Source organism: Denticeps clupeoides, chromosome 16, assembly GCF_900700375.1.
Source record: "Denticeps clupeoides chromosome 16, fDenClu1.1, whole genome shotgun sequence".
Taxonomy (NCBI): domain Eukaryota; kingdom Metazoa; phylum Chordata; class Actinopteri; order Clupeiformes; family Denticipitidae; genus Denticeps; species Denticeps clupeoides.
Window position 1 is genome coordinate 20,229,394 of NC_041722.1, and position 72,089 is coordinate 20,301,482.

The window sequence follows — 72,089 nt, forward strand, 5'->3', positions numbered from 1 at the left end:
CCTTGTCATTCCAGCCCCTCAGCATGGTGACAGGCGTGCAGCGCCGCTGAAAGATTCCCGCCCAAATACGATACAACAACTTAAAAGAGCTGCAAAAGATTTTTGCATGCCGCATGCTGGAAACTGTCATTTTGAAGATCTTATTGATAAATCTCAAGCTTTTCCTCCTTTTCCTGGAGAATATAACCCTCCAGACTGACTGACTCCCTTGGGGATTCAGAGACCCAAATGCTGGTAGTGCTGAAGGTACTTTAACAGGGTGTAATGTTGTGCATTATACAATTTCTCATATCATCATAAGCAGGATGATAATGCACAATGAGCTGTTTAATGCACAGATGCACAACTGCACTGCAAAGCCACTGTTCCATTTATTCTTGTTCAGTCAAAGAGTACTGCAACCAGGTCAACATGCAGCATCATAGACTGATTGTCAGTTTAATTTTTTACATTAGGAATCCTTTAATGATCGATCGTAGCTAATATTTCACTCAATTAGGAGACACAGAATAAATAATGACCCATTAAATAATTACTACAAATGACCATATTCACAATACTCATATTTATTAGCTGCATTGGTTGCTTGGTTAACTTGTTCACGTATAAGGCATTTCTATATATTCATAATATCATAATAAAGGGATATAAAGGGAAGGACTGCTGAGTGTTGAGAACCAAGACACATCCAAACACACACACACACACACACACACAGTTTGATATTTATTATGCATTCAGTTTGCCCACAGGGGTTAAGGTCACTTACAGTGTCACAAACATGAGCTGCTTTCCCATGAAGCATGCGGCCGAGGGGAAAGGCAAGTCCTACACTCCGGCAGCCAAGGTTCTTCAAAGAACGCTACGCACACAAGTCATGGCTGCGCAGGTTGCCATAGAGATGTCGCATGGCACCGAAGGGGCAAGTGGCTTGCCACAGTATCACCGGAGTCTTGGGGGACATGTTGCACGGCACGGACGGTGGGTTATTATACCTGGGGGATCCTGGTTTATCTACCAGTCCCTCCAGGACAGCAGTCTGAACATTTCTCCTTGACTAGAGACATGTATAGGGACTATGGGATATGGTATAATTGTGTTGTTTATGTAGAGGGCGATTCATGAGCTCCAGGACTGAACAAAAGCACTTCAATTCCAGTGAAATATATATATAACACATAATATAATAATCACATAATAACATAATAATCACCTCTAACAATCGGGGTGAAGGGAGTAAGAGATGAGAGGGATCCCTCGCTTTAGCACACTTAGTGGGAGGAATGAAGATGTTCTTAAAAGATGTTCTGATGGGCTGGTCAGTGTCTCTCACACTCCTCGGTGAGAACCACCACCCACACAAACCGGGTCCTCTACCTTCCCATCTACTCTGCGGGTCTGCAGGCTGAATGGCACGGCTAGGGGACATGTTGTTTTTCAGAGCTTGGCCTTTCAGGAGAAACATTATTTCATGAAGAACAAGGGACAGAGAATAGAGAAAAAGCAGAGCATGAACTAAACTAGAGCCGACCTGACCCGACATGTAAAGCTCTCTTTGCATTGGTAAGAGGGAAAGGAAATGTACGGTGCAATGAGCGAATTTATACATCATTTTAATGCATCACCTGATGAAAGAGGCAAAGAATTGCAAATTGAATTAACCATTTCCTTAGAAAAATAGCATTTAAACAAACATTTTACCAATCATAAAAATATAGATACTATAGACCAGAAGTTTATGTTTGCTGACCGATCACACCACGATTTCCGCACGAGGTCGAGCAGAGCCGAGCCTGACTACCAAAACCAACGGGTCAGGTTTTACAGCTCCAAACCGATTAAAAGAAGGAAAAAATCAGCATACAAATAATATGCAAAAGCACTAGCATCGTTTGATCAAAGCAGACGTACGTCAGGTGAGCTGCCAATTAACGGCCGTTTCCGTGGCACGTGCCGCCCCGTTCATACGATACTGTACGTCTACCTGCAACCTTGCCAGCGGTGATCCTGACATTCATCTCTCTGAACACCTCGTTCCCGCTTTATCCTCCCCCCGCCTGTGCAAGTCTGTCTGTCATCACTTCTCTCTCAAGATTGAGTTATTCAGACTTGTTTTTTTTAAACTTCCATTCAACTTTTTTGCCCTTGAAACATTTTGGAGCCAAAACTGGGGCAAGCGTTTAAAATTCCAGCAAAATACGATGTTTTTTTTTAGTGACGTTGAATAGGGACTGTGTGACGCCTCTTCAGGTCTAGCGCCTCTGCTGGCTGGCTGCGGTTTTACAGTTTCAGCACCACCAAATCACCAGTGTTAGTGTGACCTGATGGTCGTGTCGTACTTTTAAGCTGTGTGTCTGGAGGAGAGAAATGGTCGGGGCTGTACCTGCTGTTAAATGCACTTTTCCATTTTCATTCACGGTCAAGAGACCGAACCTGACAGGGCAGGAGCGGATGTGAGCTCTCTGTCCCTGGGTCAGTGTTGGATAAAGCTGTTCATTTCCACACAAACAAGGCAGCATTAAAGGGGAGGGAGTCCCGAGGCCCTGGTTCTCCATTGTGTCCAGGAAAGAATTACGCAATCCATATTCAATAAAATAATGGCAGCACACGAACATAATAATCTTAATTAGACTTTAATTAAATTTCTTTCACAGCCCCATTTAATCTGGTGGTGTAATGCGAGTCTCTGCCGCTGATCACACGGCCCGGCGGTTCATTCCCCTTCTTTCTGCGCGTGGACTGACGCAGATGGAGCCCTCGTACGTACGGCAGATGTTGTTCAGAACGCGCGTCCTTCGCCGAAAGATGAAGGAACTGCATCCAAAGCCAATTATCAAACAAGGCCAAAGACATGGAGTTGCGTCCTGCGAGGGGGGAAACGCTTTCTTTGATGCTTTGTTTTGTTCTGTTGTGCCGTGATAGAAGCCACAAGGACCTAATGAACTCACGATGCATAATGCAGCAGCAAATCCGAAAGGATTCTGGTACCTGCGGTGCGTCACGCTCACTGGGTGTCTGTAAATGGCTGTCTCAGACGTCCAACAGAACAAATTGGCCAAGAATATTGACGATTGCCGCACAGAAAACTGACAAGTGGGACGTAAGTATTAGAATAAAATTTCATGCAGATATTCTGCTCATGGCCAATTAACCATATGAAATGATGGGCTCCATTATTACGGCTCCACTCACCAACCACATTCAGACTTCTTCTATTTGTTTTGTACACTATCTATTAATATACATCATATAAGAGCCTAATAACAAAAGCGCTAAAAGGATTTAAAAAAAAATAATTCCATGACAGTGCCATACTCCTGGTGACCAGTAGAGGAAACCTATTATTATTATTTTTGACTGAAACCTGGAAGCGTTAGTATTCCCCTTATAATAAACCATAAACAATAACTTGCATCATATGAAAGTGAAGGCAAAGTGATTGTCGTTGGGATTCAAGCACAGCACACGGTGACACAATGAAATGTGTCCTCTGCATTTCACCAGCTGTAAAAAGAATAGTTCACCTGCTTGTCTGTGGTGTAATTCACAAACCAATCGTCGCCTGTCAATCGAGTGTAAACCAGTCAATAAATAGATTTCCCTCTGGTCCATGTATACCAGGACAAGGACATTAGCCAGATTAAATGGCCAAGTTGGACAGTTTTTTTCATTAAAGCGTGCATTGAAGTGCCCTGAATGACAGACTAGACTTATTTCTGTAGAAACCTTCCATGACCGTGTGAACCTACTTAAGTTCTAACAATCTACAATCCTGTGGTTTTCAGCCTAATTAAGATTTATTTAAGACTGAATATGTGAAATTAACCGTTTAAAGTGAAGTGAAAGTGATGTGATTGTCATTGCGAAACACTGCAGCACAGTACACAATGACACAACGAAATGTGTCCTCTGTATTTAACCATCACCCTTGGTGAGCAGTGGGTGCCATGACAGGCGCCCGGAGAGCAGTGTGTGGGGACGGGACCTTTATCAAGGGGACCTCAGCTTGATATTCTGATTATGGGGCAGCTTCCTTAACCACTAGGCCACCGCTTATAAATTTAGGACTTAAATGGGATTGCACAGGGATCACATTCACACTTTTTTTTTTTTATTCCATTTTTCGCTTTGTTTAATATCTCTGGTTTATTAGAAATCTGTATTTTTGAATGAAAACAGATACCACAGATCACACTTTTTTTTTTATAGAAAAGTCACTTTAATGAACTCTTAAATGATAGAGTGTAATTTCTTTATGAGCTCTTCTTAAATAAATGTGCCACAATCGTGCATGAGAATTGTCTGGACAAGATACGGCTGGGTGTCTGGCGTTGCCGCGGATTAGCATGACAGATGGGGAAAAGCTCACGAAGAATCAATACCTCGGTCGACGTATCAAAGTCTCTCTCAAACAGAATGTGGACAAACAAGCAAACGCCTCCCCAGTCTGCTGTGGACGGGGCTTTTTCACTTCAGCAAGCTCCTTATTCTTGGTATTTATGATATGCTGATATGCATTAGGGCTATATTAGGTACTATTTTGAATTCCTACAGGATGCACAGATCCAGTCTGTTGTATTTTAAACCTCTCGACAGACCAAATTAGCCCTTTACATTATTTAGTATTTCTTTCTTTAAAGGATAATTTGAAGGTTGGGAAAACAGAGGGGAAAGCAACACACGGTGTAATCGACAATGCCGGGGCAAAAGCAACGGCTGTGGTGTTAAAGTGCACGGATCCTGGGGGGGGGTGCAGAAGGAGCGAGAAGAATGTCAAGCGTCAGAGGAAGCAAGTCTGGCATTCCGATTCAGACGGTGTCCACACCCCGACGTGACGGGATTCTCACTCCTGCTTTTTTATGGAGCAATCTGGCACGTTGACAGGCCCGACGCCTGGCTTTATAACAAAGCGCGGGAACAAGTGTATGGACCTTCGACCTGGGATTACTGGACTAGATTGGATGCCCTTGACCCGTCTGGCCGAGCACACACTCATTTTCTGCTGCGCTGATTACAGCTCTTCACAGATCAGTTTCTTATTTTGGCTTCCCTTCCAGGTGGAAATAAAAGCTAATCGGACCAATCAAGGGCGATCGTAGGCCGGACAAACTCGAGCATTTTTAACAGGAAACAGTACGCTTCAAGCGAAAATTGAGGCCAACTTTAATTCAAGTTAAATTCCCTACAGCAAACACCCATTATTCCATATAAAGGAAGAATTTATATAATCAATATAAATAATAATGCTGAAAAGTTGTATGTAAGTTATGTATGTAATGTATAAAATATTGTATTGTAACATTACATGGAAATGTCCTGATGGTGCCATGACGGTGGCTGTTGCTCTCCACATTAATCGACTGTAATGAAACGTGATTGCGTGAACGCGCTGAATCCAATTTCCCTTCCTTTATGAATGATTCTGTTGATGATGGCACGTGCAGACGCTCCGTGTGAACGTGGCATTTCCAGGCTGATATAAATAGTCTCCGAGTCGCAGCCGGCCCGCGGATTCCTAAATGATGAACCGCTGGACCCCGGCCCGTCCAATCGCGAGACGCCACGAGTCGGGAACGACGCTGCTGCTGCTTTCAGGACGGGAAGTGTGTGAGAGGGCAAGGTTAAGGACGGTCCTCACAAACTAGCATTCTTCGCTCTGTAAGAAGGCACATCCTTTTGTGCTTTTCATAACAGGAATGAAATGAACTATATATCGAAAGGATGAACAGTGGTTATTATTTATTGGACATGGTAATAGATTGGAAACCTTTGCAGCTCTGAGGTTTTAAAATCCAGTGGACCAGCAGAAGCACGAGAACGATTCTAGAATTATCCGCAATTCAGGACAATTCTGATGCTGTCTTCATCAACTGGTGATAAGATCACATGCAAACTCATGCAGTCATGATCATAACAGCTTTATTAAACTGTCACGTGCACGTTAGAATTTGACCTCTTTCACTGTAATGAACATCCTACTCTGATTTACGATTGTCACACTTAGATGACAATCAGGACGTTCACAAAACAAGTGATGAATCCCAAAAATGAAAAAACAATTAGCACAAGCGCTGAGCTACACGACTGTCACGTACGGTGTGAGGATGGACACTGGCATGGGATCTTGCGTCATAAAGAGATTAAGAAAAGAAATATGATGCAGCGGCAGCATTGGTCCAAAATTTGAGCTTAGAGTTTAACCACACAATAACTTCTAAAATGTAAAGTTTTTCCAGTGAGTCATATTCTCTTGACGGGTTAGACGACTGTTTGATTGGCATCCTGTGGTCTTAGAAACACTATTTTAACAGCAGATATTGAGAATTCCATTTCCTATTTGCATTTAATTGATTTCCTGTGGGGATGTAAGTGGGCTTAATGCGTCTCTAGATAAGCCGCGGGAACGGACGGGTGTTAAAATGCAGACGGAGTCTGAATTCGCTTCCACGCATTCACCTTTAAAAAAATAAAAAATCTTTCTCCTTAATGTTCCCTGTGGCCCATCATCGTTTCTGCACCCTTTTTCTCGGGCTCATGTTTGAGCTCCAATTTAAAAGTGTCTCGTTTCCCGTACATTTCAACTGACCAGATCCAGGAGACGTTAACAGGACGTTTCTCTACGCAGGATTTAAAAAATACAACTTATTGGTCATTGGGTCTACTGAGGCTACTTGGAGTGCATTTCCAGGACACTGCATAGGAAACAGGAAAAGGGAAATTACGTTTAAGGCCTTCCTCGGGTGATTTGGGTACAGTATGCCGTTTTAGAATGTTTCTTTTCCTGGTTATGTTTTTATCTCACTTCATTGCAGAAAGGCCGTCTTATTCCGCTCATAATAGCGCACAGACCTGCCACTAATGGAGGTGCTCGAAGAAAAGACCCCATTCCAAAAGCTCCTTTGTGTGCTTTTCAAATGGTGCTTCTGTTCTCCGCGCTTCTCTAAGGAGATGCACGCCGCCATCCAAGCAGCTGAAGGCCGCGAACCTCCAGGACTTCCGTACCATCGTTTACGTAGGTCGCCGGATCTCCTGGATGTGTACAGGAACTCACGTCGTACCGACTGTTGCGCATCTGCCCGTGTGAAGTGACATTGGCAGCGATATGAGGTGTAATTGGGACGTCGGATCATCTGCTCCTCTCGTGAGGATTTCGGACGAGTTTAACATTCTGGGAACTCTTTTTTTTTTTTTTTTTTTTTTTTCTCCATTTCAGGGAAGAACGCGTTCCGGATCGTTTTCCACCACTGCCAGCATTCACGGTCCGGATCTACTCGGGCTGAAAGGTCACGAGCCTTTGATGATGTGCTGATCTCAGCTGCTACAGATAATAAATTCAGGCCGGGGACATCGGGGTCCGCCGGCGCAGTTTAAACAATTACAGCGTGTTTTGTTCTGCCTGCAGATGCTCGGAACCGCGGGTTATTGCCGTTTCTTACTCCCTGGCGGAACATTCCGTTTAATTGTTTTGAAAAATGAAACAGTGGAATTTGTGAAGCGTCTGTGATTTAATGATCGCTGCACGCTTGGCAGTGAAAATAATAATATCAGTGAGGTGAGATGTTTGAAGGTGAATTCTGCAGGGGGTCCCGTCTCCTCTTCCTCTATAGGACGGCCGTCTCTGGCTGTGCGTCTCTTGGAACAGAGAGTGGGGGGTTTGGACGGACTTCTTGTTGTCGCAACAGTAAATCTTGTTATCAGTGGAAGGTCTAAGTAAAAGGAGAAGCTGTCACAAGTGCCATTGACCTAGAGGATGATAAATGAAATTTAATCTGTGCTTGGAAATTTATGTAAATAAATATTCAAAAGCTGACATTATTATATTATTTATACTCCCCATGCAAATACTGTCACTGTCAATAAGGAAGCACCCCCCTAGAAAGAGCTGTTTGGCTATGAATTAGAGGTCAATTAAGCAAGATAATACATTTATTTATATATTTATTATTGATAATATTTATTATTAAATTATATTCATATAGTATATATATAGAATATAGATATAGATATAATCATATCGATATATATATATATATATATAATATATATATAGTATATATCATATATAGATATATATATATATATATATATATATATATATATATATATATATATATATATATATATATATATATATTATATATATAGTATATATATATAATTAAGCATTGCCATAAATAATTTGGATAACATTTCAAGCAGATCAGTTATATTGAAATATTTTATTATTTGTCCGGAAATTCTGCCAAAATCCCAATAAATTCTTTTTTTCCTTTGTTCAGGCAAGATGACTGAAAAGATTAGACGCAGCATGCATTGAACTCCATTGCACGCCATTGTGCCCAACAGACAATGGCAAAATGCATTTTCAAAAATTCCGCCTGACATTCAATTTGACCTTTAGTGCAGGCGTATTGGAATGTTTGACACGGCACGGTGAGTCAAGGCCGGGTCGATGGACTTAAGTGAGTTGGACATGTCAGGTGGCACTGTGTCACATTGGCTGCATGTTAGTGTCACCCTGCAGCTGTCAACACAAACTAATCTATTCAACCATTACCAGCTGCAGTCTGCAATGTGTAAACTCAGTCAAGAGAAGCAACCCCAAAGCACGATACCGCACCACCATGCTTCACTGTGGGGATCATGTTTTTTCCATCAACCTTGGTCTCATCAGGCCATAACTCATTTTTACCCCGCATGTCACAGCCTACATAAGACCTCCAGCCCACCAGAGGGAGCTAGATCAGCCGGGAAGTGAGAGCGGGCAGCGCCGATTATAAAAGTCAGGTGACCCCGAGGTTCTTTGTTGAATTTATTTATCAGAGACACTAGCCTTCTTTATCTACGCCTTACAGACATGTTACCCCACCTTCCTGCCACCCAAGACGTCCAGCCCGTCCTCAAACAAGCCGTCTTCCTGTTCTCCTCTGCCCCGGTCCACCCCAGACACATCCCCTCACCTCCTTCCATGCTGCTCCACCCCCGTTCCCACTCACCTCCTGACTCCCTCTCACAGACCAAGTATTTTTTTTTTATTTCTAGGTAACCCTACCCTAAAATCCAGGAGAGTGTTGTCACATGTGGTGCACAACCTGTGTCACTGTCGTTGGTAGGCTGTGAGAGTAGCCTGGTGCGTAAGACACTCAACTATGAACCAGAACACCATAAATTCCCAGTTCAAACCCCACTTACTACCATCATGTCCCTGAGCAAGACACTCAGAACCCTAAATTTGTGGGGCGTTCAGACCAAATGCTGAAATGCTGGAATGTCTAGTATTGTTTTACGAGTGAGCGCACCTATGCACCCAGAAACTTTTTTTGCATTTGTTCTTCATCTATCATGCAGAGGTTATAGGTTCAAATATGTCCCATTACATCACAAAAACCTGGCCATACAGGACCACTATGAAATACAAATCACATGGGTGGTTTCAATCAGGTTGGCACTGATGACGCAGTAGTGAAATGAGCATATATAACGTAGGAAAACGTAACGTAATGAAAATCCCCGTGTCTGTGTGGGGCTGCAGCTCTTCTGTTGAGCGCCAGCACTTAACGCTTAATCGTAATGACAATCTTTCATTAAATATGAATGTAGTTCTTGTGAGGAAATGCCGGCTGCGGACCTCTCCGGAGCTGTTTAACTCTTCTGGAATAAAATAAATAAATGTTGTAGTGATTTTGATGTATAGCACACACAGAAAATGTACATTAAACATTTATTTATGACTTATATTGAATTAAAAAGATGCCAGTTTTGCTTTTTTTTATTAGTTTATTGTTTATTGTGCTTTCTGAGTTTAGCATTTTTAAGCCGTTAAAAAGCTGAAGCTGTGAAGGCAGAGTTGGTGCTTCCTTCATTTACCAAGAATTCTGCTCCTCTGGTCTTTGCATGATGTTGTCCTTTAATGCTTGTTAAATTAAAGCATCTGTCATGCTGGCCGGACATGGCGAGGGAGGATGATAAAAAAAATAAATAAAGTGAAGCAGCACAGCACACGGTGCACACACTCTGCATTTAACCCATCACCCTGAGTGAGCAGTGGGTGGCCATGACAGGCGCCCGGGGAGCAGTGTGTGGGGACGGTGCTTTACTCAGTGGCACCTAAGGCCGCTTCCTTAACCGCTAGGCCACCACTGCAGCTTTTCCCAGACAGACACAGGTGAAAAGAAACCAGGAAACCATATTAACACAGGACCAACACGAAACCCCGGATCCGGAATAGCCCCTTCCAGAGCGGATCCTGACAGCGTGCCTCGTTTTACGGTGGCAATAAATCTCAAGATGGTCAATGTCTGGAAATGGGTTCCTTTTACATTCGACATGTGGTGCCAGAGAACAAACCGTGAGCTTTTTAACGATGCTGGAACTAGAACAAAAAAAAAGCTTTGTGGGAGGAATGTTGCAGACTGAGGAATTTCTCGGCAGCTGGAGGTGATCTGCGCACGTCTGCGTCTCCCTCGCATCGAGACTGAAACCTTGAAGAAGAATGTCAGCGGAGAGACACATGTCCACAGATTCCCACACGGCTCTCAGTTCCTGCTTAATGGTGACGCATCCGTGTCTCGGGGAGGAGAGAGAAGATGATGGTGTGGAAATGTTCGGGGTTTAATGGGCGGCTCACTTGCAGATGCCACTGCTGCCTGTTTATGGTGATTATTTCGCCATTCAAGCTGCTGTCCTTGATTGTGACAGAAATGAGATGTCACGACACCTCACTTTACTAAAGGTCACCACTGCCTTTTGCACAGTGCTGCTACCAAATTCGAGACAATTCACACCCTACTATTTAAGATGGGCAGATATTTAAACCTCGGCACTAAAAGGTGCTTAATGAACTGAGTTCAAATTCTCAGCTGTGAGGATGGAGCGAAATGATGAGGTCCATAAAGAGCTCACATCTTCTCAGGAACCTCCTTCAGAAGAGGCCTTGGAGAATATGTGCATGCGTCCATATGGATGTTAAAAAACGTAACTTTGGGTCTTAGACCTTCAACTGTTGCAAATGAAATCGTTGATTTATTTTTTCAATTGGATATATAATACTTTATGTCTGATTTTTATTTATGCATTTAGTATTGCGCATGCTGTGATGAAGCTACAAGCACCCAGCTAGTGCGGCGTTCAGTTTTCAATTTCCATAAACCGTTGGATGCCAGAGTGTAATACACAAAAACAACAACAAAAAACAATTACAATAATTGCCACCTTTCATGAATGACATACAGTTTCTATTAATATGAGATTAATTGTGCACCTCTTGCCTGTGTGTAATCCCCTCGGATTGATTTGTGTGATTAATTTTTATTTTATCCTGGGTGATTTTCGCTGCAGGTGTGTGTGTGTGTGTGTGTCCACCAACGCAGCTGCTCCTTAACACGTTGCCTGATTTAACTCTCTCAGCCCCGGTGCTTTTTGAGCTCAGGTGAGCGCCGCAATCGTTCATCTTATTTCAGCGCCTGCAGCCGTGTGGAGTGAGCATTGTTCTTAGCCAAGTAAAAAAAAAAAACTGTATAATGTGTCTACATTTACATTTACAGCATTTACACAAAGGTAGTAAGTGGGATTTGAACCTGGGTCTTCTGGTTCATAGGCGAGTGTGTTACCCACTGGGCTACACTAGGCCCACCCCAATACAATTAAATAGTACTGTGGCCTTGGCAAGACTGGAAGAGTGTAGATGGTGTTGTGCCACATGGGTGAAAGATTGAAGATATGAATGAAAACGTGAGGTTTTAACAAACAAAAGAAACGCCGGCACAAAAACAGACAGAATCCCAAGTAACGCACGACCCCGACTGCGGCACACGATCTGACGTATGAGGGGTTCCGATCAACCCGCACAGAACAGGCGCCAACTGTGGGGGACTAGAACCCATTCACGCCCGACTCAGTGACATTACATTTACATTTACATTTACAGCATTTATCCAGAGTGACTTACAATCAGTAGTTACAGGGACAGTCCCCCCCTGGAGACACTCAGGGTTAAGTGTCCTGTTCAGGGACACGATGGTAGTAAGTGGGTCTTCAGGACATGGGAAGATAGGCATCACAGGTGGAATTAAAGTCGCTCCGTACGTACCATGTTCATGTTACGGAAATGTCCCATGATGTCTAATGCAAGCATTACATTTATGACTTCTGCTGACTGGTCTTCTGGTTCATAGTGGAGTGCCAATGATGCTTACAGGCTCCTCCCTTTTTAAAAGCCTCATTAAAGTTCATCCAGACGACATACTGGGTGTGTCTTCAGTAAACACGACCCATGCGAGACAAGTTGTTCAGCACCGCGAAAGTACAGCGAACATGTGTCAACCTAAACCTACTTGACAGCATAATGACACTTGCTTGTCTGCTGCTGATCCGGTGGCAGTTACAGCCGCAGCAGCCGTAATTCATTTACTGACGGGCGTAACGGAGACTAATGAAGCCAAATGAAGTCGGTGCGGCGGCACAACAACAACCGACCAACGCCCCCGTCACCCGGTCACAAGTTCCCGCCTGTATCCGGGCAGTGAGCCCGTCAGGGCTCACCGAGCGGAGCCGAGACCCCCGGCGGTGACCTTGGCTGCCCGCAGTCGGACCCCCGGGGGACGACACACTCTCCTCCATGCTCGCAGATCAAATCTGCTTCTGCTCACCTTTATTTCGGGGACAAGACAAATGAGAGCTGTCACCGCGCCGCGCTCGGAGACAACAAGCTGGGACTATAAGGGCATTATCTGGCAACGAAGGCCTGACAAGGCAAAAAAGCCCAGCCGGCCCCGAGCCCCGGGAATGTGCCGCGCCGCTTTCCACGCAGCGCAACTGAGGTGTGCAAATGTCACCGCATTCCCGTCACAAGCCGCTATTTAATATTCGCTGTTTTAATGGAGCTCTGCTCCGGGGGGGGGGGTGATTTTCCCAACTCGTTTCTCAGAAGATGGTGGGTTCCACCGCTGAGTGCAGAAAATGGATAAAGTCCCTCGTGGATTCTTCTTTCTTCTTCTGCTAAATCCGCCCCTGGTAACTCCTCATATTACCACTTTCTTCACTTTAATATTATTAACGTCCCCCTCCTGCTTCCACAATGGCACTCTTAAATCTTGCAAAAGCAGCTTTAGACCGCCTTTAGAAGCCAAGACGCCGCAGCCCTGCTTTGTTCTCGCAGGATAATGGAACGTATGAAATAAACGCGCGTAGAAATGCGCAGTTATGGCGGCGGTTACGATGTCTGAAGGGGAAAGGGATCTTTTTAGGGGCTGTAAGCGGAGCGGCTCGATGCATAATTCAGGGAATCAACCTCCCTCAATATGAACCGATCCCCAACATCCCCGATGAATAATTAAGCGGTGACCTTTTCTCCTCCCCAGAAGTGTCAGGCCCGTGGCTTCCTGACCCGGGAAAACGAGGCGCGTCACTCGCAAACAGATGGGCCCGTGACACCGGTGACACTAGGACTACTTAGCACACGAGGAGGCGGGCGGAGGCGCAGTTTTTGGCAGGGTGACGCGCTCAACCGGTGCGTCCGGATACCCGGGCGGCGGCCACACACTCGCACCGACGAGCCCCTGGCGCCTTGCGAGGCGAGCTGAATATTTATGACCCGGGGAGGAATAATTCATTGTTATCAGAGTGCAGATCATAGTCTCTCCCCCTAAGAGCAGATGTGGTGTATGAAAGAGCCACTTCCTGTCGAGATGGGGTTTGAAGCCGCGCTCTACCTCAGTCTCAGGTACGACGGCGGTCCCCGCGGACCATGTGATGCCTCCTCCACAGCTCATTCACTTCATGCAAGAGGAACAACACTGGCTTTATTGCTGTTTTTTATAATCGCAGATATTATAAACCGCCATACTGTAAAATGCTACAAAACAGAAAGAACTGCGCTCAATATCTCAACGTCAAAACATTTTGCAATTTGGCTTTGGAAGAGGCACATAAATACAGACGCATGGATAACGTCGCGTGTCTTTATCAATATTTCATTTATGGCCATTTACTCACAGTGCTGCAGAGCAGCAAAAAATCTAAAGGCTCCTCCAAGGCTTTTATGTTTCATTTAAGCAATAAGACGGCCGAGGTCGAGCTGAATCATGGTGCATCTGCCCCAGATTGATGTTGAAGGTGATAATATCGCACTTTTACTGTCTGTGCATGAATGCCTATTGCCACGACAACCACAGCAGGGGAAAAAAAGGCTTTTGCTATGGGTTTGGAAGTGTAACTGAGGATGATTTTTAATGAGATGCGGTGTGGGAGGGGCTTTGATATGGGACGGGGATATGATATGCTTGCGTGATGTGTGAATGGGTAAATTCATTCCAAAATTCACCGAATCATCGGCTGGAAATGTACCCACGCGACTTGGCGGCGCCGCAGCAAATGTCCTGACAGGATTCACGGGCAGGTGGCACAGCAGACAGGCAAGCGAGCACGCCCTCACACACACACACACACATACACACACACACACACAGGCTTACATCCTATACTCCCAGCCGGGCTTGGACAGCCCTCCTCCGCAGTTCTGGGGACTCGTCACACACTCCAAAGCCATCTGGAGCGCCGTGTCCTGCCACTGCTGGTGCCAGGCCAGCTACAGCGCTGGGACTCCTGTGCTCGGGGACGGCGTCTTCGAGCACAATCTGCACGCGACAAAGCTCGGCTGCGTGCGATGACACGGCACCAAGCGACGCCGTCCCAGGGGCGGCCGTTTTTTCTCCAATAACATTCCGAATATGCTGTCGTCATTAGAAAACACGACTATAGTCCGACTCGCGTCCAACCGTACAGAGAATTTACCAGAAAAAAACCCCGATATTTCAGCGTCCTACAAATACATCAGCAGAGACGCCCAGAGAGAGACGAGGGACACCTGTAGCATGATACGTGCGTGTAGGACGATGATTATTATTATTAATATTATTACCACAGCTTCACATCGGTACAGTAGTCACAATATGAGGATCAGACAGGAAGTTTAACGTGAGCCCAGCCCAGTTTGGATATATCGTGTGTAGTGTGACACGCCAAGGACCAAGGTGCCCGTTACCTAGGTTACGTTCCGTAAAACACTTTGTCAGATTGTCCAACTAGACCAACAAGCAGCGGCTAACATTTAGGACATAAAAACTTGACTATCTGTAGAAGCATGAAGGTTAAAAACTGCAGCTGCGGTTCCACTTTCATGAACGAGTGACAGGGATCCGCTGCCACCCCTCCCCGAGAGTGACATGCGCTCGGGCCGTCACAGACTTTCCAGCATTCAAACGTCCCCGTCATAGCGTCTGCAAAGAGATCCGGGGCTGACAGCTGCACTGCGCCCAACGCACGTTCTGTCCCGGAGTGCGGTGTGCTTTTCTAAACGACGAGTCGAGCGCCCTCCATCCTGCACGCCGAGCACCCTTCAGACAGCCTGCTCCTTCACTCCAGAGACGCAGGGGTGGCATGTAGGCCACTTGGTAACAGGCCACGCCCGTAAAAGGACTGTTTGAAGCTTGCCCTTGAGAGAAATGGTTTTTCTCCCCCCTCCTGTGAAGGGCGATCCAGAGGACTCTTCCCGTCTCCTCGGTCCCAGCGCCGGGCTCCGCTCTGCAGGTGCGGCTCGTGCTTGTCCAGGACAACCCGGACGAGCCTCGGCGAGTTCGGGGACAACCCGGGCATGCCATTGGGCAGTCAGGAGGTGAATAATGCAGAGGTGACACGGTGTCAGTAAATTTAAATCCACGGCGGTTCGCCTGCCTGCCTCCTCTTGACTTGGGGCCACTGAGACACAAACTTTTAATAACACCAAGAATTATGGTGAAGCTGAAGGATCATTTTACATGGAACTTGTGGCCCCGAGAACCATTCGTCATCTCTGCTTTATTAATTTCATAAAAGGCTGAGCCATCTGTTGATCCTGAGCCCAGACTTGATGAATCTCGGCCGTCGGTGGGTTCTTTTCTTGCTTTTGGTGATGTGCGGAAGCCAATGAATAAATGTGCCCACCGGTTCGAGGGGGGAGCGGGCTGCCGTGGAGCTCTTCTCCCCCGAACTTCAGCCTACTTTCCCCCCGTTATCTCTGAATTGCCCGCCTGTGCATGCTGCCCACGGACCCGCGTCGACGCGCCTCACCTGCGTGGACGGACTCGGAGCGTCGCGGTTCAGCACCATGGACAGGGGCCGCCGCGCCGGGCTCGGTATCCCGCTCACTCGGGCTGGATCCGGCGCATCCTGCACGCTGGCGACGAGAGACGCCGAGGATGGAGGGATGGAGGGATGGAGGGAGGGACGCCTGCGATCTCAGAGGTCCGCGCAGATCGCCCAGCGCCCGGAGCGACGCATGACTCCGCGGGCAGGAAGGAAGAAAGGAAGGAAGGAAGGAAGGAGGGAAGGAGGGAGTGGCTCTTCCCCGCGATGCCCAGCGCGGAATCGGCTTAGCGTCCAAGTTTAAAACTGCAGCGTGAAACGGATCCGCCCACCGAGCCGCGCAGGGTCCGTCACAACTTTCCTCTTTTTTCCCGGTTTCCTCCGTCTTTATTACTCATGTTGGAAAAACAGGCGAATTCCCGCTGGGTGGGCGATCAATACTTATCGATCACGGCGAAATGTCCCTCATTTCCAATAATATTCGTTCACTGGCCCACGAAATGTTACCTGATGGGAAAAAAAATAAATGCACAAGAATGATCTCTTTTTTGTGCATATTGTGCACATGTGGCAGCTCTCAAACCTACAGGAGAATCCAACTTTTCATCAACACCGAGGCATCCAATATCCAGCCAGATCCTGGTCCCTCAAACACGATTAGTGCACAGAATGCTGGATGTCCTGCCAGGGTTATGGATTATCTGGGGTTCCAGTGTCAGGATTCGGGGCCCGATGGGAGCGTCCAGGTTCCGTTCTTCATCTTGAAGCCATGTCTCCTGCATGACAGAAGTCCTGAAGGCCCCTGCAGCCTCAGGCCTTGTTTCAGGGCCTGCGGCCACCAGGAAGCGGAGGGCGGGGCGTGGTGTAGGTCGCCATGGCGCCGGCCTTGACCTGCAGGGTGTGAAATGGGATCAAAGTCGAGGTTCTCTGCCTGAATCCTCTCCTCCGAACGGATGTGTAACAACACCCCGAGGCCATAATCAGTAGCCTGTCCATTACACGCCGAACCCACCCGATCAGACTCTCTCTCTCCCTCTCCCTCTCTCTGTGTGCTTTCCCTCCTCTCAGGAAAAACACATACGCATTATTAAAAATGTTTAATCAAAGATGTTTAAATTCCTGCAGGGGATAAAAAAAAAAAAAAAAAAATCAAAAGCTGCTGCGGCTGCATAATTCATCTCAGGATGGTTCACGAGGCCGCAGGGAGTTTTTCTTTTTCTTTTTTTATTCCCTCTCTCGCCTCTACCTGCTCTTCCATGTAAATAGTCAGAAATGTGAGGATTGTACGAAAGAGAATAAATCTGTTTCATTAAAAGCCAGAACGTGAGCGGTGCAGGATGGGGCACACTGCAGATCTCGGCGGTGGCTGGGGCCTTTGGGCGTGGCTGCGTAAACTTTCCTGAAGACGTGCGTGCGTGGACGTACCTGGGGCGCAGCGCCCTCTGCTGGAGGACGGCGGTTCCAGGCCGAGGTCTCCACCAGACTCAAAGCAGAAATGCAAAATAATATATACGTAGTGTAATATACATGTAACATATGTATACGTGAGCACTAATCTACGTCTCACACAGATCAGAAGGCAGAAATCGTCGACTACTTTTATGCAGCACATGGGCGCCCAGGTGCAGTCTTTTAATATGGCACATCTAAGGACTCCTTTTTTTTTTTACTATTTCACCTACATTTAGGAAAAAAACCTTTTTTCTTGTACAAATGATTTACTGATTTAGTTGCTTAACGGTGTAATATTTAGCGATATTTCTGATGCTGTGCGTAGATATTGTGCCTGCTGGTGCTGCCAGTTGCAGTCTGCAGTAATAATGCTGTGTTGACGCGCATTGTGCTGTGAAGGACCGCTTGTTCTGATGGATTGTGCCGATCGTGAAATATGACACGAATCTCTCACCAAAGGACATGTAATCCCCAAATGAATCATTAATCAATACTGTCCTTCACTCTCATCGCTGCATGCAGGGACTTGCCGTCCTTGTTCAGATTTATTTTTAATGATTATTCATGTTGACAGAAGGAGGAGAAGATTCCAAGATCATCACAGTACACTGAGCCTCGATTCTGGACACTGGAATCATGTCCCCTCTGCATTAAAATGCCCCTTTAGGCAGCCGTCTTACTACGACAATGAGCCACCAGCCTATGGAATGTTGCCATTTTACAGGATTGAGGATTGTACTGCAGGATTGTGGGTAATGACGGCCAGGAATCATTTTTGCTTTTCAGTTTGAGCAAACATCATGCGCGCCGCCTTTAAAATTCCTAATCGCAAAAAACCTATTAATGTTGGGGACAAATAATTGGACAAATTGGAACTCGGCGCCGGGCTACTTGAAATGCACCTGAGCCCGTAAACGCATGTAAATTGCGGCGACCTCTCCGCAGATTTGGAGAATTTGCTCTGGGCCCCATCGGGAAGTTTCCGAGCCCGATTGGTCCGGGGGGGGGTCGACCTTAACATCGCGGCAAAGCGCCGTAATCAGGCCTGTTCCCCAGCAGCGTACGTCTCGGTGCTCGAGCAACATCCCAATTTCATTTTCGGACGCGGGCGATCGCGAAGGACCAATGAGCCGGCGGTGCATGGACCGCGTGGGGACGCTTCGCTCTCAGGCTCTGACCCTTTGGGGCTGTAAATGGAGCCGGCGTCCAGCGTGCTCAAGGTCAGCGTTGACACGCACCGGTTCAAATTTGAAATTCACACCGGCCGTGATCAATCTCGCCCAATCCCGGGGAATCCGATCAACATTCCGGCCCGGCGTCCCCATAAAGCCGGCCTGACCATCTGCATCGGCGTGTTTAAGCTGCGCCAACGTGCTCGCCAGGGATGAATTATAAATGGCCGACCGTGGAGACCGAGTGACCCTGGACACCCCGGAGAGGCGCACAATGAAAATAGCCTCAAGGTTACACCGTAAATGAGAATCCTTTCCTGAATGTGGAAATAATGGCAGAGATCAAACAATAATTCAGAAGGACGAAGTGAGGGGAAAAAAATGCAAATGAAAGTGAATTTAAATGAATTAACATCCTAACAGTTAAATAGTCTCCCTTACGGCTTAAAAAAAAAATTCTTCATCTGAGAGTCGCATGCCTTGCTCGCCTCCTTAAATGGGGCGAATTTTACCGTAAAAAAAAAATCCTTTTTACGTTAATTACATTGAATACACTGTGTGAAGAACCTGTGTGAAGAACCGCGACGTTTTTACTTTTTTTGAGGCTTCAACCAGCCTCACTGTTTCTGGAAAAATCATGTGATGAGTTTTCTGTATTTTGGTATTGTTTTGTACGGATTTTTGTCTAATGGTCTATAGTGAAGTTCAGAATACAATTTCAGTTTTATTTAATCTTCCAATGTTGTAAGTCATGTTGATAACATCTGAACTTTAATCCTTGATTGACTTGTCCTCATTTATGGAGCTGGACGTGTGTGTAAAATGAAAAGACGGCTACTGATGTCCGTGGGACCTGTGACGACGTGCGGTTGGGCTAAAAGAAGAAACTTTGACCTCATGCACTCGTAACTCATTATATAATCATCTTCAGAATTATGGCCGAGTCGGCAGCGCCGTGACTCAGCAGTACGTCTTGGGCTGATTGATCGTGATAAGTGGCGGACTTGCCTTCTACCTTCTCTGCTGTTTCGACGTGCAATATAATATCCGCCTTTAGATGCAGGATCAGAGGGCATCAGAGGTCAAGGTCTTTACAGAGACAAATGATGGTTTAGATTAGTTAGAACACCTTCTAGGAACCTTTGGTACAGGATCAGAAAAAAAACTTTCTAATACTTTAAACTGAAGAAAAGCACCTTAAAATATCCATGAACGGTTCAATGACATTTTCAAACGAATTTCCATTATTGTTGTAGGATAATAATATATAACAAAACCAAACACAGTGTCTGTTTGAGTTATGAATGTATGTGCGCTTGTGTGTTTTATTCAGGGTAAGTAGTGTTTTGTGGATGGCTTTATTTGGCCGGGAGGATTCATGTTGATGTCAGGGCCGCGGCATAATCTGTCTCTCCTGGAGAAGCGTAGGGAGATGAGTTGTGGCTTTGCTTGTCCCGCAGCCATATTTTTAACTCCAATATCTGCTGAGCTCCGTGGGCATGAGGCAACCAATTTTCTGTAGTTCAAGAGACAGGGTGAAAATGTACATTAAATATTGATCTTGGGTGGTACATTGGGGTCAACTTACCCTTCTGGCCAGTCAGTGTGTGGCTGTGTATCTTATTTATTTATTTATTTAGTATTTAGACGGGACAATATGGAATCACAAATATGCTGAAATGACTCTGCACCACATGCAACTTAAAATGAGATTTCAGCTAGATTTGCTTATACTATACTTACAGTGCATTATGCTTATTTAAAACAATTACTGTACTTAAACTTAAACTTAAGCAAACAGTCAAGTTCAAGAATACTGAAATCCTTTCATTGAGAGGTACTGAGGTTAAGAAGGCTGGAGAATATGTGAGTGCAATTTAATTTACACTAGGACTGGCAACAAAAAAACACAGCGTTTGCAATGAATCGCAATTCATTCTTTAGACTTTAGAATATTTAAAACGTTTCAGAGACAAGTGTGGCAAAGAGACTGTAATGGGGGGGCTTCGCATTCAGCGTGAAAAGAGTGACGTCATTCTCAGCCAGATTACAGCAACAACCATTTATTTTTGGAGAGCCCAGAATCACAAGCAGAATGTCTCTAAAATGGGTTTAACAGCCAGTACAGACGACACCCCTCAAACGTAGACAACGTGAAAACGGGAAGGAACCTTGGGAATTCAAGAGTAATTCAGAGAGGGTCACCCTTCCACAGTAGTGTCACTGTTAACACCGGCTTAACAAGAGTCACGAGTGTAAAAAAGGATGTCCATGACCACACCCGCACCTCTCTGGTGGTCTCATCGGTGGATCAACTGAATTGTTCATGTTGCACGTGTTGCTTGAGTACCGTCACATCATGAACGTTTCCCGGTTCTGTGTTCTCTGTCTCGTGCTCCTGGTTTCTTGATTATGTTCATCTGTAATTATTCGTAATTATTAACCCCTTTATTATCTATTAAATCACCGCTTTGTAAGTCAGGGATTTGCCAGAAAAATGCAAACACGTTTATTGCTGGCTAATCGGCAGTAAAGTTGCTGAATAGGATCAAACGTGTATCTATACTCAACTGTTTAAAATGTGCAGCAGGTACACGCTCTACTTCTGCTTTGTGTGGAGGTTCCAGTTTTTCTGGGGCGCTCCACACCCTGCGGTCCATGCAGCGTGTAAACCACAGGTCAGGTGGACTTGTTAGACCTGATGAAAGCTCCGTCCGTGATTTCTTCCTGCTCACTGAACGTCTACGACTAGTTAACATCAGGCACATCACACACATGGCCGCCCGGCTGGAGCGGAACAAACACGAAGGAGAAGGAGTCTTCAGTTAAAGTGCAGCAAACACACATCATTGCGTCCAATAGTCATAATGAAGATTCCCGCTGCTGCTGGAACCAATGAACAATATCCACTGAGGGCAGGAACATATTTAAATCGGATGATTAGGTCCTGCACTCAATTTTCCCTCTTATTTCATACTCTGGTGCACATATATCCGGATATAATCTGCCATGGTAATGAAGTCGGAATCGTCATTTTAAAACAGGCAAAGGTGTCAGATTAAATACTGGAAAGCTGATTTTTTTTTTTCATATTCAGGGCTAATCCGCAGTGGTCAAATAATATTTTACATACCTCGTATCAGCAGATTTGCTGGTTCAATGGTGAAAAAGTTAGATCGACCCGGTGCAGGCTACACTACACTACGTTCCCTCCCCCGCACAAGGTCAGTGGGGTTCGGCCAGATTGTCAATTGTTGTGAAGGACCGCCGTCCTCGCTGTGTCAATTTGTTGAACGAGCACTTGGCTGCGGGTTAGCGATAAGAGGGTTGTTTAGGGTGAATCCAGTCATTTAGAGGCATTTTAATGTGGAGAGACGGCTGAGAGACCCGAGTCGGGCAGCTCAAGCGGCTCAACTGACCAACGAGGGGGTCAAATATACTCAACCCATCGGGAACCAGCTGAGAATGTTGAAAATGGGTCCTACGTTACATGCTCTTATTTATATTTATTTGAAAAGCCTGGTTTGACAAACACAATGCATTCACTCAGACAGATGATGAGAAAAAACCTGAAATAGCTTTCACACAAAATATGGCACCTAGTACATGAAAAATACTAAATATACTTGCAATAGTTAGAGAAAACCAAGAAACACTATAAAATGGTTAACATTTTAAAAACACATAAATTATTGAATAATTCTGGGAACCTTAGGAACCTCCCAAGGATGCATAGAGAATGTCTACTGGGTGCTAAATGGTTCTTCAGGACAATTTCTTTAGTGCAGTGCAGTAAATGTGAGGATGACGGTCGTGTACAGGTACTCTAGTCACATGACTCCCATGTCGGAAATGTGAAACAGCTTGAAAAAAGTTTGGTGTGAGGCCATAATTACCTGCTCCCTCTTCCAGAAGACAGAACACACACACACACACATGCAGAACGTCCTTCTGATACCAGAGGACCAGGCCGTTCTCTGGTGGACTCTCACGTGGATGTGACCATGTGTGCACCACAGGGGAATCCTGCAGATCTGCATATTATCACTGTGCAGCATGGTCCCTCTGATCATGGCAGCCGTGGCTATCAGGGGAGGCCGTGCAGGATTAAACGGGAGCCGTCTTTTTTCTTAGCAGATTAAATGGACTTGGGGAGAAATACCCCAGGCGCCCTCGCTTCCATTTTTGCAGAGCGTATGTGACTTCCGAAAAAGCCTTCTGGAAGATTCCGTGGCCCCTGCGTGTTTTAGTGTTGACCGGCCCTCCTGTGACCCGCTTTGAGCGGCACAGAGCGCGTTCCCAGGTGGTGAGAGGGATTCTGAGTGGGGCAGCTCCCCGATGAAAGACGGCCAGCGTTGGTAAAAGCACTCCTGGGTCGGTTCATTTCCTCCTGGTTCTGAGTGCTGCCTCCTCCAGCGCCGTGGCTAATGCACTCTCCTAGGATGGCGAAAACAGCGGTGCATTTCCACCATCACTTCGACGGAACCATAAACCGTGCAGGATGTGTGTGTGGGTTTTTTTCTTTTAGGGTTTTCATCTGTCAATATGTGTGTTACAAATCTGGTTTCTCAAAAGCATAAAAAAACACATTATCCAGGTCTTGTGAAATGCATATTTCATGTGCTCTGTGTAAACTTCTATCCCGCACCCCCCTCTCAACATTGCCTCGGATGAGTATCGGATATAAATATAACCGACGGCGGTTTTTACAATGGGCTCTGCACACGACCTGGAACGAACGCGGAGGAGCGTCACTTTGAAAAAGAAATAATAATCTGCGGCGCCGTAAATGGATGGATGAGGAAAGTAATGTGACTGGATAATGAATAGTGTGAATGTGATTTCTTTTTTCCCCTTAAGCATGTTAAACCATTTAGTTCCGCTTGGCAGCAGAATTACGCCACCTCCACACTGTTCTCTGGTTGGTCGTTAATTAGCTGTTTAATCCACGCGGATGTATGAATTCTACCAAACTATTAAACCATTAGCTGGAGTCATTGGAAAAATGTTCAGCCGTTCAACAGATGCCTCCAGAAGCCACCATGTTGAAAGCAGACATGGTAAATAATTAATAATAATAACAATATGCAATATAAACAATATTTGGTTCTGAAAAAATATTTAAAAAACTCAGAGCAAAAGAGGTAGATATGTTGGACAAAGTCTCCTGTGTGTGTGTGTTGGTGCACCCACATAATGTGGCAACGTAGCAATAGATTACGTGAAAATGTCGTTTTTTTGTGAGTCCTCTCTTAATTTCCTCAAGGAGAGAAAAAATCTGTTTGGAGAACAGCCCTCTTGAGACGTCTCTCCTGCCATGTCGCCATCATTTTGTCATCTTCAGGAGACTTATGGACTAATAAAAGAAAATCTCATTTCTTCTCTTCCCCCCTCGTCTTTCAGCTACTGCTTCTTCCTCGAGAAGCAGAGTTCCACCTTAACAGGTTCTGATGTCAGCTTCAGTGAAAGTCTGTAGGTAGATCTCCAAAGAGCCGTGCATTCATGAGAAGATCCCCTCACCTTCTACTGGAGATGAAGATTAAAGAGTTTAAAAGTATTTCATATTCCTGTGACGTTGCCACTTTTTTTTTTTTTTTTTACCATTTTACCCCTCTCATGTGTTTTGTGCATGCAAAAAAAAACAAAAAAACTTTTTTATATTTATGGTATTTAGGGTGCTCATTATCCAGAGCAAAATAAATCAGTGCTTTGAACTTCATATCTGACCTTCATGTATATCTAGATTTAAATCTGAATACTTAATATCACCATAAATAAAAAAAAACATTAAAGTACAAAGAACATTTGAAAAACACAAGTACAGTGAGGACAATACCAATTAGTAATGGTTTTGTTCCAGTAGATACTATTTTAAAACGTGAGTCTTGGAATTATCACTTGAAGACGGTAACAGGCCGTCTGGTAACAGAAAAGGTTCTGGATGCATATTCCGCATGTTCTGCATCCAGACCCTGGACCCTGGAAGTTCTTGGCGCTCTGAGATGTTAGTGTTGCTAGCAGCATTATTATTAGTAGTGGTGTAGTATAACGTGCCTTCAACGCGCATGCGCCCCGCAATGCAGGGTCAGCTGACGCGGCGCTCTGTCACATGACCCGGTCCACTCGAGCAAGATGGCCGCACGTCAGGGGTGAGTTCTGCGAGTCTCCGCTTCTGTCCGCTCAACGTCGCAGCCGAGCGGCTCTTAACGCACAAGAACCCGATACGTGGACCGAAGGCACTTGGGAATACTTTGAAAATACTTTGCGTAGCTTTAAAGAACATCCGCAGGGCTTCGTCACTCTTGAGGGACGTCAAACCTCTCTTTTCATTATTATTTTCAGGGTAATTGCCTCGTTGACAGCTTTCTGCTCCTCTTTATTAATGACATCGATTAAAGCTGCGTATGTACGTTTTTTACTTTCTTGATGCCCAGAGTTGATGTGTTTGTAAGCTTTGAACTCCTGAATGCATATGGTGGCAGAACTTTATCACGGGACTTTAACCCTGATTGGAGGGGGTAAAATGTTCCGCTGTAGATCATTATCATACTTTGCTGACCTGCTGTTTTATGACCTTTCACATCCTGCTTTTCTCCTTCCTTTCACTTCCTTTCTCCTCGTCCTGGACTCTTAACTGCAATTTCATCATTTTTTCCCCCAGACAATAAAAGGCTTTGTTGGCTCAACAGTATTTAAAAAAGCAAGACATATTGCTTTTACCACTTCAGAAATGGCAGAAATTGTTAGTTTGATTTTCCAAAAATATTCCAATGTTTACATTCAGCAAGGATCTAAAATGGTCCTGCGTATTTGGTGCCACGAAATAAGAGCCCTGCTACAGAAGCAGCGGCTGACTGTAGGTTGACCGCCCCGGTAGCTCGGCCTCCTTCGACATTTAACCGTATTTTTATAATGGAGGGGATTCCTCAGGAAAATCAATGCAATGGAAACACGCGCTGTAATTTAATTCAATGGTTTATTGATCAAAGAAATGCAATTTAAGCCCTTTAAATTCAGGTTGACATTTTATATTCAGAATAATTGATCTTGTTTACGTCGATCTACACATTTGTGCTTGTTTAGGGTTTTTCATGTTGACCTCTTTGACACCGAAGGAATAAACTTGAATTCATGTTCATGCTGAGGGCGCAGGCCTGACTAGTCTGACCTGTCATCCCTCCTCAATGTTCTGCTGCAGACCTGTGTTCTGGATGGGGAAGGACACCCTGAGAGTGTCGGCTGCCCTCTTCGCCGAGAACCGCCAGCGCCTCTGCCTGGGGCTGAAGGCGAAATCCGACCTGAATCCCAGATCTGTAGTTCTGCTGCAGGGAGGCGAGCAGAAGCAGCGGTACTGCACCGACACCGACGTCCTCTTCAGACAGGTACGTGCTTCACCACACACTGCTCCCTGGGCGCCTGTCATGGCTGCCCACTGCTCACCAATGACAACTACTTCACTTTCACTATTTTATGGGATCATCACATAAGTTTTTTTTTTTTTTTTTTTTGGCCAAAAATACTGCTTCCTTCTGGTCATTTTTTTCATTATTTTTGATTTAAGATTTTTTTTTTTAAATGCATTTTTACGACAAATATATGCACTTACACTTGTACAATTATCTTTACACCATGTAGGTACAGGGAGTAATCTTTTTGTTACCTGGAAAACAAAACGTGATCTAATGTGCCTGAAATATTAAACCCATTTTCTCCAGTACACTGCAAACCATTCCGGTTTCTTACTAACGTGAGCCGTGACCTTCTTCATTTTATAAATGTCCTTTATGTTCATCCATATACTCAAAGACGGCCTGTGCTGTGATGGCCATTTTGTGATCTTTCTGGTCATTTTAATGAAAAGATTCCGGGTAAAATGTTGCCAGATTTAGTTTGACTGGAGGGGTGACATCAAACAGGGGTGACCTTCCTGCTGCTCTCAGTAGATCATGTGACGTAACCAAGGAAAGTGAAAACGGGGCCAATATCTGTATAATTTGGAGCCTTTGATGAGATAAATATACACAATATTAAAATAGCCATATGCAAACAAATTGCCATATGGCAAACAAATGTAGACCCCTGTACCTCAGAGGCGGAGTTAAGTTTACATGCATTCAAGTTTTCCGTCCTTCGCAGACCGAACTTGCCACCGTGGCTTTCTCAGAACGGTTAATGTGACACTCATATATGAAAAGATGGTTGTATAGGATTATATGATGGTTAGTTGAACATAGTGGAATAAAATGAGTAAATTCCCTGACAGATACAGTACAGGCCAAAAGTTTGGACACCTTCTCATTCAATGTGTTTTCTTTATCTTCGTGACCATTTACGTTGGTAGATTCTCACTGAAGGCACCAAAACTATGAATGAACACATGTGGAGTTCTGTACTTAACAAAAAAAGGTGAAATAAGTGAAAACATGTTTTATATTCTACTTTCTTTGCTCTGATTACTGCTTTGCACACTCTTGGCATTCTCTCGATGAGCTTCAAGAGGTCGTCACCTGAAATGCTTCTCCAACAGTCTTGAAGGAGTTCCCAGAGGTGTTTAGCACTTGTTGGTCCAGCTCACCCCAAACCATCTGGACTGGGTTCAGGTCCGGTGACTGTGGAGTCCAGGTCTCCACTTTTTGTTAAGTACAGAACTCCACATGTGTTCATTCAGAGTTTTGATGCCTTCAGTGAGAATCTACCAACGTAAATGGTCATGAAAATAAAGAAAACACGTTGAATGAGAAGGTGTCCAAACTTTTGGCCTGAACTGTACCTATAGGCCTAGTTTTCAGTTGGTTAACTGAAATAATGAAATATAGTTATAAAAATAGGTGGGACTGTGAGGGTACTAGTTTTTTAATCCATTGGTTTATTGCAGGTTATGCCATTTTTAAATTTATGCGCATGTGTAAACAGTTAGCCCCAGTGCAATCTGTCAGGACTTGTGAAGCTGTTCTGGAGTAAATCTCGAGGCGCTGCTTGCTGTCCAGGCGGTGCAGCCGCAGCTCTGCCGGGGCTCGGCGCGGGACGTGTTCTCAGCCCAGTGCCGTGGTCTCTCCCGAGAAGTTGCCAGATGATGATAAATCTCCCTGCGCCGCAGAGTCTGAGCAGTAAGGAGCGCTGATGGGGGACGAGGTTCCTCTGACACCAGAGGATTCAGTTCCCTCTTCAGCGGCCCCGCTCGCCCCCGTTCCGCGGCTGAACTGCGCCCCGCACGCAGTCATCCATCACGCTGTCCTCGGGGCGTGGCGCGGCGGTCAGCAGGAACGTGATTGATCGGCCTCAGCACAGCGACTGAGTAACAGACATCACTGATCTCGACGTTCTCCACTAATGATTATTTGTTTGGTGTCACGGTAGGACACCAACAGAAGAACGTGTGTAGAATTACCCCTTTCGCCGATATTCCAACCGATGATGACATGTAACCGTGCTGTGTCCTGCAGGAGTCCTTCTTCCACTGGACGTTTGGGGTGACCGAGGCTGACTGCTTTGGAGCCGTTGACGTGGATTCTGGGAAATCGTTCCTCTTTGTCCCGAAGCTGCCGGAGAGCTATGCCACCTGGATGGGAGAGTGAGTTTCAAACTTGCTTTTTCCCCTCTTTTCTTACAAATTTCAGACCAGCGCTGTGATGTGGACGGTCCAGCTTTCATGGCTGCGGCTCTCAATACCAAACATGCATCTGCACATAAATACGGGACGAAAGTGACGCGACAGACTGCATGTTTTATGGTCCTCTGCTGCTTCCATGAATCAGTCTGGATCTGACATGGAATACTGAGCGATTAGGCTGGAGGCTCGTGTATCTGCATCTTCTGGTCCACCAGGAATGACCCATCTCAGGAGATCATTTCAAGATTCCATTCGGACATTTACGGGTCTCAATCGATCATCATTAATGATCGTCTGTGCAAAAAATAAACGTAAAAAGTTGAGGGAATCTTTCAAGATGTCTCATGATGTTCTGCAGAACTCATCATGTTTCTGGGTCCTACACAGACCTAATAAATCCGAGCATAGATACGGACGCGTAAAGCTGGAGTGCTAATAATTCTACTGTGATGTAGAATTAAACCGCGTCATGTTTAAGTTTAGTGGCCGCTGCAGAAAGTGTGCTTTTCCGTCCTTCGTGGTGCGGCTTGAGGGACTTTTTAAAGACGTCTCCCGGAGGGGAGCTCATTAAAGGCCCTTCTCTCGTGTCTGTTGGCAGGATCCATCCGCGCGAACACTTCAAGGAGAAGTATGCCGTGGACGAGGTGCATTACACCTGCGATGTGAGTATGGAATATTTCAAATTCCGAGCACTGCTTAGATCCGTTTATACGGAGCCCCTCGGTGCAGATTCAGCCGAAATGTTGGCTCTTTCAGTCTTAACTAAAAATTTCGGATCGTTGCGAATCAATGTCGCCCATTTTGGTGCCTTTTAATATGCCTTTTATTGCCATTTTTTCATGTTTGTGATAATTCAGCTCTGACTCTTGGCCTGCGGTGTAATTTGAAAACCGACTTTTCACCATTAACAGGTAGCGTCTAAATCAGGTCCCATGCTGAGTCTGGCTGTGGAGTTAAATGAAGCACAAAGGCCATTTATTTGTCTGAAAAATCGGAAAAATTGAATATTAATGTTGATAAAAGCTGCTGCACCAGGTCAAATAAGCCCTACTTTTGAATTGAGTTGGTGGTGGTGCCTGCAGCTGCGCGCTCTGATCTGGGCTGTGAAGCCTGGTGGGCGGAGCTGAAACGCCTCGGCGCCGTGTACGGTGTCGATCCGAGCTACCGTCCGTCGTAAATGAGCTTTTAATGACGTCCTTTGATCCGTCTGAAAGCCCGTATGTGAAAGAGCCAAACAGTCGCAGCTTTCAAATGAAGCTAATTTACTGTGTTTTTCAAACGTCCCGTTCATTTTGACTTTTCTTTCATCATTTTCTGCCATTAAGATGATTGTCTCTGAGCTCTTAATAGAACCGCACTCGAACAGATCTGGTTGAAATATGGCTGAAATGTTCAGAATTCACCTCCTCGCGTTATTGTGCTTTGAAGTTTACATCGCCTGCTGCCATTATTATTATTTTTTTATTCCATATGTCATGTTTCAGAGTTTCCGGGTGCATTACGTTGGCGCTGGTGGCTCCTTGAATGTGGAATATTCGGATTGTGGACGTCATTACATGGACGCTGGTGGATTTTTTGATGCTTTTGTGCTGTATGTGTGTAACATGTTGAGAACGTACTTCTACTGTCAGGTGGTGTTGGCTGTTGGTTGCTTCTGCTGCAGTAGATCCAGGACCATTTGAATTTTTGAGCTTTTAAAGCCATGCTGTGGGAATTTAGAGTTTAATGTGAAGTGATGCTGACAGCCACGTGTTGGTGAGGAGGATGAGAGATTCCAAAACCGGCCGTCCTCTGCCTGGAAGCTGAACTTTAATAACGTGGTGACCCGAGGTAAACCACCAGAACAAAGAATGGCTTTAAATGTGGACCCGAGGAATGAGGACCACAGTTCCAGAGAAAAGACCGTATTGAGTGCGTGTGGAAAATAGCGGATTTCTTTTCCACCCACTCAGTTGATGAAAAAACAGATGCTTTCAATAGAATTGATAATAGCAAAAAAAAGAAAGTTTCTGATTGGCTTCCTGAACCAGAACGCACGGGACCCTCGCTTGAGACCCTTGAGGCATTGGATCCTGTCAAGAGTTTCTCCATTTGTAGCTTGAGAACAACATTGGCAAAGTGTTATATCATAATAAGGATATATATAATAAGGATTTGGGGTTCTGATTTAAAGGGGCGTGGCTGTGGATCCAGGGTGAGAAGGAAGGTGTGTCACAGACATGCCATTAAGACCCCAGGGAACTACGTACACTTGAGGAACAAGGCCTGTAATGTGTCACCTTTAAGTATCAGGTAGAAAAATGGCAATTTCCCACTTTTATATCCCAGCGCCGGGCGGAGTCACCACAGTGTTAACAAACACTTCTCCCAGGCTCCCGAGTTCAGCGCATTTTCGGCTCCTGAGTGACCTTTTTCTCTTTGTGACAGCGTGTTTAAACGCAGCTGAGAGGAGGCTGCATCTCGTGCCGATGACGGGGAATCAGGGCTCCCCGTGGCTCCTTTCAGCCATGTTAAATAATCGTCATCGGCCTCGCTCTTTAACCGGCGTAATCCACGGCTTTTCCCGGCCTGTTAGACGCCCGTGTTTTCTTGCTGCTCTGTTGGTTTGATGGAGGCTGTGGAAATCTGCATTTATCACGTTTATGCTGATAAAGGGAACGACTCCAGAACACAAGGTACTAACTGCGGTACAAAAGGACGTTCGGTATCTGTATGTTGTAAAGGAGGAACTAACTACCCACCCAGACCTTTTTGTTTGTGTGTAATTATTTCAGATTTGTAATGATTTTTATGAAACGCCCAGGTGCAGTTATCAGGCGCTTTAATTCCAGTCAACGTGACCACGCCCACTACCAACACCAACATGCAGGTTATCAGGCGCTTTAATTCCAACGAACGTGACCACGCCCACTACCAACACCAACATGCAGGTTATCAGGCGCTTTAATTCCAGTCAACGTGACCACGCCCACTACCAACATGCAGGTTATCAGACGCTTTAATTCCAGTCAACGTGACCACGCCCACTACCAACACCAACATGCTGGTTATCAGGCGCTTTAATTCCAGTCAACGTGACCACGCCCACTACCAACACCAACATGCAGGTTATCAGGCGCTTTAATTCCAACGAACGTGACCACGGCCACTACCAACACCGACATGCAGGTTATCAGGCGCTTTAATTCCAGTCAACGTGACCACGCCCACTACCAACACCAACATGCAGGTTATCAGGCGCTTTAATTCCAACGAACGTGACCACGCCCACTACCAACACCAACATGCAGGTTATCAGGCGCTTTAATTCCAGTCAACGTGACCACGCCCACTACCAACACCAACATGCTGGTTATCAGGTGCTTTAATTCCAGCGAACGTGACCACGCCCACTACCAACACCAACATGCTGGTTATCAGGCGCTTTAATTCCAGTCAACGTGACCACGCCCACTACCAACACCAACATGCTGGTTATCAGGCGCTTTAATTCCAGTCAACGTGACCACGCCCACTACCAACACCAACATGCAGGTTATCAGGCACTTTAATTCCAGTCAACGTGACCACGCCCACTACCGACACCACTATGCAGGTTATCAGGCACTTTAATTCTAGTCAACATGACCACGCCCACTACCGACACCACTATGCAGGTTATCAGGCGCTTTAATTCTAGTAACGTGACCACGCCCACTACCAACACCAACATGCAGGTTATCAGGCGCTTTAATTCCAGTGAACGTGACCACGCCCACTACCAACACCAACATGCAGGTTATCAGGCGCTTTAAATCCAGATAACGTGACCACGCCCACTACCAACACCAACATGCAGGTTATCAGGCGCTTTAATTCCAGACGAACGTGACCACGCCCACTACCAACACCAACATGCAGGTTATCAGGCGCTTTAATTCCAGTCAACGTGACCACGCCCACTACCAACACCAACATGCAGGTTATCAGGCGCTTTAATTCCAACAACGTGACCACGCCCACTACCAACACCAACATGCAGGTTATCAGGCGCTTTAATTCCAGTCAACGTGACCACGCCCACTACCAACACCAACACACAGTTATCAGGCGCTTTAATTCCAGTCAACTGACCACCCACTACCAACACCAACATGCAGGTTATCAGGCGCTTTAATTCCAGAACGTGACCACGCCCACTACCACACCACATGCAGGTTATCAGGCACTTTAATTCTAGTCAACGTGACCACGCCCACTACCAACACCAACATGCAGGTTATCAGGCGCTTTAATTCCAGAACGTGACCACGCCCACTACCACACCACATGCAGGTTATCAGGACTTTAATTCTAGTCAACGTGACCACGCCCACTACCAACACCAACATGCAGGTTATCAGGCGCTTTAATTCCAGTCAACGTGACCACGCCCACTACCAACACCAACATGCAGGTTATCAGGCGCTTTAATTCCAGTCAACGTGACCACGCCCACTACCAACATGCAGGTTATCAGGCGCTTTAATTCCAGTCAACGTGACCACGCCCACTACCAACACCAACATGCTGGTTATCAGGCGCTTTAATTCCAGTCAAAGTGACCACGCCCACTACCAACACCAACATGCAGGTTATCAGGCGCTTTAATTCCAGTGAACGTGACCACGCCCACTACCGACACCACTATGCAGGTTATCAGGCACTTTAATTCTAGTCAACATGACCACGCCCACTACCAACACCAACATGCAGGTTATCAGACGCTTTAATTCCAGTGAATGTGACCACGCCCACTACCGACACCACTATGCAGGTTATCAGGAGCTTTAATTCCAGTGAACGTGACCACGCCCACTACCGACACCAACATGCAGGTTATTAGTGCTTTAGTTCAAGCCTATAGGTCCTTGCACAGTTCTAAAATCAGTTTACTTCTTACTTCAGTTCACTTTTTATTCAGATAAATCATGATGAATTCAGAATTCGTCATGTGGAGATCATGTTCATTTATTTACCATCATTTTTCTTCCTATTACGGTTGTCAGATCACTTTCCGCATTTATTATTCAGGCTGATGTTTTATTTAAATATTGGCTTCTTATGTACAATTTAGCAGCGCGGCTTTGTGATTTTGTGTAATTATTAACGTGGTAAACCCGTCTTCCAGCAGCTCTCTTCAGCCAACATTTAAAATGCACTCAACATTTGTTTTTGGTTATTTCAACCTGCAGGAAGTAGTTGCCCGGCGCCGTCGTCTGGACCAGGCTGTTTTACGGCCCCCAGCGTGTTTGTAACGTGTCGGAAACTGAACATTAAATATGCATCGTCGCCGGCTTTTACACAGTTTATCAGGCGCTCTGTCTGGACTCGTCCAGGCCTTTGTTACTGTTCGTTATGACAAAGTGGCTTTAGCTTCATTAATAATTGAAGGCGTTATGGCTGTGTGTCCACTCGACTTGAGGACAATTGAACATGGCCGCTGGGACGGAGGGTCACAGTTCTGCCCCGTTCGTGGCTGTAAGCGTTGCTTAGGTGTCCGGATTCTGCACTTTCCGGCGCCGTGTCCTCCGCTCAGAGTAATGGAGACACCGGCGAAGCCTCTACGCATTAATATTTGTTCCGTTCAGTTTGCCGTTTAAAGCTGCGGTTCTGTGCTCCACAGATTGCCGACGTCTTGACCAGTAAGAATCCTGCAGCGCTTTTAACCCTGGTAGGTATTTTTCTCCGTTCTTTTCTCATAAAATCATAAAAAAGGGGTAAAGATGATTCTGGATGGAGGGACACTGGAGGAGAACAGGTCCTCCCACAGTCTAAACCGGAAGGGCAGGGATTTATGTGGAAGAATTCTCATTAGAATCTTCCAGGAAAATATATTTAATGTAACTTTGTAAAATGTGAAGTAATCGGTGAACTCTGCTGCATTTGGTTTATTGTACACGTGGGCGGTGGGCGTGTCTGGGCAGCTGGTGGGCGTGTCCGGCGCGCACTCTCACGTTCACAAAAAGCCAACTGCTGTGTGCATTAGAGGATTTGGATGTTGGACGCACCTTCGCTGACTCCTCGTCTTAGATTTAAACGTTACAGCAAGCTTTCGTGTTCAAAAGTGCAATGAATGAGTTGCAGGTTTGTAATTATTATTTTAAAACTTTGGTCGTGTAGTAACCGTCACCCACTTGACCTGCATCTCGGGCAGCGGCGCTCAGGATGTCAGCGAGCGCTCCCACCGGCCGTCGGGTCGGCAGATTGCCATGGCGACAGCAGAGGCTGTTTAACATGGGAACGCTCAGCCGCTCTTTACAGGCCGCGCACAACTCCCACCCACAACTAATCAATTGAGAGGAGCGCTGCCTTTAAGCCACATGCAGTGGTGCAGAGAGAACGCGCCGCTTTGTGCCGCTGCCACATTCGAACGCCGCTTGAATTTGGTTCAGGAAGACAATGCGCCTCAATCTCAATACACGCCCCCCCCAAAACAGCGCTTTTGTATTACCGTTTAGCCATGATTTTTTTTTTTCACTGTTATTTGCTAAGTTGCCTCATTTAAACAGGTCGTGTGTAATAAATTATGAATCATCTACAAAAAGGCTTTATTTTCTGTGATCGATGAAAATCGTTGTATGAAATTTTGTGGAGAGTCGGGAGGTGACTGTGTGGGGCTTTGCGGAGGCATGAACGCCGTATGGTAAATGTTCTTCCCTCCTCTCCTCCCCTCCTCAGCGTGGGCTGAATACCGACAGCGGGAGTATCTGTCGTGAAGCCTCCTTTGAAGGCATCAGTCGGTGGGTTTCAGTTGCATCAATTATTCATTCTTTAATTAGCTTTTTCTAAAGGTTCATTTCTCTTCATGTTATCATCATATCAGACTTAGAGCTTAAAATAAGCTGTCTGAATTGTAGAGGGATTGGCTGAATCCTTTTTGTTAAAGTAGAAATGATTCTTCATTTTATGTACATAAGACATTTTAAATATCAGTTCCCATACAGGTATTAAATGACACACTCATAGTACCAATTTCTGTATTATTCTAGTAGTTTGACATTTAAAAGTTACATTTTTGAACATTCTTTTGGTGCAATTCTGTGGTATTTTGTGTATTGATGCTGTTTTTTCTTTGCATTGCAGATTCACTGTGGACAATACTATTTTACACCCAGTTATTGTTGAATGGTGAGTTTTGAAGTTGAGCTTTATTGTCATTTCATCTATATACATAAATAGTGAAACGAAATAACTTTTCTCCGGAACCTGGCGCTACATGTAACGTTTAAACAACGTTACATGCTGACGTAAAGTCCAACTGGGGTACATAAGGTGCAAACAGGGTACACAAGCAGTGCAAGAGTAACATTTAACTTAAACATGTAGACAACAATGAGACAGACGGCGCTAAACAGGTGAAATAAATAAATGTGCGAAGTAAAATAGCGCAAACACTGCTGATGGAACAGTGCATTAATAGATTATATTACTGATAGATATTACTGATAGTAGCCTAGTGGTTAACACACTCGCCTATGAACCAGAAGACCCAGGTTCAAATCCCACTTAATACCATTGTGTCCCTGAGCAAGACACTTAACCCTAAGTTGCTCCAGGGGGGGGACTGTCCCTGTAACTACTGATTGTAAGTCGCTCTGGATAAGGGTGTCTGATTAATGCTGGAAATGTAAATGTATTACAATATAACAGAGGTTGTGTGTGTGTGTGTGTGTGTGTGTGACTGAGGGTCTCAGTCCTTGGCTTGTGGGATTAAACCATTAAAGAGTCTGGCAGTGAGGGCCCGGATGCTTCGGTACCTTTTTCCGGAGGGGGAAGGGTGCTTGTGAGGGGCGTGTAGAGTCCTTCACAAGGCTGGTGGCTTATCTTCAGGAACGCTTCCATTCAAGTTCCTCACACGTTTGTGTTTGTTCCATCTCTAGAACAAGGAAACTTAGGAATTCTGGTAAATGCCGAGGCTGGTTTATGTGGCTCAATTAAAGGACGGATGGATGAAGGAATGAGGCTAATTATCTGTTCCTTGAGTCAATCATTAATTGACTCCGAAGTGTTGACCTTCGGAGAATTGAGATTGCAGAGTGAAGAAAAGGTTTAATTTATGCAACACTGGCCACTCAAAATCAGTGTAAATAATCTTTGAATCCTTATTTTATGCGTTAATCCTGTAGATTCCACTTCCACAATCCTTCCACATGCGCCAACAAGCGCGCATGTGGGTGGTAGTAGCCTAGTGGGTAAGTCACTCGTCTGTGAACCAGAAGACCCAGGTTCAAACCCCTGAGTGTCCCTGAGTGTCTCCAAGGGGACTGTCCCTGTAACTACTGACTGTAAATTGCTTTGGATAAGAGTGTCTGGCAAATGCCGTAAATGTAGTGTAAAATCCTTTAATAGTGCCGCATGCACTTGTTGCACTCTGACCTTTGCTCTGCTCTGTTCTGTCCTTGAAAGAGTCTTAAGTGGCCCTCAGCGTTTAAGATGATCAGAATTCCTCATCATTGCTTTATAAGTGGCAGGATTTCAGGTGAACAGCAGCTTTCAATCTCTCCTGTCTGCAAACGCGAATACTAATGGCCTTTTTTAAAAATCAGTAAATTAATTAAGAATTTGATAGATCAGATTCGCAAATTGGATAGTAAGATCCAGTAAAAGTTCTCAAAGTGTCTGGTGGCTCCACGGCACAAAACACTCGGGAGCTTTCAGATGAACTTGCTGCAATTACTGTGTGTGATCATACAGTAAGAGCAGTTAAATCTGCAGACATCATTCAGCAGACCGTCTCCGAATGATCAAGGGCGGCCCAAATGAAGAGAGTTTGAAATTCATCAGATGCTTCTCACTCTCTAAATGTAATGCAGACTGGAACCGGAGTTTTTGACTACAATGGCTACATAACATTTTACAAAATCTACACTGGTGCTTTCGACTCATTTAAAAAGCACCGTCTCCACACACTGCTCCCCGGGCGCCTGTCATGGCTGCCCCCCCGCTTACTAAGGGTGATGGTTAAATGCGGAGGACACATTTCACTGTGTGCACCGTGTGCTGTGCTGCAGTGTTTCACAATGACATTCACTTCACTTTACTGTTTCAATCCAGGCAGCGCCATCTAGTGGTGCTTCCTTTATGCACAACCATTTATTTCTGTTTCTCAGGTTATGTTTTTTTTTTAGTGCAGGGTTCATACGACAGACATTTTTATTTTTTAGTAGACGTTCTATCCAGCGGCACTCTTCTGTGCTCAGTATCGAGACTGGATGATTTGAGATGGAATGTTCTAGAATTCTAGGTGTTCCAAGTCCACTCAGCTTTAATGACTGACGTTAGAGGATTGGGTTTTTAATAATCGTGAGCCTAGTCTGTGGGAATATCGTGGGTTTCCTTTTAAAAGCTCTCCTGTGATCATCCATGCCTGTTGGAAGCCTGTGGACGCGAGGTTTTATTTCTTCTTTTTACTCTGACCCACAGCACCAGCTGCTCTCCGTGCATTTTGCCGGCCTTGTGTAGAAATGTTCTCAGGTGAAGTTTTGCATATTTCCTCCCCGGCCGCGGTCTCCTGGCCGGCCGGCCCGGGTCGTTTTTCCCCCCTCCCTGCTTTTTAAATGAAAGTATCGAGTCGCTTCCGAGCCCCACACCACGCCGGCTCTCAGCGCTTGGCGAGGCAATTTGGTGGAGCCTCTCGGAGGCGCGGCGCGTTTCAGTCTCTGATGCTCTCCGTGCCTGCCCGGCTGCTCTTGGTATTAGGACTCGGCTCCTTATTACTCGCCGGGACGCCGGTTCATTACGGCCACCCTTCACTCGGCTGAGGTCTTTCTCTCCCTTTGCTTATTACCTGGTGTTGCCAGATAGGGCTCCAGGTCCGGTTCATCCACATCTTTTTTTTTCTTATCAAATCGAGATCGATACCAAATCGAAATATAACACTTTTGCTCAGCACGTTAAATGAATAAATAAAGTCCATTCTGACTAGAAGGTAGCTATAGGTTACCGATGGCTTCTCTGTTTATGTGAGACTATTTTTACCCGATCTTATTATCTCCGTGCGGCGCTTTCACACTGAGTCATGGGACGTGACGCGCGGCGGCGGCGTCTCTAATGTGCGCGCCATCATTAACGGGTAAACTGTGATGGAAAGTTGACCAGGAATAGACTGGGAGCAACACCTCGCTAACGAGATTTCTCAGACGAATCGAGTGCTCCCATCTCCTGGTGGAGAGCGAGTGTGTGGGATGATGCACACATTTGTTTGGGCGGAGCCAGCGAAGCCCTGCTGCTGCTGCTGCTGCTCCCATTTCGGGTCCTTGCTGCATTATGACTCACTCATTACTTTTTGATGCATCTGGTGTTATTTAAGGAAAGCGTGCGTCATATTTTACACCATAAGGGCTTTGGACTGTCCATTTTGGAGGACAAAAGTGCCAAATGGCCAAAATAATAATTCGCAGGTTGTAATGAAACCTGCTCCAGATGTGATTTTGGACCTGGTGGGGTGATCTGCATGCAGGATGAACAGGAGAATCGTGTTTTCTAACTCGTGTCTCCGTTCTCTTCCTGCAGCCGCCTTATCAAGACCGACATGGAGCTGGAGGTTCTCCGCTACACCAACCGCATCTCCAGCGAAGCCCATAAGGAGGTAAGATGATGCACTGCAGGCCCGAGGACGTCTGAAAGGCCCTCAGTAGAAGAAGTTACACCCACATTTCCCAGGGGGGAAGCAATTCTGCTTTTAAAACTGTTATCTCAAGTGTATCTGCCTGCGTTTCCATCACAGGAAATTAATATTTTCATTTCCATTATTAAAGATGGTTGCCAGTAGATATCGCTGAGGCTTCTCTGTAGGTGTGTGTCACATTTACATACATAAGCCGTGTGCTTTTATAATGGATATTTTTCTTTTAAATCTCCCGTCTTCTCTCCTTGGCCAAGGATGGCTGAGTTTGATGTTCGTTTTAATCGATTTACCTGATTAATCCGGCGCAGCATCTCTGCTCTGGGAACAGTTGTATTTCGAGTTTAAAGCCCATCCCCTGTCATGTCCGGGCCCCGCTTCGCAGTGACCTGTGCGGACGAGGCAGGGTGCTGCAGCGGGGTCACCCTCTCACGCCGCGTGGAGGGGCAGGGAGTGCAGCCAAGCGGCGCAACCGAAATAATCATTTCATGGCTTTGTGTAATTGACTAATCCAAGGTGACGTGCTCACAGTGCGATGGGAGGAAAATCACTTTGTTGTGTAATTAAAAATATGAAAAGAGTTTTGTTTAATTATGGTGCAGTTGCACTGCAGCATTAAAAATGTGCGTATTTTCCCTTCATTATTATTATTAGCTGAATAAGGGCAACATAAAAGCAGCAGATAAACCAGACCATGTTCTATATTCAAGAATCTTGAGAGTGCTGTTATTCTATCCAAAAATGGATTATTCTTTAGAAATGATACGAGCCTTTACGTAAGGATTGTGGTGGTTGTGGTGGCTGAACCAAAACGTGTCAAGTTTTGACCAACTTAATTGCTTGTTGGAAATTAGCATTCCTCCCCTTGTGCGTCAAATCAGTTCCTCCTCAATGCATCTTAATTAACATGAATCGAATAAACAATATAGGTGCTGCCTGAGCGCCCCATGCAGTTTCTGTTAATTATCTGCCTTATTGGGCCAGATGTCTGATTTTATGTGATATTTATTCAGTGCTTGTGAACTTACAAGAGTTGCATTTTCTCTTCCAGTAGTCATTATTATTTCAATAATTCTTCTTTCTTTTAGTACAGATGTACATCCAAATGCAATTTCTTTTTCTATATGAAGATTATAATTTTTTTTTAACTTCAGACTACAAAATTCCTTTTACATGTGATTGTGTATTAACAGGCCAAGGCAGGTTGCTTGCCAAGTTTTACTTTGCACTCTTATTTTCAGAAATTACCATTCTGTCACATATTAAATGGCATATGTCTTCATAACTGCCATATTAACAGAGGACTGAGCGAGATAAATGCTGCAGCGTGCATTTTCAGGATTCCGTATTCGTTCTGAGAGCGGCGGCACTCTGGGGGCGACAATGAAGTGAAAACGAATGAGTCCTGGATGCAAAAGTAGAGGGCGGGATCAGTACCAGGCCACATTTTACGTGGACTAGGGTGCATAAAAATGCATAAAAAGATATGCCAACTTTAATGTTGATCTTCTGCTTGCTTAAATGTTTACAGTAACAGACATATGGATGCCACAAAAAATTATTTAGTGAATGTGCTTTTTGCATATTATTTTACGGTTCAAATACCTCTAATTTCTTTTAGTGGATGTGTACAAAAAATTGCAGCATTATTAGTTTGATAATTGCTGAAAAACACCTTGACTTGTGTCTAGGATGCTGGAAGCGCAGTACGCTGACCGTGTGACCCCGCTTTGGTCTGTAGGGGACATTAAAGCACCAGTGTTCCCTTGTGTTCATGTAGACGTCATGCCTTGGGTATATATTTTATAGAGAACATGCAGAGCTCTGTACAGATATTGATATTGATCGCCGAATTGCGGTGTTATTACTCGTTTCGCCTCTCTGCATGTTGCCAGGCAATGAGATGGATCTGTAAAAATCTGTCCAGCCGCTGGACCCTTGAACCTGTTGGATGGTTTGGAATATCGACGCGCGGAGCTGATCTCCTGCATGATGTGTGTGTATATAAAGCCGCTGTATAATATGGATGTGAAAAGTGCACCATTTCTGTTCATTACTGTGTGTGTGTGTGTGTGTGTGTGTGTGCAGACTTGTCCTTGCAGACGTTATTTCGCTCTGCAGAACGCTGCAGGAAACAACTGCATTGATTTGGCTGGAATTTAGGGCCAACGTGTTTGCGTGCGTCTGAAAATGTCAAGTCATGTGAGTGATGAGTGCATTTACATACCACACAGCGAGCGTTGCCAAGGTGACCGTCTGCCGCTTGACTCGACAGGGTCGGCCTGCTTTAGCCCAGGCTTCTCCTGGGACGTCATTAAATTTCTGTTTTCAGCACCTGAGCCCTTTCGAGTTGCCCAGTCACGTCTCCCACTTACGCCCTGTGCAATGATGGGATGTCCTCGGTCCATGCCCGAGCAGAAATCTCTCCGGAGCCTGATCCTACAGTGTTGTGGAGGCGAGTGGCCCGGCCAGCCTTGTTTGGTCGCCAGCTCCCGGTGTTCCCTGTCACAGTTCGATAGCAGGACTCTGATGGTCACTGCGCCAGGGAAGCTGTGCTCACGGGGCACTTAAGTAGGACGAGCGTTTCGAATTTACAGTTAGAGGAGAACAAGGGATCAGCTTGTGGTATGCAAACATCTGAATAGAGCAGATAGCAGAAGATTGTAGAGTGAAAAAAGGAAGCAAACACCATGCAAAGGTACATTTAACATCCCTGAACCCAACATGAAGTGAAAAGTGAAGTGAAACTGAAGTGATGCACAGCACAGCACACAGTGCACACAACGAAATGTCCTCTGCTTTTAACCCATCTCCCTTGGTGAGCAGTGGGCGGCCATGACAGGCGCCCGGGGAGCAGTGTGGGGACGGGGCTTTGCTCAGTGGCACCTCAGTGGCGCCTTGACGTATCGTGCCGCTTCCTTAACCGCTAGGCCACCACTGCTGAGAAGTCATCAGAAATGCTAATTGTTTGTTGTTAAATTTTTTTATTTCGATATTTTTGTAGCAGCAATATGAAGTCGATTTTATCAGATTTTTTAGATTGTGATATTTCGGGTTTAGTGTATGACCACAGCGAGTGGGTGGGTGGCTTTTTATGTTTGATATTCGGAACATTTCGTACTCACATGGAATGTAGAGAGACTAAATAGACCTGGAATGAAGATAAAAATGTCCATTGAATACACATGCAATGACCCTGTTCCCCCACGCGATGAATGATGCGCCAGAGCTCGCCTGCTTGATGTTTCTTGACCTCGGCGGTTACCGGGGCTGCTGTGTATTTACTGTTCAGGCCGCCGTCTCAGGTTAAAGGGCAGATTAGAGCGCCCCAGTCTTCCGTAATTACCATTACCCACCGTGGCCCGGCAGCTCCCAGCAAGCGATCCCGACTGCAACCTGCAATCATGAATTATCGCCCGGCGCCGCGCTGCTCTAATCCCCCCGCGGTCGCGGGCGGCGGCGCTCCGTTCTCAAGTGGATGACACTCATTTTCTCAGATGGTGAAATTGTATGTAATTTGAAGGCAATTGTTCGCCCCCCCCCCCCCCCTCTCTCTCTCTCTCTCTCGAGTTGCTCTCGTTGTGTCAGCCAATGTGTGACTCAGGATTAGCTGGCAACAGAAATACCGGAGATTTACGTTATTCCTGAATAACTAAGCGTCCCTTTTCTTTTCTAGATCATGAAACACGTCAAGCCCGGGAAGAAGGAGTATGAAATGGAGAGGTGAGTAATTACATGCGTTCATGTCATATCTGATGAGACATCTCGCCGCGTGGGTTCCTCAGTCTGCTCCACCACTAGACCAGCGGCCTTGAACCAACCCACTCAAATCTGTTTCTCGCTCAGTGTGGAGTTTTTCCCCGGATCTCACGGGGTGGGCTGAAGATGGGTCTCAAAGTCAACAACAACACACGGTGCACACAGTGAAATTTGTCCTCTGCATTTAACCATCACCCTGAATGATCAGTGGGCAGCCATGACAGGCGCCCAGGGAGCAGTGTGTGGGGATGGTGCTTTGCTCAGCGGCACCTCAGTGGATCGGGATTCGAACCGGCAACCTTCCAATTACAGGGCCGCTTCCTTAACCGCTAGGCCACCGCTGGTCCTCCTGTGAGATCCTCACGGAGACTCCAGAACACGATTTCTTCTCGCCTCTCGTCACGCTGGACGAGGTGAACCGGAGGAACCTGAGTGGCTGCGGGGCGGAGCTCGGGCTGGGGTGATGTGAGCTGGTTAAGGGACGGGGACACGTGGTCCAGCGGCTGCAGGTGGAGCGAGTGGGGTCGGCGTGGCGGGACTCTGGGCCGGAGGGGAGGTCAGGTCAGCGGATCTGATGTTTACTGGCTGTGAGGAATCCTGTGTGACAGTCACACTGCCTGGGAGTCACTTGGACTGACACATACATGCGGGGACACACACACACGCGTCCTAAATATGTCACATACAGACAATTTTCAGAAACATAAAAAATAACGACTTACTGACTGGAAGGAAAGAGGAAGTCAATCATGCCTTTAGGCTCCTCCCCTTTTAAAAACATCATCTGGGCATCAGGAATAATTCCACCCCAGTTAAAAGGTCTGGGTGGGGCAGCCGCTTCCTGTTTTATTAGCTGCTTCTGGTTATTTGTGTAAATCTAGAAGACGATATGTAGTGAACATGACCCACATGCCACGTCCCTGGAAATACGGCCGTTAGATTTGCATGCCGTCTGTTTTGTAGTCTGCCGCAGCCACATCTGAAGGAGCCGGCTGCATAATCTGATGCGTGGCAGAACTGCACAGAACATCGCGGCGCATTTAAATAAAGAATCAGCAGCGTCGACCATTTTCCACAATCTTTTTACATGGACATTATCGTCCTGCAGCTTGCCGTGTGATGTGTGTGATCTTTCAGACGTTCTGATGGGGGAATTTGTTGGATCATGGGGGTTATAAGCTCATATTTCTGTATCAGGGTCTTTTCAGTCTTCCTGGTTATTAACGGAATATCAGTTTAGTGCATTTACACCAGACATGCAGCCAGCGCACCTTTTCACATCCGGTTTTTATAAAAATGCTCCCCTCTTGGCCACAGTGAGCTGCCGCACGAACACTTCATACTCAGATCATCGCTAATTACCCAGGAATGTGGAAAATCGCCCTCGGCCACGACTTTGGCCAGGTAATGGAAGGAATAAAAAGCAGTATCATAGAATGGATGGAGGTCCGTGGCTGGATGTGCGTAGTTTGGTGAAGCATGCTGCGGTCGGGCTCTGGGATTTCGGGGGCGGGAGGGGAGCACGTGCAGTGATGCATGCTGGCATGAAGAGCAGGAGGGCAGTGGAGTGCTGGGAAATCTCCGGAAGAGCTCGGTTGGTGGTGTTTGTTGGGTGTAGTTCACTGGTCGCCTTATTAGAAACGCCCGTGCCGCAGAGATGTTACCACAGAGCCAATACGGACAAGATATTTCAGGTTTGATGTACACGTGCAACATGCAGTGAAATGCGCCTGGGGAGCAGCGTGTGGGGACGGTGCTTTTATCAACCTCAGTGGCATTTTTTTTTTATTCAACCTTTCATGTCAGGTGACCTCTAACATTTGAAATATTTGATATTTCTGCATTTGTAAATTCCAAGTTGTGAATATACTTTCACTCAAATGGTTAATTATGTCTGCATGTTCAAATCGTATTTCATTTATTTGGTATTTCTTTTTATAGTGAAATGAACACTTAAAAAATGCTAAAATATGAACACGGGCGTTACTTGGCCTGGTTATAAATCCTCATGAAGACGTTCCTGTCAATTAGCGTGTGCCGCTGAAAGCAGCAGAATTCCGTGGCGTTTTCCTCCTGGATCCTGTCGCCGTCACTCTAAATGCAAAATGAGATCTGATGGCGCCGGCTGGCTCAGCGCTTTTTTTTTTTTTTTTTTTTTTTTTTGTTTTCCCGCCATGCAAAACGGATCGCGGTCTTCGCCGCCACCTTTTGCTTTGTCTCTTGGCCGTGTTTCTTTGAAAGGGACTTTCGTCTTCCCGGGGCTGATGGATTGCATCAAACCAACTTGCACTTAATATGCTGGCGGGCGGAGCAGATGGCGTGCATTTTTTAAAAATGGCTGCTGTTCGTTAAGTAATACAATATGCCGGCTTTCAGGAGCCGGTGCCAGAATCGAGTGGCAAGTCGCGGTGGTGGAATTTTTCTACGTGGTGTTTTATTGTATTTTTTTTTAAAAGAAGCACCTGCTGGCTGCACGTCCCCCGTGGCTGTACGTATCAGGAGCCGCCGTATTTAACGCCATTACCGCCGGCTCTTTTACTAAATGACGGCGTCACAAAACACAGCCTGGAGACGAGCAAGGCCCAAAGCGCGTCAAGGGCAATAATCCCTGTGATGGACGTCCGAGGGGAGACCCCGTGCCTGCAGCTGGTCCAGGGGGCAGGAGAGAAATAATAAGTGGAGGTGAGGAAGTTCGGCATCAGCGAAAATACAAGTTTTTAAATGAGGAAAGCGCACACGTTGCACTCGGAGGGCCGCCTCCAGATGGCTTTGGTGCCAAAAACATCAGCTCCCATGGCGACGCCTTCATCAAATTATTCCAGAACACCTACAAAGGTGTGTGTGACAGCTCTGTCCAAGCTCTATATATAAAACAGCCGTGTTTACATATCTGCCTGCGAAACATCCAATCGCAGCGAGAGAGCATCATTTGATGAACATCCGGTTTTTCTTATCTTTCTTTCAGATGTGACTGAACTGTATTTTCGCACAGATTTGGGATTTTTAATAATGTTCGAATGAATCTGATATAGAGGCCGTGGGGATAATAAGGCTCTTAATCCAGTCTGATCGGCGGAGAAGATCATGTTTGTTTAGTTATTACTTGTTAGGCTTAAAAAGTTATTTGTCCCGCCGAGGGATTAAACCGTCTTCAGCGGCATCACGTGAAAACACGGACCCCTGAGTCTGGTCCACTGCGTGCTCTGAAGCAGCGTTGGCCTACCCAGCATGCACTTGGATCCGTTTCAAGCGGGCGTGACCGGAGGATTGGTCCCTGCGGGAGCAATTAGGCTCCACAAAAAGGCTGGCGGTGCGGACGGAGCTGTGAAATGTCAGGCCCGGCCTTCTACTCCTCCCCGGCTAAATGCTTGTTACCCCCAGTCGGCGGCGGAGTCTGTCGGTGGTGGTCTGCGTCCGGTTTTACGGACGAGGCTCGCGCCAGACATCGCCCGTCTTTTCTGGTTACCATTATTCTAACAAGCAGAGTCTAAAATAAACTCTCGCCCAGTGGTCTGTGAAGTGAAAATACCAAAAAAATTTGTGGCAAAAATAAGAAACAATAAATACATTTAATAAATAACAAAATGTATGACTAAATATCTTGATGTGACATGAAATGCAACTGCTGGTCATGTGACTAAAATGAGACGTTAATCGCATTATAAATTTCTCATAAATTTCTCATGGAAGAAATCAGATCATCTTCGTGTCTGGAATGGATGTTGAGTCTATAAGGTAACAGTAATAAAAAAATGTTTTTGTCGGTTCTACTATAGAAGAGTGGGTGGTCGTAGCAAGAGCAAGACCCTTAACCCTAAAGACATTGCTCCGGGGGGGACTGCACCGTGTGCTGTGCTGCATTGTTTCACAATGGCAATCACTTTCACATTTTACGTGTCTCATCTGGCCATGCCCTGTTAGCATTTTTGAAGTTAGCATGCTAGTATTAGCATAGTGACATGCAAATTTTTCAACATGCTTCAAATGTCACCAAATTTCACGTGACTCGTTGCGGCCACACCCTATTATAATTTTTTTCTACATTATCATGCTAACATTTCAACACGCTCCAAACGACACTAAAATTTTTGTGACTCCTCATGTCCATGACCTGTTAGCATTTTTTAAGTTAGCATGCTAGTATTAGCATACTGACATGCACATTTTTCAACATGCTTCAAATGTCACCAAATTTCATGTGACTCGTTGCGGCCACACCCCATTATAATTTTTTTCTACATTATCATGCTAACATTTCAACACGCTCCAAACGTCACTAAAATTTTTGTGACTACTCATATCCATGTCCTGTTAGCATTTTTGACTCCACTCTTCCACCTTCTTACTCTTTTTTCCTTTACTTTTCCACTTTCCCAATCATCCTCTCGTCTTCTAACTTTTCACTGCTTGTTTACTCTTCTCTTTTCTAGTTAAACTAACTACTGAACGACCCAAAGGGACACCAGCACATTAAGGCAGTTTCCCGGGTACAGATTACAGGTTATGAAGCATGTAAATGGGAATGTTGTATTTTATTCTCCAACATGGATTTGTAGTAGAATTGCACTAGACTTGTTTGAGTGGCAGGTGCTAATTTTGTCCCCTGCTAATGAGGAATTAATAGTAACAAAACATCCCAGTGGGGGAAACATCTGTCTCCGAGCTTTCCCCCCTTCTTTTCATTCACCTGTCCCGCTGTTTCATTTTAGTTCCCCTCTACTTCTTAATTGAGGGTGTCACATGACACGCGGTGGCGTGCAGATCTGCGGCGGCGCTCGTGTCGTTATTGTCCCCGCATTTCTCCTGTTGTCTGCTCGCTTCGGCAGGTGTGATGAGGGATCTGTAAACACTGCGCCGAACACGAGACGCGCGGTGACAGGACTTCGCTTGCATTAGGCAGGGACTACGGCAGTTGTTATGGTTACACGTTATAAATAGTGCAGAGCGCAGGTGACAGGGGAGCTGCGAGAACGGGATGAAAGTGTGCTGAAATTCATCCCACAATGCACTGCTCCAGCCTGGCAAAAATTCGGCATATAAATTAGTGCTGGCATTTATTTCGAGTCGAGCTCAAGTCATTCACCCCTGGCGATTTAAAGATCATTAACTTCGACAGTAATTACTGTCTTGAGTTTGGGTGATATGATATATATGTATTTTTTGTTCCCACTTTCATTTACATTTACGGCATATTAAGAGTGAAAAATCAAGATAAATATTACTTCAATTCATTTGGTGTCATTCAAATTCAAATATTATTTGTCACATACACAGTCATACACGGTATGATATGCAGTCAAATGCTTTTTGCGACTGCTACAGACCACAGTATTGCAAATGTTGCAAGTATGCAATGAAAACCAATATGAAAATACTGCAAACATAACCAAATATTACACTTTTACGTCTTTAACATAAAATATGTGTAACGGGTAGGGTGAAGGTGTGCAAATGAGTGAAAGACAATGTATAAGATGAAAATAAATGAGCAGAGATTGTACAAAGATAAAACATTTTTTTAAAAAAAGCGCAAAGTAATTTTGTGCAAAGAGTCCAGAGTGATTGAAAATGAAAGTGCTGGAGTGTATTGGAGTTCTATGTACTGTTGTTGTTGAATTGCCTGCGGGAAGAAGCTCCTCCTCATTCTCTCCGTGTTGGACCTCAGGGAGCGGAAGCGCTTCCCTGATCGCAGCAGAGAGAACAGTCCGTTTTTGGGGTGGCTGAGGTCCTTCACTCTCTTCCTGGACCTGGTCCAGCACCGTTTGCTGTGGATGGATTGAAGGTCCGAGAGCTTGGTACAGATGATGCATTGGGCTGATGGAACCACCCTCTGCAGGGCTCATCTGTCCTTCATTTCTCATATTTTGTGTGTTTTGTGGTAACCAGGGTGGTAGACAGGGTGTTAGTAGCCTAGTGGGTAAGTGCGTAACACACTCGCCTATGAACCAGAAGACCGAGGTTCGAACGGCACTTACTACCATCGTGTCCCAGAGCAAGACACTTAACCCTGAGTGTCCCCGGGGGGGGGGGGACTGTCCCTGTAACTACTGACTATAAGTTGCTGTGGATAAGGGCGTCTGGTAAACGCTGGAAATGTCAGAGTAAATGTTTTGTGATGACATTTTCTGATGGTTCTGAAGTTATTTCGACCACAGTCACGTCCTGATGAAATGAGCGCTAAATAAAAAACAGTTTCAGGAAAACTCCCAAACTAAAAGGGTTGAATTACCTTGTGTGTGTGTGTGTGTGTGTGTGTTTCATTTGTGTCTCTTGACGGAAAGCAAAGCGCCGGCGTTGTTGCTGGTGCGATGTAAATTCCACCGCCCTCTCCCTGGTCCCTGGCCTGCGCCGGGCCCCGCCTCCCCTCGGCGTCTGGCATCTGTGTCACGCGCATTGTTCCCGGGCGCGGCGCCTCGCACCGAGGGGATCCTGATAGCGGCTGTAATTAGAAGCGGCTCGAGGATTTAATGAAGAGGCGCGCTCTTGATGGCAGCCGCGCTGGAGCCGCCGCCAGCGGCTGCGACTTCAAAGCCGCCGATGCGGCCCGCGCCGCGAAGGGCCGGGGGACGCCGTGTGCAGATAACACGTCGTGGCTCCTCTTTTCATTCCTGCCATGGCAGGGCACTTAAAATCGAGCCGCTGCACCCGAGTTGTGAAGGTGGAGATGAGACCCCCCTCCGCCAGGGCAGAACTCCTCTGGAGCACGATGTGGTGGAGGTGCCATTAAAGAGCTGTGCAAATCGGGCATGTTCCATGCGACTCGACGCCAGGAACATGCAGCGTGGCTCCCGTCCACTCACTTTCATGTGCTCCTCACATGGTTTTGGAGATAAGATCATTTTTGCTTGAAGTTGACTTTCTTCTCAAATCGCAGCAAGTTTTGCTGTGATTTACGACAAGATGAGGCTTCTAGATGAGGCCTAGATTCAGTTTAGAGGAGGAGGACCTCTCTGAAAAGAAGATCAAGACTGATGATGTCTGGAAACCCATTCCACCGTCTAGACAGGCATCGGCTTTTTTTTTTATATTCTTCCTCTTAGAACCTCAATTGCATTTGAACTTTAGAAGAATTTGGAACGTTTAGGAGAAGCGTAGTGTGTCAAGAAGCGGTGGAGCTCCTCCAGCTCCAGATGAATGCAGTTTAGCGCTGGGTGGAGGATGTTCTCATCCCACGTGTGGCGTGACTGCTCCCCACCCCCACGCTCATCAGGCACCAGCACCATCTCCAACCAGCGTCTCTACTCTGGAGATAAGACTCATTTTCTCTTCTCCAGTCACTCCAGGATGCCCCCGAATCACATCGAGCGCTTTTATAATTAGTTTCATTATGTAAGTTTCATAATAAGATCTTGCACGGATGCTCTTCACTTTTTATATAATGGCATGAGGCCAGGAGGAACCACGCAAGAACCAGATCAGAGGAGGCAACCTCATGTCTGATAAGTGTTCTGTTGATTCCCAGAACTGATATGCTTCTGGTGTGTCCCTTTCGCGCCTCTTTTCCTCTTGTTTGTCTGATCTTGCCCTGGAAGGACGAGCTTGAAATCATTTTCTGGTGGAGAATGGTGGGGTGGAGAATGGTGCCTTTCCTCTGGCGTCTAATCAGAGGACACTGGAGGAGCCGGCGTCCGTTCAGCGACACTTTGAAGCTCCTAATTCTGTGAAACGAAGTCGTGGCTTTCGTCCAGAGCGTATCTTTCCCTCTCAAATGTTTCATGCTCTTCTGGAGTTTTTGAAGCACTTTATCTCTTAACAGAGGAGAACGAAGAATGTGGCGCCTGTAACACGAGCCAGACCCGGAATTCAATTCCACTCAGGCCAGAGCGGGTTCTTCTCACCGTTCTTCATGGGATTTAACGGCACGTCCCATGACCTACGTCAGGCCTGGGAATCAGCCGCCCACCACGTCCGCCGGGAGAGGAACATGCCTCCAGGTGAAGACCACAGATAAAAGGAATGGCTGAAGTGCTCCATGGTGCCACCAGAATCCCGTCTCCAGGCCTGGATGGCTGCAGCTGTGTTCTATACGTTCCTGTTGGGGAGAAGAAGGCACCTGATTGGAATGGATGATGGTGCGGCTTTTAATCCTCATTACTGTGCAGGCCGACCCAGTTCACTGCTCTCTCCCATAATGATTATTAATGGACCTACAGCATCCCTCTGTGTGGCCATGTCAGACACCACTTAGCATATGGAACTTTAATAAAGGAAAAAACCACAGTTACTGACTCCAGATCTGTAACTGCAGCTCAACAACTTTCAGATTGGTGACTGGTCTTCTGAGCATGATGCATGGCCACCGTCTGGGTCTTGCCAACAATCAATATAAGAATGTTTAGTTCAGTTATTGAAAATGAATGGATGACTGAGGGCCTGGATTTTGCCGTAATAATGTATTTATATCTTAAAACAAGAAGTGACGACTACCTGGTCGTTTGAGAGAAGGAACATTTTGTTGGTGTGTAATTATTTCTGACAACCATGAACTTTGTTTTTTTATGAAAGTGTTTGAGCCTGTAGGCAGGATTGACAGCTCTCACACCCTCTACTTCCTCATTCTGGAGGATTCGTGGCACTCTCATCTCCTCCCTTTCTCCATCGTTTTCTTACACTTTTAATGTCCCTTGTACACAATGCTTTAATTCCAGTGAACGTGACCACGCCCACTACCAACACCGACATGCAGGTTATCAGGCGCTTTAATTCCAGAGAACATGACCACGCCCACTACCAACACCAACATGCAGGTTATCAGGCGCTTTAATTCTAGTGTTCTGATGGGGGAACATGTTAGTGAGAACGACCCACATGCATGATATGGAACAAGGAAAAACCGACTGCAAATTAATTATCTTGTGATTTTTTTACTCCATTTTTAAAAACTTGCATGTAGAATGGGGGTAAAAAACAGTTTCAGGAAAACTCCCAAACTAAAAGGGTTGAATTACCTGTGTGTGTGTTTCATTTGTGTCTCTTGATGGAAAGCAAAGCACCAGCGTTTGTGCTGCTGCTGCTGTGATGTAAATTCCAGTGTTCCAATGGGGGAACCGGTGAATGTTAGTGAGAACGACCCACATGCAACGACTGATATGATAACATCCTATCTTGGTGTGAAGATGTTTTTGACATCACACCCCATCCTGCTCAGTTTGTGTATCTGTATCTCTCTCTCTCTCTCTCTCTCTCTCTCTCCATATCTCCATATACATACATATATTTATGTATATGTGTATGTGTGTGTGTGTGTGTATATATATATATATATTTTTTTTTTTTTGTCATCTTCTCACCACAGGCTTTTTTACTACTCCCTTCAGACCTGTGTTATCAGCTCTTAACCCACCGTCCCATTGGACTTTGACTGCATTAAGACGTCTTGTAAAATGGGGCTAATTATCAGTGAGCAGAAGGTGTGTGGAGTGCAGATAAAGGCCCCGGACCCCTAATTGGAGCAGCTCGCCTTTTTTATTTCTTTTTTTTAAGAGAAGAAAAGCGGCAGAACAGAAGGAGGACGGCGTGAGAAACGGAGAGAGATTTTTAATGGCCGGTGACGTCGTGCCAGCCGTGGCTGGGGGGGGTTTCGACTGGAGCCGTCATCCCCTGGCCGTGGTGCTGAAGCCTCTGGACGCGTGTGGGAGGGAGCTGCTCTCCGAAAGGATAAACTTCCCTCCCAGCCAAATTCCGAGACGATGAGCGGAGCCTTTCTGGCGTTGGAGATGCACAATGTTTGCAGCTTTGCTCACAGTTTAATTAATTCACCGTAATTAATACAAAGTGGAAGGAAATCTCTTTATGCCACGAGTGTGTAAACAGAATGATTTTTTTTTTTTTCCCCTTTCACCCCCATTTATTTTCTTCTTTACTCGGAAATTTCAAAGCTGCAGGTCAGGAGGTGCTTTTGCATGTGATGAAGCCTCCCAATGCTTTGATATTGCAATTATAAGTGGCCCTTTGCTCAGAAACAGTTGCATAATTATCAAAACCATTTACCGGCTAAAACACTGTGGATTTACCACAAAAAAAAAAAAATCCCCCCTCCCCCATCTCATCTAAACGAGGGGGAATAAACGAGCATGAATCCAGATGAAATATGAGTTCCATAAAGCAAATCCTCCTCATAACAAACAGCTGTCCTGGGTTACGGGCATGACTGTTGCTTACCGCGCGGTTAAGATGATCAGGCGGGGCTGGGGCAGGATTTAATCCTCATCTCTTTTCGTTCCATCTGTCCGGTTTGCATCATTTTTTATTTTTTTTTAATCTTTTAATCACATCTCGGGGCTTAATAGGGTATTAGAAAGAGGACCAGGCAGGTCGTCCCCTCTGCAGCTCGATGAAGTTGTAGCCCCAACAGAATTGGATTATTGGTGCTGGTCTGTGGATCGTTTGCTTTGTCTGGGGAAGGTCAGAGTCCCCCGTCTGCCATGGCTCGCACCTCTGAACTCGGAACCTTGTCCAGGAAAGACACAGACCAACACGATTTTAAGGTTGTGTTTGTATCACAGTTCTCTTTTTTTTTTTTTTTTTTTGTATGATCACCGATGCACAATATCATAACAATCATGCAGGATTATGCATATCTCAACTCTGGGGCAGTGGTGGCCTAGCGGTCAAGGAAGCGGCCCCGTAATCAGAACTTAGCCGGTTCGAATCCCGATCCACCAGTGTACCACTCAGGTCCCCTTGATGAAGGTCCCGTCCCCACACACTGCTCCCCAGGCGCCTGTCATGGTGCCCACTGCTCACTCAGGGTGATGGTTAAACACAGAGGACACATTTCACTGTGTGCACCATGTTCTGTGCTGCTGTTTATCACAATGACAATCACTTTTATTGCCCACCTTTTTTTCTGGCTTGGTGTCATTCAAAAAATATCTTTTTTTGTATTTTGGTGGCCTTCATTTTTAAAGCTGACATCAGCACAGTTGAGACTCTCCATACGGTCCTTCAATAAAGGACCGTATGGTCCACTAATAATATTCAGGTGGTGGACGGCGGCACCTTGATTATGAAGAAGTTGCTGAGCGATGGCGATCCTGCCCACTTCATCTCGCCTGGGTCCATTGCGGCCGGGCCGGGGCGGGCACAGATGCCAGCGCAGGCTGGGGACATTAATCAGAGGCGGCCTGGCGCCAGTTACCCGCAGCTCGTGCGCCCCCCGGAGGACGCAAGGTTATTTGCGCGGCTCTGAAGGTCCTCCTGCCTTTTGCAAGCATGTTTATCTTGTCTTGTTCTCGCGGCGCGGCGGCCCGGCTCAGCAGCTCGGTTAGCGCGTGGCTCTCGGAGGGGCGTCGAGGAGACGGAGAAACGTCCCCAGGGTCCTCTGTGACAAATCGGTCTCCTTGCCTGGCACGTGCGGCATGTGGCGCCGTCGCTCCCTCGTGAGTGCCAGTCTCTGGTTGAAAGTTTTGGGGGGAAAAAAAAAAAAAAAAGTGAAGTGATTGTCACATGTGATACACAGCACACAGTGCACACAGTGAAATTTGTCCTCTGCATTTATCCCATCACCCTGAGTGAGCAGTGGGCGGCCGTGACAGGCGCCCGGGGAGCAGTGTGTGGGGACGGTGCTTTGCTCAGTGGCACCTTGGCGGATCGGGATTCGAACCGGCAACCTTCTGAATACAGGGCCACTTCCTTAACCGCTAGGCCACCACTGCCCCAGGGTAGGGTAGCATGCTGCGAGCTCGGGGAAACCAAGGCAACCGCGGGCGCGTGCGTGAACATAATTGATGCGACGCCAGTAAACCATGTGACAGGTGAACTGGACGGTAATTGTAATATGCCGCAGACGCCCTTGTTCCCCCAGACAGGCCACCGTGTCCCCCGAAGATGTATTCTTCTGGAGGCATCAGCATGCGGCGCCGCGCTAAATCGCTCTCTGCTGTCAGAGCAAAGTGGCATCATTCATTACAGCGGCGGAGCGAGAGCTTCTGATGTCCTAATTATTTCTTGTTTGCTTTAAAAATCTTTAATCATGCAGACTGCGTCTGGAACAGACCTCCCCGCGCCACCGTCTTATCTGCCGAAGCGCCGCGGCAGGGAGATAATGGGGAGGATTTATAAATATATCTCTGGTGAGGACCATCGATTGCATTGTGCTCCGGCTCCGGTGAGCCCGGCATCATCTGCATGAATGGAATCGGCCAATTAGAACACGGCGACCTTTTGACGCGCGCAACTCCAACGTGAACTTTAAGTCTAGTGGTTGAGTGAGGTCTGTTTGACATGGAGTAAAAGGTCTTGGATTAATTGCGCTCCAGTTAAAGATCGATTCCGAGACAGTGGACGCACTTTTCTGTAGCCGGAATGATCAGGCAGCCAGAGGAGCCGCTTACAGCATTGAGGGGTGTTATATATTGTTAAAAATATATATACAATATCATTATATATAAATATCATCAATATGCTTAAAATAGCTGATGTTCAATTTCAGACAGTTCATTATTGGTTTGGGGTCTGACTAGTTCCTCATCACGACGTATGATGCCAGTATGATGATAATATCATGAAAAAGTACGGCTGGGTGATATGGCCAAAACAAATTCCCATCTTGACCAATGTGGCAGATCGTATAAAATGGCCGTGAGGTAAACACGAAATAGAAATGATCAAATAAAACTGTAAAATTCAATAAACGGCAATGGACAGTGTTGGTTTGTGCGGTTTGATCTGACGGCCTGTTGGTAATAGACGAGTCAGCCACGACATGTTACCATAATGGTCGACATTCCCATGAAGTATTCATATTTAGTAAAATATGACTAATTATTCTTTTGATCTGTGAGGTTGTTCACCTGATTGGCTTGTTTATTGTTTATTTATTTCTCATTAATTAATGAACTTTTGAGTGCAGTTGGTTAACATGTTTTCTGCTCAAAAAATTTAAGGAAAGTCTTAAACAGCACAGTGTAACTCCAAGACAATCCCGCTGTCTGTGAAATTAAACTGTCCACTTAGGAAGCAACACTGAGTCACAATCAATTTTACATGCTGTTGAGCAAATGGAATAGACAACAGGTGGAAATTACAGACGTCCCCAATAAAGGGCGTGGTCCTGCAGGTGGTGACCTCACACCACTTCTCACTTCCTGTGCTTTCTGGCTGGTGTTTTGGTCGCTCTTGAACGCTGGCGGTGCTTTAATTCTAGTGGTAGGATGAGACGGAGTCTACAACCCACACAAGTGGCTCAGGTAGCGCAGCTCATCCAGGACGGAACATCAGTGCGAGCTGGGGCAAGAAGGTTTGTTGTGTCTTTCAGCGTAGTGTCCAGAGCATGGAGACGCTACCAGGAGACAGGCCAGTACATCAGGAGACGTGGAGGAGGCTGTAGGAGGGCAACAACCCAGCAGCAGGACCGCTACCTCCACCTTTGTGCAAGATGGAACAGGAGGAGCACTGCCAGAGACCTGCAAAATGACCTCCAGCAGGCCACAAATGTGCATGTGTCTGCTCAAACGGTCAAATAGACACTGAGGGTGCGGTTAGCGTTAGCCTTGGGTTCCTCCTAATGCAAGACTATGCTAGACATCATGTGGCGGGACTGTCATCAGTTTCTGCAAGACCTGAATCCAACTGACATCATGTCTCCCTCCATCCACCAACACCACGTTGCACCACAGACTGTCCAGGTCTGGGAGGTCCAGGTCCGGGCCGCCACCTCATCGCGAGCACGCCCAGGCGTTGTAGGGAGGTCATACAGGCACGTGGAGGCCACACACACTACTGAGCCTCATTTTGACTTATTTTAAGAACATTATAGAAAAGTTGGACCAGCCTGTAGGAAAATGTAGTTTTTTGTATAATATTGTTGTCCAAAGAAAAGTTTGACTTCTGACAAATTGTGATTGAACCTTGGAAGTTGGATGGTATCTGTTGTAACACCTACTGGCCTTGCCTCATCTGGCTTTGTGGTAAACGGCCACTCCGGAGAATCCATTTCCTGTTCTGTGCCGCTTTAATTAAACCTTCATCTCGGTGGCTGCGGAGTGTAAATAAGTCGGTGCGGACGCCTCGCGGACTCGCTAATCGACTACGCCGCGCTCTTCAGTCGTGGCAAAAGCAGGACCGTTTCTCCATGGTGATTCATACGTGCTTCATACGAACCTGAATTGGAACAGATCTGATGAGACGTGTTATTGACGACCTTTCTGTGCCCTGTGTATACATTAATAAAATTTCATAACCATCTCTTTAGTAAAGTCTGGTCACAATTTGGTTTCTTATCACGAATCATGATGATGATGAACAGGCCCTAATTAGGCACTTTGATTCCTCGAAGAGATATTGATCAGTGCATTATGTTTCTGTTTCAATAAGTCGAAATAAATTACTTTCCTAATGCAAGGGTGTTTATGCAGTGGTTATAATATTATTATTATTATATGCTTACGGCATTACCAGCCAAAGACCGTCTGATCTCGGAAGCTAAGCAGGGTTGGGTCTGGTTAGCACTTGGATGGGAGACTGCCTGGTGCTGTAAGCTTTAACTATGGAACAGCGGTGGCCTGGCGGTTAAGGAAGCGGCCCCGTAATCAGAAGGTTGCTGGTTCGAATCCCGATCTGCCAAGGTGCCACTGAGGTGCCACAGAGCAAAGCACCGTCCCCACACACTGCTCCCCGGGCGCCTGTCATGGTGCCCACTGCTCACCAAGGGTGATGGTTAAAAGCAGAGGACACATTTCACCGTGACACTGTGTGCTAGGCTGCTGTGTATCACAATGACAATCATTTCACTTTCACATTTATTTCAGCTTTTTGCAGGTGTAATGCTATTTTCAGGGTATAAGAGCCTGCTGCACCAGCAGAAGCAAATGTCTTGTCTGGATGAGACTGTGCCGAGTCCCTCCAACAGGTTTAAATTCGGGTCCCCGAGGTCTGAGGTGACGCTGATTCTCTGCCTCTTTGTTGCAGCCTGTTCCAGCACTACTGCTACTCTCGCGGGGGCATGCGGCACACATCCTACACCTGCATCTGTGGAAGGTTGGTCTCTCTCTCTCTCTCTGCAGAATCATGCCGTCGTTTTATTCTGTTTCGGATGTGTTGCTGCAGTGTGTGTTTGATGCTGATTATTGGCTGGTTCAAGTGCACCACTTCATTGTAAACTTGGTCACATCCTCCATCTGTCCCCTGCCCTGACGATGATGATGGGTCCTCAGCACTGTGCCCGGCGGAAAGGGCAGGTCATTAAGACGGTTATAAATAGACAGTGAGACAGGAAGTCCAGCCTTCTTACTACATGCATTACTTTGGATTTCCAGTAAGAAGGTGGAGGTCAACATCTCGTCTTCTCCTCCTCATCCTCGGTGAGCGTTGTGTGATTTTTGTTTTTTTATCATTTCTGTTTTACAGCGGACACAACTCCTCAGTGCTCCATTATGGCCACGCCGGAGCCCCTAATGACAAGACCATTAATGACGGGGACATGTGGTAAGTGGGCAGTTTGCTTTGCTTGGGGGGCCGGAATTTGTCAGCTTAACCCACACAATCTATTCAGCCTCATTATAACAGCATGAAAGGAGCGTTCTGGGGGCTTTGAACTTGTCCCCGCTGTTTGCCGCGCATTCTGCCAGTGTTACGCCGCCCCCTGGTGTTCTGAAGGGAGCAGTGAAGCATGACGGGTATTGAATTTAAAGAGCGACGACAGCAAAGCGAATGAGATTTTAAAAACGCGCCGAGGCACGGCAGGGTGGCCGTACTTTGAACTTGAAGTGACGGTGGCACCGCGGGGTCCCGTGGCGGCTCCCTCCTCACGCCCTTCCTCTTCTCCTGCAGCCTGTTCGACATGGGCGGAGAGTACTACTGCTACTCCTCCGACATCACCTGCTCCTTCCCCGCCAACGGCAAGTTCACCGCCGACCAGAAGACCATCTACGAGGCGGTGCTCCGGTCCTCTCGGGCTGTAATGGCTGCCGTCAAGCCAGGTACTGCAGAGTCTTGCCACGCGTCGCGGCTCCCCCCCTCTTGCCTCTTTAACCGGCGCCTCCCGCAGGCGCGAAGTGGACCGACATGCATCGCCTGGCAGACCGTGTCCACCTGGAGGAGCTGGTGAAGGCCGGCATCTTGCATGGCGACGTGGACGACATGCTGGAGGTGCATCTGGGTTCCGTCTTCATGCCCCACGGCCTTGGGCACCTGCTGGGCATCGACGTCCATGACGTGGGCGGCTACCCTGAGGTGGGTGCCGGTGTACTGCCGTCTGCTTTTTTTTTTTTTTTTTGAAGGACGTGATGCGAATAAGTATTTTATTTTCTGATCGGTACAGGGGGTGGAGCGCGTCAACGAGCCCGGCCTGAGGAGCCTGCGGATGGGCCGCCTGGTGCAGGAGCGCATGGTCCTGACCGTGGAGCCGGGCATCTACTTCATCAACCACCTGCTGGACCAGGCCCTGGCCGACCCGGCACAGAGCTGCTTTATTAACCGCGACGTGCTGGCACGCTTCCGCGGCTTCGGAGGGGTCTGAGACATTTACTTGTTTGAAGTTTTAGTGACATCCTAATGGTTCTTTTGTTATACTAGTGCATATACAGTATAAGACGTGCTTTAGTACAATATGCAGTAAAGGGTTTATTACCTGTAATTGAATTATCATGGACAAATGTGGAAACGTCTGAGGCCAGTTATTACTTAATTTAGAGCGTTTAACCCGTCCTGCTCGTGTTGCATTACGTGGATTAATTCGATCATGAAGGACCCGGTTGACTTGTGCAGCACCTCCAGATGTTTGAAGATGAACGTAACCAACGTCATCTGCTCTGTCTGGCTCATGCAACAGGTTCGCATTGAGGACGACGTGGCGGTGACTGCCACTGGAGTCGAGCTGCTCACCTGCGTTCCTCGCACCGTGGAGGAGATTGAAGCCTTCATGGCTGAAGCGGAGGGCAAGTCCTTCAGCGCCTGAAGTGCCAGTCTGGAGCTGATCTTCATTTCTCCGAATACAGAAGCGTCTCATCCCAAAGGGAAATGAGTCCAATTAACGTCCTAAACTTTATACTCTAACAGTATTGATTCATCATCAGAGAATAGTATTAAGAAATATTTTACATCATGTACTGACCACGGATTCTGAATCTGTAGCACCTTAAAACCATTTTACTTTATGCATGACTTCTTTCTACGCTGACGATTTATACTGTGGAAATTTATAAATAAATAAATAGTGATTATTAAATGTGTGCCTGGAATTATTAACACACACAGAACCACGCAGCAGCACAACTGATCTTCAACCTTCCCAAGTTCTCCACACCGCCCCTCTACTACGTTCCCTCCAGTGGCTCCCAGTAGCTGCACGCATCAGGTTCAAAATACTGATGCTGGCCTACAAAGCCAAACATGGAGTAGCACCATCCTACCTCACAGCCCTTATTACACCTCGCACTGCACCTCGTATACTCCGAGCCTCCAGTACTGCTCGCCTGGTCCCTCCATCTCTGAAGGTAAAAGGAAGACATTCATACAAAATGCAGCAGCACAACTGATCTTTAACCTTCCCAAGTTCTCCACACCACCCCTCTGCTACATTCCCTCCACTGGCATCAGGTCCAAAATACTGATGCTAGCCTACAAAGCCAAACATGGAGTAGCACCATCCTACCTCACAGCCCTTATTACACCTCGCACTGCACCTCGTATACTCCGAGCCTCCAGTACTGCTCGCCTGGTCCCTCCATCTCTGAAGGTAAAAGGAAGACGCTCATCTAGACTCTTCTCCGTCTTGGCCCCTCGGTGGTGGAATGAACTTCCAGCTCAGTCACTGAGCACCTTCACACGGCAGCTCAAGACCTTCCTCTTTAGAGAATATTTAGATGAACTTGTAACCTTCTTCTTGTCTGACTTCTGTATAGAAACTAGAACAGAGTGAATAAAAAGGTTGTATTCATAGTTGGGGGTCCTAGTGAACCAGAACTGACCACTTCATCCATGGTGACATGGAAGCACGTTGTAAGTCGCTCTGGATACGGCCGTCTGCCAAATACCTTAAATGTAAATGTAAATGCATTAAGGGTTCTGGTTACATAAAAGAAATCAGATGGAGAAAGTGGAATCTCATCTGTATCCTGTTTACTGGCACACCGAGGTGACCTGGCAGAGAGGACCATCTGAAATAACGCCACTACGGAGCATCTGTATCTTATTCTGCTCGTGGTTACAGCATCACATGACCAGGTCAGGTTACCTCGGAGCGGCTGGATCATTTACCAGATGCCCTTATCCAGGACGCATTAGACTCAGTAGTAAAGAGGACTGTCCCCCTGGAGACACTCAGGGTTGCGAAAATCACAAAGCCTCGTCATTATTCTTATAATCGACGATATTCACGTCTGCATCGCGATGCATCGATTATGAGGTTCTGTGAACACTCACAGGCTTGTCAGGCTCCCATCTACGTGTCTGCTTCTTTGCACTACTCCACCAAATCCACCAAAACATCACCAAGGGAGTAAATGCACCCAAAAACAACCAAGACGGGGGTTTGTGCATCACTGACTAGAAGAAACGCTGTGATTCCTGACCCTCCTCTTGGCTGAAAGATCAGAATGTGATTCTCTCGCTTCATCCAGCCCCCTAATCTGTGGCTTCACCCTCAGATATGAGTACAGAGATGCGGTGTATCTGTGAAGTTTTATTCATTTCTCCTGCAAGTTATTATTCAGAGGGGAACGAGGACGAAGAATGTTCTGGAAGTATTTTATACACAGGTCCAGTAATCTGTCCTCAGAACATTCCAATCCAAACACAATCTCTGTAAAAACTCCAAGTTCTATCTTACAAAGTTTCAAAGTGAAAATGATCCATGTGCCATGCAGTTTTTATATATTATAGCATGATGCATCGGGGAAGGTTCAGCTGGTGGTGTCTTATCATCCCACATCGCTGGCCAGAGGGTGTCTTCAGGGCACGAACACGGTGCTGAGAAGCACCTTGAGCAAGCTGCTCACCACGCCACTTTTAATCACCTCCACCGCGCTGAGGGGCCGGCCGGGAACCTGCCTGGATTACCCCGTCTCCGCTTCTCAGATACACACAACACCACCACGCGCCCGCATCGATCCAGCGTTTCCAGGCTATATAAAGTACAGACGTTGCATCAAATGTGATCTGAGATGCACCTGATGGAACACAGACATCTGAAGCACGGCTGCTGAACCCTGACTGGAGAGTCCAAGACTTCAGACCTCCAGGAACCCGAGGATCCCAGTTTCTGTCGAGACGATATTTCTGTTGAATTATGGATAGTAATAGTGTCATCTCTCATCAGAGGATGGGTCTCATCTGCCGCAGAACTCAGATCTTAAATACGTCTTAACTGGGTTCTTTCTTCAAATCCAACATTCTGTTTTACTTGTTCCTTTTGCTGAGCGTTGAAATAAATGGCCGCCTGAGAGCTGTGCAGACATTCCGGACCAATCAGAGCTCTTTGAGGATGAAACATGACCTTCTGCTGATGGGTGTGAAGCAGGTTCATCACACAGAAAAACCTACATCAAGCTGCAACATCCAATCACAGTGAGGGCATGAAGTCAGTGTAGAGAACGGAGGGGGAGATCATCTTCTGGGTGACAGAAATAATTACACCCCAACAAAAAGAGCTGGGTGGGCGCTGTAGCTGCTATAGCTGGTGGCCTGTTGTAATTTTAGTTTTAGTGGAGTCTTTGTGTCCAGCTGTCATTTTGGTCTTTATTAGTTTTAGCCACGTCCATCCTCATTTTAGTCTAGTCAAGTTTCAGTCGACTAAAAGTCTGAGCTTTTTAGTCTTACTTTAGTCATGATTATCCATGACAAATCTTCAATTCGTCATTGATAATTATATTGTAGTCTTTTTTTAAATAATGCAATTCTATTTAACCCAGTCAACATAGTACAAGTACCTGGTAGAACAGACAAAAAACATTTTCTTTTAATCAAACCCATTTCATAATTAAAACAAAGTTACCTTTTAGACTCAAGAATACTCTACATGAAAGTGAAGTGAATGTCGTTGTGAAACACTGCAGCACAGCACTCGGCGACACAGTGAAATGTCTCCTCTGCATTTAAACCGTCAACCTTGGTGAGCAGTGGGCACCATGACAGGCGCCCGGGGAGTAGTGCGTGGGGACGGGACCTTCATCAAGGGGACCTCAGTGGCACATTGGCGGTTCGAACCTAATTATGGGTCCGTTTCCTTACCGAGAGGCCACCCCTGCCCCATTCCACACACAGAAGATGCTCTGATTTGTGTTTTTTGACACCCATATTTAATTGTAAAGAAAGCGCCCAAAGATTCTCCCAGATATCTGATAACCCACCACAAGCATCCTGAAATCGAACTAATAAAGTTGCGGAAGTGACGTCATCTGTGCAACCAGATGGGAGACACAGGAAGCAGAAATACTGCATAATAATAATAGTAATGCGATTAAATGAGAAGAAATGAGGTTTTCGTTAATGAAAATAAAGACATTTTAGTATAGTTTTTATTTTGTAAAACACATTTTGTCTCATATTCATCAACAATATTACATGATATATTTCATTATAGTTATCGTCACATGACCAGCATTTACGCTCATCTCATCTTTTTTTCATTTTGTCATAAAGGTTTGTTGAGGAAGATATTTGATGAAAACAACACTAGTGGGTAGCTAGTTCCTCCTCTCCAACACTTCCTGTTCATTTGCTTGGTTTCACTGGATATTTCTGTACGAATCCTGCTACATATTATTAACAACCTGGGACGGCACACTCACCCATGCCGATGAACATTGAACCTTCTCAGCAGCAGATCACAGACCACAGACAGTTTAAATGTTGTCTGTACTCAGCTGTACTTGTATGGTGACTATAAAGGTGTCTATCTAATTATCCATAAAATTCCAGGAAAATGCAGCCCACAGACATAACAAGACCAAATTCTGCACCGTTGTGAAAGGTTTTAATTATCCACGTCTTCTCAGCAGCGCTCAGTTATGCCAGTTAATCACCGCTTGGCAGAGATGAAGCAGCGATGGTGCATCTGGTAGGTAGACTAGGACTCAATTAAAAATGTTCTCTGGGCAGCATATGGACGTGCTGTTGTACAGCCAGAAAAATCTACTGCAACACAAAATAAAATGTTTCTGTTCTCATCATCAGTCAAAAAATGCAATGATTAGGAAAAAAAAATAAACATTTTAATGGAAAATCCTGAACTATCAATCTCACGGTGTGAATATGCTGAGATCAAACAGACGAGTCTTTATTTCTTTTCTTTTAACAATGTCATTTCTATCCCTCATTCCCCGCGACACGCGAGTGGAGATCCTCTGCTTTCGACACGTCAGCTCATCTTGCGTCCGGCCCGGTAATCTCTGGTAATAAGCGCGAGGGCCGAGGAAGAAATGGAAAAAGTTTGCGGCTGAGTGAAGGGTGGCCATAATGAAGCGGCTTCCCGCCGAGTAATGAGGACCTGAGCCTAATACCAAGGGCGGCCCGGCAGGCACGGAGAGCATCAGACTCCTGGATCCAGGATTACACGGACCAATTTCCAATCAAAGAGCAGCCAGCCAGCAGTAACCTTGACTTTTGACCTTTGGGGGCATAAAGCAGCTAATCGGTTCAATAAATGTTTAAATGTTCATGATAATGTGAAAAAATAAGGTGTTGTCATTAACAGGGCATCAATTTTCATTCTGCAATTATCCAATCATAGTCACCATTTCAACACACACACACACACATCAGAATAACTGGGTAACTGTCATTATTGAACACTTATGGATAAATCAATTAATATTTTTTAAAGCCTGAATATTTATGTAATCGTTTTGGATGTCAAAAAATGGTTTTATTGCATAATCAACAATCTATTGCACACCATTTTATATGAATTAGTCCATGACTACTAATATAACTATCCATTCACCTGGAAACATTGTATTAGTTGCTATAATCATTTCAAAAAGATCGTGTAAGTAATTATGGCTTTTGTAAATGCTAATGTAACCTCAAAATGACATGCAGAGAGGGATGTGCTTGCAAAATATGCTAAAGGACGATCCACCTGAAAGGCAGGCAGAAAGGCGCCGGCTGGAGAGATCAAAGGAGACTTCATGGCAGCTTCTCTTAATAAGCAGCACGATCCTCCATTACAGGCTGCTCCTGCAGCGTGCGCCATGGTTCATATTAAGGATATGGAGCGAATAGTGGTGGAAGCACTACAATATAACGCAGTTTTACCATTTTAAATCGCACAACACGTCCCATCTTGCATTTTCGTAGTTCGTCCACAGAACAAAAGTATAATAAAAGCAATAATAAGACATTAATCATCATTTATCAAGTGAAGCTATTTACCTAAGGACAAAAGAGGCAACTCAAGGGCGAAGTAAGCGACCACAGAAGATAGAATGAGATCATGTGGCCGTTACTGGCGGCGGGAACATTTCACACTCAGTTGCTGTGTCAGTTAGAGTGTGTATAATCTCAGCAGCATTCTCCCCCCGGGACTAATGCAGCACGAACATGAAATCCTTTTTAATGAGTTGTCTGTAGGGCAAAGGTGTTTACAGGGTTCTTAAAAGTCCAGTCTGAAATCGACCAACTCTAAACTGTGATACAGGGGCTTCTAGGATCAGTTCAACTTTTTCCATTGTGCTACATAAAATGCAGCATGTTCACTAATGTCACTCAGTTTAACCAGTGGGCATAGTGGGCGTGGTCACATTCGCTGGAATAAAAGCGCCTGATAACCTGCATGTTGGTGTCAGTAGTGGGCGTGGTCACGTTGACTAGAATTAAAGCGCCTGATAACCTGCATGTTTGTGTTGGTAGTGGGCGTGGTCACGTTGACTAGAATTAAAGCGCCTGATAACCTGCATGTTGGTGTTGGTAGTGGGCGTGGTCACATTCACTGGAATTAAAGCGCCTGATATCCTGCATGTCGGTGTTGGTAGTGGGCGTGGTCACGTTGACTGGAATTAAAGTGCCTGATAACCTGCATGTTGGTGTTGGTAGTGGGCGTGGTCACGTTGACTGGAATTAAAGCGCCTGATAACCTGCATGTTGGTGTTGGTAGTGGGCGTGGTCACGTTCCCTGGAATTAAAGCGCCTGATAACCTGCATGTCGGTGTTGGTAGTGGGCGTGGTCACGTTCACTGGAATTAAAGCGCCTGATAACCTGCATGTTGGTGTTGGTAGTGGGCGTGGTCACATTCACTGGAATTAAAGCGCCTGATAACCTGCATGTTGGTGTTGGTAGTGGGCGTGGTCACATTCACTGGAATTAAAGCGCCTGACAACCTGCATGTTGGTGTTGGTAGTGGGCGTGGTCACGTTGACTGGAATTTAAGCGTCTGATAACCTGCATGTCGGTGTTGGTAGTGGGCGTGGTCACGTTCCCTGGAATTAAAGAGTCTTATAACCTGCATGTCGGTAGTGGGCGTGGTCACGTTGACTGGAATTAAAGCGCCTGATAACCTGCATGTTGGTGTTGGTAGTGGGCGTGGTCACGTTCGCTGGAATTAAAGCGCCTGATAACCTGCATGTTGGTGTTGGTAGTGGGCGTGGTCACGTTGACTGGAATTAAAGCGCCTGATAACCTGCATGTTGGTGTTGGTAGTGGGCGTGGTCACGTTCACTGGAATTAAAGCGCCTGATATCCTGCATGTTGGTGTTGGTAGTGGGCGTGGTCACGTTGACTGGAATTAAAGCGCCTGATAACCTGCATGTTGGTGTTGGTAGTGGGCGTGGTCACGTTCTCTGGAATTAAAGTGCCTGATAACCTGCATGTTGGTGTTGGTAGTGGGCGTGGTCACATTCACTGGAATTAAAGTGCCTGATAACCTGCATGTTGGTGTTGGTAGTGGGCGTGGTCACGTTCTCTGGAATTAAAGTGCCTGATAACCTGCATGTTGGTGTTGGTAGTGGGCGTGGTCACATTCACTGGAATTAAAGTGCCTGATAACCTGCATGTTGGTGTTGGTAGTGGGCGTGGTCACGTTCTCTGGAATTAAAGTGCCTGATAACCTGCATTTCGGTGTTTTTAGTGGGCGTGGTCACGTTCACGTTTCTGTAAAATGCAGAATCAAGTGACCTCTTCATCAACCGGCACGACTCCAGCAATCGAGTTTCCATGTCTGGCCCGACACTGGCACCCCCCGGATGCTCAACACCTTACAGCTTTTATTAACTTCTCACAATAAATGTCACAGTTATTGTTACACGAATGTCAGATAAACCAATTTTCTCCAGTTTTTAGCAGCAGGAGATTATATTCAGCGCTTTTCTCCGCGACTGTTACTTTTAATAAGATGTCGTTGATCGGACGTTGAAGTCAGTCCCGTCCTGCCGAGCTCCTTTCTGAAGACGCCTCGGCTCCCGCCCCCCTCCCTGGAGCATCTCTACAGAGTTGGGCAGTGGTCCACCTCTGGCCCCCAGGCCTGGCAGAAGCTCCGGCGCTCCTCATCAAACGCGGCCATCCAGCACAGAAGCATTTGGAGGGAACGCCGCTGTGGGCATTTCTCTGTTTACTGGTCGGCCACGCCTGCAAGACTGCGATAGATGGCGGGTGTGTCCCAGCCCGAGGGCCACATTCTTCAGGGGCTGAATTTTGGAGTGACACAACAAGGCTGTCCTCCTTCAAACACTGGGTTGAGGAGGATTCATCACACCCCATGAATGTGGCGCTGACACCCCAAAGGAAAAGACGTTTCCTACGAGATAAAAATCATTTCACTCTCTGTCAAAGTTGTCCAGACAAAAGTGCTGGAGGTGCTGGAGAAGCCGCAATTGCCTGGAAGCTGAACCTCGTTTGACGATGGATGTCGGCTGGTGGCTTTGAGGCTCTGACCAGCTGATCAGCGGATCCACAAGGTCCAGACACACAAACACACACACACACATATATATAAAACACATTACTGAAGAAAAATTGCAGCAAAAGTCAGGCAGGCTACTGTAATCCATGCCTGGAGAATTTGTAATTATTTAAATATTCTATAATCGTGTCTTTTTTTTCCAGGAGGAAGTTCATGAAGCATCTGTGCTTCACCACAGACAAAGGTCTCCAGAAAGTGTTTAATAGTTTCACATGTGGGCGACCTTGAAAAAGAATAAGGATCGTGTTGAGATATTGAGTTGAGGCTCTGTTTAAAATCGTTTTAATGATCTTCACACGAGCCCTGAGGACTCTTCATCTTCATCTTCATCTCAGGGCAGGAGCGAGGGGGAGGATGTGATCTACCGATAAACTATTTCTGACTTCCAGCACCTTGGGTTAGAAGGTTTCACGTCTTTACGCCCCCTGGCCGAGTTAAAGAGGAGCCACACCTCAACATTTCCAACTCTTCCAGCGGCGATCTTCAGCTCAGCTGCACCACGCTGCATCTTGCTGAAGCTGCCAGGATGTGGGAGTGAGGATGACGTGCAAGGAGTGGAGGAGGTCTTCTGCCGCATGCCGCCGTGGGAGAAAGTGAGGCGAGGGAACAGATCTGAGGTGCAGGATCACCAGTAAATGCAGCACGTGGAAACCTTCAGAGGCTCTTCTCCACGGTTGGATTTTTGTTCTTTCTGAAACGAGGCGATGGTTCAGGGAATATCAGGTTTCTTCTTTAGATTTCACTGCCTCTTCCTGCTTAACTTGTTGCTATATATTTTAATAAAATATTGAGTTTCAGACCAGACGCTCGAAACTAAAATCTACATTGTCAATATGGGAAAATGCACTGTGGCCATGTTTTCTGCAATATTCCCCAGCCTTGATACGCGTTGTACAGATTAATTCGAGTCCACCTAGTATACATGCCTTTCGATGGTGGGAGGAAACCAGAGAACCCAGAGGAAACCCACATCGACGCAGGGAGACTCTGCCTACACAAGGTCCGAGGCCACGGCCCCAAAAAAAACCAGAAAGAAACAGGAAGTTGCTGAAGACTAGAGGGCCGCAGGAACTGAGGTTTCTTGAACTCTGTAGATGAAGGGCATTGTGCACAAAGGCTGGAACACGGCACCCGCATAAAAGAATTGTTTGAAATCAGAAAAGGCCGCCATGAGCGGGAGATGATTCCTCCAGCCAAAGCGGTGGCCAGTGAGGCGGACGGCGAGCTGCTATCTACCGTCTGTGAAGATTCTCAGTCATCCAGGTGAACTTGTCTGGAAGTTCTTCAATGTGGAGACGTTTCATTCTGCCGTCGTTCTCCAGGGAACAGGTCCTCGCCACGTTCCAACTCGTCTGCACACGAGGCCGACCTGCGAGAGGAATCAGAGTCGTGTAACGGTGCATGTCTGTAATAACCCAGGCTCATGCGGATGCTGCATTTATCTCTCTTTTTTAATGTTGAGAAAACTCTAATCCTGTTCTGCATTTCTGGTAAATCACACTTAACAGCCAATGAAATGTTTTCATGTTACTAAGATGGCCCTGTGACGCGGACGCAGCTTTGAAAGGCCACGCCGTGACAGTGTGTGGTCTGCCAAGATCCGGGGAAAGGTTAATGGGGCTAAATAATAAGGGACGAGAGACGAGAGCACATGAATATTTAATTAACCAGTGGAAATAAGCATTTTAGCAGGAACACCGCGAGTACGGCTGAGGAAATGCATTATGGGAATTGGCCCCATAATGAAGACAGCGATGAGGCATTGACATATATACTATAAATAATAGCAGAATACATTCATATTTAATCAATGAGCGAACGCTCCGCAGGAACACCACAAGTACGCGTGTCTCATTGTGAGCGCTTCCTGCGGAGGAATTGCCACCTGCACCCCGCGGAGGTCTATTTATAACTCCCTGTCACCCATCCTGAACCGTGTTTACAGAAGCTTCTTCAGAGCGGGGACTGTCACCACACTGACATAAAAATATCAGTCACCATCAGCCACCCTGCTAGCCTTAATAAAGTCATATCATCATTAATACATGTTATCATCCTAATAAACACCTCCTAAGATCAATATTTCCCAGAAAATACTACAATTAAGGCCTAAATAATGTTAAATTCTTGTTTAATGGGGTCAGTACAGAATCAATCAACAATCCGAGTTTTACATTGTTCCTTTTAACCATTCATTGACCAGTTGAGAACTTTATTCTCTCAGATCTCAGAAAAGAAACCTGTTTTTTTACACGTTATAACCTGAGCAGTCAGGCTGGAGATAAAACGAAGGGTAGGACCATGCCCGTCTCCTGGTTTTGGACAACTGGTGTGAGTTATGAGGGAATCTGCTTTGCACGCAGCACATGAGTTTTGGAAAAGTTTATAAAGGCCCTCAGAACACCTGACATCCAACATCTTGCATTCCTTACCAAACAGCAGACATCTAATTGGCCATAAAAAATTCAGACCATCTGCTCAGCCCGTCGCTGCATTAATTGTAATTCGTTTTGATCCGATCCGTCACGTTATTTTCGAAGTGACAGAGGCGACGCGATAAGCAGAATTGTTTGTGAAGTCAGCGGGCGTTCTCTGCAGAAAGAAAGTGCTTATGCAGCTGTAGTGCTCACTGCTCGTATTTTTTCATTCGTTAAGATAGTCACCGAGCCCCGACTGTCCAGAGCCCAGCACAAAATTATGCATACATTTCAAAACGTGCATTTATGAAATTATTACAGGACAGCATGATTGAAGTGGCATAAAACAAACGTATCTTAGGTTCTAACTTACGCACATTTAAAGCTGACAAGCAAAAAGATATTATTACATTAACTTCTTCAGGCTCTCCAGCTACATATACTGCATCATCACAATCCAAGTGGAACTGTTTTTTTAACGATTACGTGAACAGAATGGAGCATTTTGCCTTTTTGTTGAGAAATTAACGGCGACATTTTAAAATGATGGCACTGTGGCACAGCAGGTAGCAACGTGACCTCACACCTCCAAGGCTGTGCATTCACATCCCGACTTGGACCTTGTGTGGACGGAGTTTGCGGAGTTTCCAGTTTCTTCGGTACACTAGCCAGGTACACTAGGTGGATTGGGGACTGACCATGTGCGTGAGTGTGTGAGTTGGCTGGGGCCCCGCCATTTACCCAGTGTCACGTGACCCTGAGTAATGAGTGAGAGGTCAACGAAGAACAAGGAATATTATTGGAAAAAATGGACAGTGAAGGGAAGAATGAAGGCAGAATACATGATACATGTACATTTTACATTTACAGCATTTACCAGACGCCCTTATCCAGAGCGACTTACAATCAGTAGTTACAGGGACAGTCCCCCCCTGGAGACACTCAGGGTTAAGTGTCCTGCTCAGGGACACGATGGTAGTAAGTGGGATTTGAACCTGGGTCTTCCGGTTCATAGGCGAGTGTGTTATCCGCTAGGCTACTACAACCCCCATATATATACTTATACATTATACGAGTGACATTAATATAATTTTAAAATATATATTTATATGTTTTAGCTTGAGTCATGCCAGGACTGGCTGGAAGAAATAATGATGAAGCCTGAGACATGAGAGAGTGTTCAAGCAAAGAGGGAAGAATGATGAACAATTGCCTGAATTTACCCACATTTTCATGCATCTGATGAAACGGGTGTCGTCCACCGGGCCTGGAAGAGCTGCTGGGGGGGGCTGCGGTGGACAAGAAGACACGAGTTAACTCATGATTCGAGGCTTATAGAAGAAACTGGCGGCCCGTGGTTGGTAATAATGATTACAGTAGACCAGGGATGACTTCAGGTATTTTATCCGCGCACTACCTGAGCTCCCAACGTGGAAATGTGGCAGAAAATCGAACGCTGACGAATAGCGGCGCACCACGCTGCACCAGGCAAGCCGACGGCCAGACCAGCTCGTCCAGGAGGCGACGCCCCGCTGCGGCGTCACCATCCATCATCGCTGCAGGGACCGTCAGTGTCCTTCCATTGAGCTGTGACAGGGAACACCGAAGTGGGACAGGGACAGGCGCTGCAGCGGGCCGGAAAAAGTCCGAACAAAAGCGGCTAAAGGGCACAGAGGGCCAGAGCGCTGCGAAAACGAGGACATGACACGAAATCACAGGGCGTCAGATGGGGACGAGGCTGGAATTCTCACCGAGGCTCAGGTGCTGAAAATGGAAATTTAATGACGTCCCAGGGGGTGACAGGCCTAAAGCAGGCCGACCCCGTTGAGCCGGGCTGGCCCGCGGCTCTGGGCAGCTTCCGATCGAGCAGAACGAGAACTCTTCACCAATTCGGTCCATGTGTTTTATTCATCTAGTAATTTCGTGTTTACACTAATCATCCGACCCAGATGACTGATATTCAGGCCATATTCAGTTGTGCAGGCCATCGTTTTGTTTCATGAAAGGCAAAGATTCCTTTTAGCAAGAAATGCCTGATTGCAGGGACAACTCATCAGTGATCACAATCTTGAAACCAAG

The 72,089-nt window shown here is 46.1% G+C and overlaps 1 protein-coding gene across 1 annotated transcript; it reads left to right on the plus strand.

Moving 5' to 3' along the window:
• The first annotated feature begins 24,863 nt into the window (after positions 1-24,863).
• LOC114766028 (xaa-Pro dipeptidase-like) lies at positions 24,864-59,924 on the plus strand. Its single transcript, XM_028956621.1, has 15 exons — positions 24,864-24,892; positions 25,942-26,125; positions 28,187-28,314; positions 28,952-29,015; positions 33,998-34,045; positions 35,053-35,114; positions 35,458-35,502; positions 38,887-38,962; positions 42,675-42,721; positions 57,668-57,736; positions 58,106-58,183; positions 58,529-58,677; positions 58,746-58,930; positions 59,019-59,210; positions 59,529-59,924. Exons 1-15 carry the CDS (start codon positions 24,876-24,878, stop codon positions 59,652-59,654), a joined length of 1,470 nt encoding a protein of 489 aa, XP_028812454.1. The 5' UTR covers positions 24,864-24,875; the 3' UTR covers positions 59,655-59,924.
• Positions 59,925-72,089: the final 12,165 nt, after the last annotated feature.

Excerpts from the sequence above, each read along its gene's own strand:
- LOC114766028 (XM_028956621.1), top strand. Across the intron at positions 58,931-59,018 it reads ACGTGGGCGGCTACCCTGAG|GGGGTGGAGCGCGTCAACGA; the intron begins GTGGGTGCCGGT and ends TGATCGGTACAG. Across the intron at positions 59,211-59,528 it reads GCTTCCGCGGCTTCGGAGGG|GTTCGCATTGAGGACGACGT; the intron begins GTCTGAGACATT and ends CTCATGCAACAG.